Below are 72,089 nucleotides of genomic sequence, written 5' to 3' on the forward strand. Positions count from 1 at the left end.
GGTGAAAAAAGAGTTATGGGGAAACAGAGCCATAACTGTTGACTCCAAGTGGCTTGAGATATCCCACAACACAGAGTGTCGTGCTTACTTTGCAACACTGGGGGAAGCAGGAAAGGGAAGATATTCCGAATGAGGGCTTTGTCTTCCAAAAAAACTGTGTGATGAAGGCCTGTTTTCCTGGAGATGGCTGAATACCTGCTTTCCCATGGGAAGATGTCTTTGTTTTGTTTGTGTGCACAGCTTTTGCTTTATCTATTAAAATGTCTTTATCTCAACCCACCAGTTTTCTCATTTTTTACTCTTCCAATTCTCTTCCCGTCCTGTTAAGGGTGGAATGAGTGAGCAGTTACAAGGTGCCTATTTCTAGCTGAGATTAAATCGTAACAGTACCTAAATAAAAATCTAGGATTTGTTCTATTTTTTGCTTTGTATTACTGTTTTACCCTTTATGTATACTCCCTGCATAGATATCCTCTGAGAATGCATAAAGGCATGAACAACCACACAGTTACAGATGCCCTACGTATTAAATCACCACGGTCTAATCTCGCAAAATTACAAGCCAAAATAAGAAAACTTGAAAGCAGAATGAAGAACATTAAGTGGTACACATTTTTTTTTGTTAGTCCAAATTTGTATGTACAGTAACTCAAATCTTTATGGCCACACTGACAGTGAGATTCAATCCAATAATATACAGAGAAGTTAGAAGGCGAGCAGAGCTGAACATGACGGCGTCACCAGCACCTGACCATCCATATTTTGATTCTTGTTTGTTTTAATTGTTTCGTGAAATGTTACCTGGTTCCCCATAGCATTGGTCTCACTGATAAAGACATAACAAAAATAAGAGGAAAAAAACATAATCCCTGACTGAGGACACATTAATACAATACAGTTTTCCTAGGGCTGAAGTTTAATTAATTATATTCTGATATAATCCCAATCTTGCAATGAATCATTAAGCTGCAATATTATTGTAAAATCAAATTCTCTACAAGATCAAGGCCATTAATTTTGAAACCACCACTTAAATTTTGAAATACCCTTAAAATATAGGAAATCTGTTTTATTTTATTCTGTGTTTTGTACAATGAAGCAAAACTGTTTCCTAGAGAGAAAGAGATTGTTTTTAAGAGAGTATCATCAAATTGATAATTTGTTTTTTCATATAATCTCACCAACCTTGCCTTTCTGAATTATATTGGTAGACAATTTTTGCTGTGAACAGAATCACTTCACAAATATGAGTGGGGCAGCCCTGGATATATAGATGGACTGGGGAATGAGATGCTAGAAAGAAGTGTCACATAAAGGGACCAGGGGATACAGGCTGATGGCAAGTTAAACATGAGTCAGCAGTGCCCTGGCAGCCAGGAGGACCAACCCTGTCCTGGGGGACATCAAGCCCAGCAAGGCCAACTGGGCAAGGGAGGGGATTGTCCTGCTCTGCTCTGAGCTGGGGCAGCCTCACCTCCAGTGCTGGGGGCAGGTCTGAGTGCCAGAAAACCACACAGATTTTAAACCACTGAAGATCATCCAAACGAGAGCAACAAAGATGGTGAAGGGCCTTGAGGGGAAGCCATGTTGAGGTTGCTTGGTCTGTTCAGCCTGAAGAAGGAGGGAGAAAATTGCCATTACAACTTCCTTGTGAGGGAAAGGGAAAGGGAAAGGGAAAGGGAAAGGGAAAGGGAAAGGGAAAGGGAAAGGGAAAGGGAAAGGGAAAGGGAAAGGGAAAGGGAAAGGGAAAGGGAAAGGGAAAGGGAAAGGGAAAGGGAAAGGGAAAGGGAAAGGGAAAGGGAAAGGGAAAGGGAAAGGGAAAGGGAAAGGGAAAGGGAAAGGGAAAGGGAAAGGGAAAGGGGTAGACACTGATCTCTTCTCTCTGGTGACCAGTGACAGGACCTGAGGAAATGGCCTGACCTTGTCAGGGGTGGTTTAGGTTGGATATCAGGAAAAGGTTCTAGAGCTTGGTTGACACTGGAAGAGGCTCCCAGGGAAGTGGTCATAGCACCAATGTGACAGAATTCAAGAAGCACTTGGTGTGACTCTTTGGGGTAGACTTGTGCAGGGTAGGCAATTGGCCTTGATTATCCTTGTGAGTTCCAACTCAGAATATTCTGTGATATGCCATTTTAAAGACCAAAACAATTGCATATAGACTAACACAAACATTAGATAATGAGGATCAACAGGTTAAGCATTAATAAATTCACTGTTCATGGTAGGACACCTAATAAGTCTCTGTTGTTCATTCCCTCACCAAGAAGATGAATACGGGACGACTGCTGTTACTTAATAATGGTAATTTTCCTTTTACTTTGCCAAGTTGCTATTTTTCAATTCCCTGTTTTTTCACTAGGATTTTTTACCCTTTCACACGAGTGTTTTCCATCCTGAATCCTTGACCTACTAACTACCAAGTCTCAATTGTCTTCTCTGTGTCTGAAATTTTACCTTTCTTACCTTGAATGGCTTACAACTTTCTGATGGCTCCTTCCTACTGCTTAGCAGTTTTCTCAGAAATCTAAGCCAAGATAGCACAGCTGTTCTCTGTCAAAACCAGGCTTTGTATCACAGCCAAGTGAATCCCTGAGAGGAGGGTTATATACAGGGTACACCTATGCTGGTTTATTTGACTGGGTCAGGGACCATTACAAGGTACTGGAAGACAAAAAACTGTGTCAGTAAATTACTGTCAGATTTAGCAATTTGGTCAGGGACAACTAGTACTCCCCAGGTCGTGACTGGGCATGCTTTGAGAGATAGTATTGCACAGTAACTCTTACACCACATAGTTTTGACATGGCTTCCCAGTAGTGGAGTGTGAGAGAGCTTAATAATGCAAATTCCCACACCAAAAAGGAAATACAGGCATATATAATTTATTTGCGAGCAGTGTTCCCAGGTGGACAGGAGGGCCAATGGCATCCTGGGCTGTATCAGGAAAAATGTGGCCAGCAAGAAATAATTCTTCCCCTGTACTCAGCACTGGTGAAGCTGCACCTTGAGTGCTGTGTCCAGTTCTGGGCCCCTCAATTTAAGAAAGATTTGAGATTCTTGGACACATCCAGAAAAGGGCAATGAGGCTAATGAAGGGTCTAAAACACAAGACTTATGAAGCAGCTGATGGTGTTTGGCCTGGAGAAAAGGAGACTCAAGGGAAGCCTTATTCCTGTCTACAACTGCCTGAGAGGAGGCTGCAGCCAAGTGGGGATTGGTCTCTTCTCCCAGGCACCCAGGGGCAGGACAAGAGGACGCAGTCCTGAGCTGCACCAGGGGAAGTCTGGAAGGCCAGGCATTAGAAAAATAATTAATTACAGGAAGTGTGGTTGGGCACTGGAATGGGCTACCCAGGGAAATGGTGGAGTTACTGCCCCTGAAGGTGTTTAAAAACAGACTGGATGTGGCACTCAGTGGTTTAGTTGATAAGCTGGTGCTAGGTCACAGGTCGGACTCAATGATCTCCAAAGTCTTTTACAACCTATTTGATTCTGTGATTCTGTGATTAATGCAGACTTAGCCTATCATATCACCAATCTGACGTCAGCAATAATGTGAAAGAGGAAAGAGGCATAAAAACTAAAATGAGAATTAATATATTACCATGAAGTCAGCAATAGAGAATATATTTATATTATAATGAGACACCTTGAGGAGATTTGGGGAGTGAGAATACTTGATTGTCCAAAATAATCTCACTACAATTCAATAGCAAAGTCCAGAAAACTGAGAAAAAAAAATGTTTGCCAAATGAGGACAAATTTATTTTAGACCATATATGATTTTTTTTCCTGAACAATTATGCATGAACATGAATGCATGCACGCATGAAACAGAATATGTTTCAGTGAAGGTTGCTAATACATTCCTCCCAAAATAACTTCAAAGAATTAACATAATGAATGTGTAAATTGAAGCAGAAACATGTTACATTTTTACTGCCCTACAAGCTGAAAGCAGTTTGGCTGATTTGCTTTGAACTTTCAAAATATTCTTCTTTTGTAGTTTCAAACTAGGCAAAAGAATTTTCAGGACAGATAGTATAACTTTAAATAATAACAGAGGTACTGAAAAGTAGGCCAACCATTCTTTCAAGTTCTGCAGATTCATTCCATAGTCCGTGGAAACATACAAAATTCAAGTTTTTCTCTAGGTTTGCTTAGCATTGACACAAAGCAAAATTGAAACATTCTTTTTGATTTACAATGTATTTTACACAGCTCCTCTCCAGACACCAGAAATTCTGCGTTGTTACAGTTGAAAGACTTGAGGAAAAAGAAAAGGAAAAGAAAAGAAAAGAAAAGAAAAGAAAAGAAAAGAAAAGAAAAGAAAAGAAAAGAAAAGAAAAGAAAAGAAAAGAAAAGAAAAGAAAAGAAAAGAAAAGAAAAGAAAAGAAAAGAAAAGAAAAGAAAAGAAAAGAAAAGAAAAGAAAAGAAAAGAAAAGAAAAGAAAAGAAAAGAAGAAAAGAGAAAAATACTTGTTTTGTAACTATTCCATGATTTCTCAAAGGGAAACCAGTTAATGTATATCACAGTGCAGTTTACAGAAAAGGGAAAAGAAGTAAATTAAAGTCAAAGAGTAGAAACTCCATATGCCACAGACTGTTGAACACCTGTTTTTCCCTAACACCCTGGAATCTATTAGGAGGACAATGTTAGACCGGTGGAAGGGGATTGTGATGTTAAAACCATAAGCTATATTTCATAAAAATTTTGTTTGTGAGTCTAGAACTGGCACATTGTATTATGAGACAAAAGAGCAGAGAGGTTGAAGTTTCCCAGCTCTGTGATGCCTGTTTTCTTATTATTGTTGTTGATCTTATTGTTTTTATTGCGATTTTATGCATTTTCTTATTTTGCTTCCAGGCAGTTTTTCCACTGCTTGCTTTATTGTGCTTTTGTACATAGCAATCAATGATCTTGTTTCCTTATCTAGCCCTACAGGAGACCTATGTTCTCTCACTCCATCTGCCATCAGCCTCTCAGGTAATAAATGAGAGCGATGATAAGCACTCTGCTTGCCTCCCTCAGGTGCTCTGACTCACCCTCCTGGAAGTGGTTTTTTGCTTGAGGGATCCTGGCTGCTAGTACTTTCCTCCTTTTTTCTCTCTCCTGCACCAACGAATAGCCAAAAGCAGACCATGGCACCATAACTGCTAGCCATCTGTTTTCTCTGCAAACTAGAAAAAGCATCAAAAAATTTGAAATAGTTCACTCATTGTGAATTGATTTATTAAAAGTGCTATACTCCATGAACAATGAAAGAGAAGCAGGAGAGAATTAGGAACAAGAGATAGTTATTGTTTACCACTGAAGTTTTCCAGCCATAAAAGAATCAGAAAGCAGAAAGAAGAATGAAGTAATTCAAGTCAATTCTCTATGAGTTATGCATCACTGATATTTTAACATCATTTTACACACATATATGCATGCATCTTTTAAAAGGTACAAAAGACACATAGGAAAGGTACTAGCAGAGGATTTTTTTTTGTCATGGACACTTCACATTCAGAGAGTTTTACAATATCATGAACAATGCAACAACAATTAGAAGGTGAATATTTTGCTCACAAGATGTCAGTGAAATACACTGGTGACTAAACCTTCATGAGGGGCAATGCATGCTTTTTGTTTCATGCCTTAGCCTCACCTGAGCCACTCATTTGGATTCATTAGTAGATAAAAATGGCTGAAGAACCTTCTCTGCACTTAAAACCAATTTCAGAATATCTGTTTGAAAGAAAAGTTGAAAAAATGGACCAAACAGTATAATTTCTAGGCCAAATTTAAAACTGTTGTAGTATTCTGAATCAGATTTATTAATAGGGAATACAAATGGAAATTTCAAGCTTGTTTTCTATAAAGAAATGCAGTAGCTGTAGGTATGTTTTCTAACTTAAAAAATATTCTCAAAAACAAAAGCTAAACTAACATGTGGATGTGGCTGTTGAAACACAGAAGAACTATCAATATCATGCTATAGACACAGTCCTTTTATGCACAGAGAACAAAATCTAATTATTCAAGGAAGACTGGAGGAATTTTTGTTTTCAACTGAAATAATTTCCATTCCAACATTTAGGATGCTCCCACAAGTATATGTGAGCAGGTATTTACAATGGTTTAAATGATTTTTCAGTGTCTTGGTGTTATAAAAGACATCCAAAGAACAACCTTAGTCTGTCACCACCCCTTCCCCACATAGCTTACTACATGCTTGTCTGGAACTCAGAAAGCAGGTGGAAGCTGCAGTAGGAAAGAGTAGAAGGGGGTGAAACTTTTAAAATAGGAATTGTGGCTTTGGTGCTTGCCAGATGATGAAAAAAGTCTTTATTTCAAGAAAAAAAAAAAAAGTATAATTTAAAACACATTTCCTCTTTACAATATTTTAAAGGAAGATAATTCCTTGTATCATTTATTGCTAGCTCTACCTAGGGAAAAAATCTGCATTTTAATGCTTTAGTCTTTCAGTGACATTCTTCAAAGCAAATAAAGATGCAGAAATAAAATTCATAAACTGTTAGCAATGTCTGTTTGAGCTTGTTCCATTTATATAGTCAAAAGCTAATATTAGAAAATGATGGAGAATTTTGACAAATGTTATAAATAATTCAGAATATATATTTATTGAAGGGGATTAATAAAAAAGGTCTTTGAAGAATTTATAGAAACCTAGTCAACCAAATTATTTATCAATACAGCATTTCTAAATTCCTAATTTTCTTTACTTTTTTTCATACTGTTCCAAGAAAGAAAAGAGTTTGTTCTGTTGCTCATAGACTTTGAACCCTTTCAGTTAAGGTCTGCAACAGAAAAAAAAAAATTTAAAATTAGCTCTAATTAATAATATTATTTTTTGATCATGATCTTTCTTTTACAACATTACTTTCAAAACACAGAGATAGTGTTTAAAAAACTTGAAAAATATAGCTTGAAAAAAAATTAAGAACTAAAAGTTTCTCTATTATAGGGCAAGATTTCAAGTAAGAATTACGGAAAAAGCAAATTTAGTCAAAAATGTTAAAAAGGAAGAAATCTCACTCAATTAGATAATGAGATGCACTGTCTATCAGGTGATGGAAATTTTATCGGGGACATTATTGGGCTAAATGTCTTGGTCAAAATATTTTCAATGGAAAAATAAAGTTTCTGAGTAAAATTGATTAAATATGATGTCAAATTATTATGGTTATCATCAAGAAAACCAGTCACTTCATTATTTTTCTTCAGTTTTAGCTAAGGAAAACAAATATTTTTGTCAGCACTTCTCCTCCTCCAATCTTTTTGCCATGTTGAACAAATGGCGTGTTTGAGCTTAAAAGTTAATTTGGTGTTTGTTTCAATAAAGAATCCAGATTTTTTTTCCCCCCAACCTAAAATTGTTATTTGTATTAATATTGTTAATTTACTGCAAATAAATATTATTCCACTATCTACAGATGCTCACAGAGGAAAAACTGCTGCTCACATGGATAAAATCACACACAGGTGGCTGGAAAATTTTCAAAGATCCTTTGATGCTCAGCAAATCTCAAGCCAAAGAAAGCTCATAAGTATGATATAGTCGTGTCTTTCACAAAAATCTGCCCAAGTCTTTGAGAGGCAGGACTAAGAGAGCGTGACTAACAGTTACTTATTGAAGATTAGACCAGGCTATTATTGGGTGAGCATTAACCTCCAAAATTCTTCTTGTTATTTCATTAGGAAAAAAAGGTGCTGATTTGTACCTTTGGCTGCCAGAGGAACAACACCCTAGTAATTGCCTATTAGTCAGAGTGTGAGAACCTCTTTGAGGTAATTCTGATGACATGACGAAAAAGCTCCAGAATACCGTGTCTCTCATCAGCAGGAAAAAAGCTGAATTACCTTTTCAATTTCTGTTTTCATTGATTATGAAAGTGTGTTCAAAAATGCCTTATACTCTGGAAAAAAACAACTCTGGTTTTGTTCATGGGTCATCACGTGATTGTGTGATAATATTTGAAATAAGAAGGATTTTATCTCCCATTCTTTTGAAGAAATACTGAAATTTAAGATGTCTGATTTTGTTAAAAATGACAAGAGGGACATGTAAAACATACTACAGTGGAATGACCAGTTAAGCTGAACATGTTTGCTTGTTTTAATATAGTGGTCTGAAAATAAGCATTGCTGCTATGTAACTAAATCGATTTTGTAATATTACATGCTCCAAGAGTTTAATTTCTCTTTATTCTCTTCTGCATTTTCCAAATTGCAAGTAATGCTTTTGGGGCACTATAAATAGGTTCTCAAACATCTGAAGTTTATCAGCTTTGAATCATTTTTACTACCCAATGAATTTACCCCTGTGCACAGATGTACATACACACATACAACCCTCCACACACTTTTCAACTTAGTGTTCTAATAACAGAGGAGACAATAAAATGAAAAGAAAAAAAAAATGCACAATTAATGTAATGATATATATTGTTTGTGCAGCAACCAATATACTACATACTAAAGGCACAACCTTGAAAAAACTGCAGGTTTCAAAGAGTATATAAGTGTGTTGAAATGAGAGAGCAATTTATTTATTTATTTATTTATTTATTTATTACACTAATTTATGAAGTGTTAAATTTAGTCATAGATTGATAAAATAAAAAATCCTAAGGTCTAAAGCTTAAGAAATTATTATAACATCCAGTCTGACCAATATATTACAAGGAACTATATTTTCCTTCACTAATTTTATATCAAAACCAGCATATTTTTTGAAATTTGTCTTTTATGAGTCACTTTCTTGCATCTAATCAAGATATTTTAAATATCTTCCTATTTTCATAATTTTCATTTCTTTCATTTGTGAAATTTAAACCTTCAGCCATCTTGCTTCACTCATTCTAGTAGAACATTATCCTTTTATTCTTTACTGCTTTCTCTGCTTATGAAATATTACATCACAAGTCAGTGCCTGGATTAAAAATGTAGATTGATATGTGTAAAACAATATCAGAGCATTAATCTGACCACAAGTGTCTGGACAAACAGGTGTCTGGAAAATTTTCAAAGATCCTTTGATGCTCAGAAAATCTCAAGAAAATTTAACTTCCCCATTCTGTTGCTGTTAACATACTGTCTGGGAGGCCTTCAACTGAGCACAACCAATACTGTCTGATGCAATGCCTGAGGAGAGTCCAAGGATTTCAGGTATCAACAAGGGGATCAGTTCTAGTGCTCAGTCTGTATGGAGCTACCCATTTTCTAACGGGACGGCATGATTGTATGATCCATAACTTGCTGAGTGATATGGATTATCAATAACCTACTTGAAATGCACTTCTGTGGGTATGAAATCACTTTGTAAAAACGATGAGGAAATAGTATAATTGGATTTAAAACAGCTGGGAAAGTGAATTTGAAATGTTTTTATCAAACCTAAAGAATCACATTTTTTCACTTTAGTTGCACTTAGCGTATAATGAGATACTGTGTGGTTAATTTCTCCTCCATATGACATATGATTTACAAGGGTATGTGCAAACTATAACACTCAAGTCTCACTGATGGCCCAGTAGGACACCACTGTTTAGAAGCCAAGAAACAATGTGAATAGTAAAGGATTCAGGAGAGAGAGAATGCTTTTGAGTGAAGTCATGTTGGATGAGTATATGAAGAGAAGGGGCTCCAGATATAGCATGCAGAAGAATTATACTGAAATTCAAGGTAGCAAGTGTCAAAAACAAAACAAAACCAACAACAAATAAACAGGCATGACTACATGAAAATAATTTCTGGCAAAGAATGAAAGGGAGTATTTTAAGCCACATAAATGCTAGCTCCAACCACAGGGCTAAATCTAAAAAGATTCCTACATCCACTCAATCTTGCTTTAAGCATCAGGATTAACTGCAGAAAATGAAAAACTGTAGTAATAGAACTTAATGAAAATTCAGGAGTTCTCATCTCTCAGGGAGTCTTCCCTACTAGCTACACAGTGACGCTACACAAAAACACATGGGAAAACTGATGCAGTGAAAATGGACAAAAAATTAAATTTACGGAGTTCAAAAGACTGAAGGTTATGCCATAGCTCAGTGGGGTTTTTTCCTTTACGTGGTTCATAACAGAAGTCAGCTACATTCTGTTACAGCTACCTACTTTTTGTAAGCTGAAAGAAGTTCTTGAATTGTTTCCCCAAAAAAATTTCCATTGCAGAAGGAAAGTCCTCAATTTTTAAGTTATTAGATGTAAGTCTCTGACGGGGGATAGGAGAATGGAAAGACTGCTCTGTTGTCACAAAAAAATAAACAATCTCTCATTTATTTCTCAAACTGTGTAGGATATTGGGGATAAATAAGTATGTGAACACTGTAGAGAAAGTTCCCCACTCTCAGGGAATCTTCTCCAGTCACACAGTGATGTTACACAAAAACACATGGGAAAGCTGAGGCTGTGAAGACAGACATAAAATTCCCAAACTATGCAGGATATTTGGGATAAATATGTATGTGAGCACTGTAGGGAAAGCTATCAGTAACTGAATACTGTAAAACCAGCCACCTATGTGTGTGTTTTAATATAAACAATTTGCTAGAAAGAAGAAAGCTCATCAGAATCATAAAATCATAGAAAAGTATGAGTTGGAAGAGACCTTGAAGATAATCTAGTTTTAACCTCTGTCATGGGCAGGAATATCTGCCACTTAGATCACTCTGCTCCAAGTCCCATCCAACCTGACCTTGAACACTTCCAGGAATGGGGCATGCACAACTTCTCTTGGCAACGCTACAGGGTCTCACTAACCTCATGGTAAAAAATTTCTTCCTTACATCTAATCTAAACCTATTCTCTTTCTGTTTAAAACCATTGCTCCTTGTCCTATCACTGCAGGCTTTAGTTAAACCTCTACTTTTAGAGCCCCCTTTAAATACTGATACACCACAGTAAGGTCTTCAGAGAATGCTCCAAAAGTGGATTACACCCCTGAGCGCTTAACGTTAATTGCTACTATGCAAAGTAATTCTTTTCACCATCTTGATATGGCTTTTTATCTTGATAATGGTATTTATTTTTTTTGTTAAATCTTGAGTTCATGTTAAACAATTCTGTAAGTCAAAATTTCTCCAGCATGCTATTAAATGTGCTGTAAGCATAGCTACATAGTTTCAAAAAAAGGGTATTCACAAGCATGATTATCTCAAATTATCCAAGAAACATGTAAAGAATAAAATCAGGAAAAAATGTTGTCACTGAAGGAAAAAAGGTGTCTTTGGTATTGACTAGAATATTTTTACACACATCTTTACGTTTACAAAATATAAATTTAATGGAAAATTTCAGAGTTCATAAAAGAACAAACTTTTATGCTTTAATATCAAGTGAAATGTTTTGTAAAGTCTAATGAGAATTTCACCTCTTTAATGTCAAACCAGGAATAGATAGAGTAAATGTAAAGGGTAAGGGCTTGCTAGGGCTATATGACCATATGTTTTCCAAAGCTTTTAAATTTCCTTCTAAAATAGATTTTTTTTTTTATATAATTTCAGCAAAAACTACACTGGAAGATGTCCTAAAATTACAGCATAGGTGAAATTTCCCTGAGAACAGCTGGCAGGCTTGACAGCTAAACGACACATGATGTAATCAGAAAAAAAATATAGACCCCTTACTACAAAATATTATTTTTCTTCACTTTAAATCTGTGAGACCTTTAAGTGTCCAGCTGTAAATTTCCTCTTATTGAATATATTAACATGATTGACAGTAAAGAAAATATATGGGTGGAAACTTTGAAGTAAAAATAAAATAGAAAATACAATTTAATTCACTTCAAAAACATAAATATATGTGTGTAAAAACATATATGTATGTTTATATGTATGCATACATTTATATATGTGTAAAAGAAAATACCTTTCAGATATCTTTTTAATAATGTGCATCATCATTAGCTATTGGAATGTGGCAAATTTCCATTAAGATCTAAACATTTTTTGCCAATCTTTCACTAAATTCTAAAAATATGCTTGTTATCTATCCAGATTGTATGCTGCTAAATAATTTGAAATAAACATATTTATGTGTATATATAAATCTATATAAATAAAATCCAAACCAAAATGTAAAACCCTTCATAACTCTTTGATGTTAAGGCTTTTTTAAATGCATACATTTTTTTAAAAGATTGATCTACCTCGCATGCTGTTTTTTAATAAAGAAATTGCTAAAAAAAGTGACACATGCTGTTAACAACTTTATAGTCTCAGTTCTTTATAAATTGTTCTTATAAATGTTTAGGAAAAAAAAATCACAGATTGCTGCACAATTCTTACCATATTCTTTTCTTTTACAGATTTCTTTGGCTAAAAATTAGATCAATAGTCAATCTGTTAACAATTTTACGGAATGTTTTGAAATATTAAATATTCTTTGGACTAATTTTGTCTATTTTTCTTTAAAAATATTTGCAAAATGTTTTCTATTTTCCTTAAGAAAAACAGAATTCAGTCTTGAGGCTTGACAGGGTTAAGATACATAGAACCAATTTGACTTTGAACTTTATTACAGTGGTTGGGGAAGACGAGAATATGAACTATGACACTCAGCCTGAAGTTTCTATTTCCAGCCCTGTGAATTGCAATGATTTAAAAGTTATTATTGGTCATATTTTGGCCAAGCTCTTCCAAGACCATATTTTAAAGTATCTTCAAAAATGCATTAGATTATCGAGAGAAGCAGGAAATGGAATTTTTGATATTGTGAATAAAATAGGTGTAATACATAGAGTCTGACAACAATGTTACTTATCAAATTATATATCTGCACAATTTTTCTACATCCCTATAGCCATAAATAAACTCTCTGTAAAAGTAGAAACTTAGCTCAATTTGCAAATATAATAATTCATTTATTATCCTGTAATTTCTGACCAAACCCAGAGTCATTTATATAAAAGCATTGTTATTTTATTGCCCCCTGAAAAGATAAATGATTACTGTGCCTTATTTGATATTTTTATGAAAATTACATAATTTCTTCTTTGCAAAATCTGCCCTTCAAAAGAAAAACTTCATCCTAAAGAACTGTAAAAACTTCAGCTTCCTGGGTTTAATATATTAGCATTTTGTCCTCTGATTTGTATATTTTTTATAGTAACTAATAACAGGTGTATGTCTTCTAGAAACTAAAGTTTCAAAATGTATTATTCTATTACTTGTGGATAACAAACAAAAATGAAACATGGTCACATTCCAAAGCCTAGAGACAAATAAGCACATACTTGATTTTGTCTGAGAGAATGACCTCACTTAATGACCTCATTTATTCTCTTTCACAGATTGTTTTTTTCTTGTGTGAGATCATAGACACCATTTCATGTGCAGGAATATCACCATTATTCTTCCTTGTAGTCAATGCTTTTTCCTTTGCACACTTCTTTTATACTTTGTCTACTCACCAATCTCCTTTCTGCCTCTTCCCTGTGGGATCTCAGTTATAAAAAAATGTATAAGAAGGAATAGGCAATAAGAAAAGTTCAAAAGATTTTTTTGGCTATAAGTTCCAAATGGTCAGTAATGCCAGTCCTCAGAAAGTCAGTCTCCACCCTTTTCTACTGGAAGGACACGAGACCTGTGTTACAGGTAACTTGTCTGACTCTTGTCTGGATATGGCATGTAGCAGCAAACAGAAAACCAATGCTGGAAACAGGATGGAAGATATTTATATCATATATAATATTATAACTATTTAAAAGGCATATATATTCTCTTCCACATAGTTCTTTCCTACATCATTCATAAATGCATATCAGTGAGAATTGGTGTCCCTCAGGGATTTGTGTAATGATGGAACAACTGTTATTTAATATCTTCATTAATGACATATGTGAAGGGATCAAGTGTTCCTTCAGAAAATGTGAAATGACTCCAAGCTGAGAGGTGCATTTGGCACAACCAAAGGATGGGATGCCATCCAGAGGGACCTGAACAAGCTCCAGCAGTGGGCCCATGGCAATCTCATGAAGTTTAACACCACCAAGTGCAAGTTGCTGCACTTGGATCAGAGAAACGCTGGTATCAATGTAGGCTGGGGTATGAACAGATCCAGAGCAGCCCTGTCAAAAAGAACTTGCTGGTGCTGATGGATGAGAGGCTGGACAAGACCTGGCAACATATCCTTGCACCCCAGAAAGCAGGACTTATCCTGGACTGTATCCAAAGCAGCATGACCAGCAGGATGAGGGAGGGGATTCTGCCCTTGTGAGACCCCACCTTGAGATCTGCTTCCAGTTCTGAGGTCCCCAGCACCTAGACCTGTACTATCAAGTCCAGAGGAGGGCCAGCAAAATGGTTAAAGGGGTAGAGTTTATTACTTTTCTTATGAGAAAAGGCTGATAGAATTGTGCTCGTTCAGCTTGGAAAAGTGAAAACTTTGGGATGACTAAATTGCAGCCTTTCTGTACTGTAAGGAAATCTACAAAGAAAATGGAAAGGGACTTTTTACAAGACCATGTAGTGACAGGACAAGGGGTAATGGATTCAAACTGAAAGAGAATAGATTTAGATTAGATAATATATTCCTTTACTGTGAGGCTAGTGAGGTACTGGAAAAGGTTGCCTAGTAAAGTTGTGGATGTCCCATCCTTGGAAATGTTCAAGTCCAAGTTGGATGGAGCTCTGAGGAAGCTGATCTAGTGGGAGGTGTCCCTGCCCCTGATGGGAGTTGGATGATCTTTAAGGTCCCTTCCAGCCCAGGGAATTCTATGATTCAATGGTTCTTAGTTCCTATGGAGAATTTTTTAAAAGAAAAATCCTTCTTTCTAGTCAATATTACTCAAAATAAAGATGATATGTCACTTTCAGCATAATGAAGTGATCTTTTGGAGAATGCCAAGAGGTTTTTAATAATAACATTAATGGAAGAAGTTGATTCAATTTCTTTCTTATTAAATTAGACTACTAGTCTCAGACTGAAATCTTACAATCTTCTGAAGCTACATGAAATTGTCTGTATACAGTAGTAGAACTGCAAAATGGATGTATTTCTATTTATCTGTTTTTGCAACTAATCCATGCTGTCCCACTATCTCTTTCCAAAATATATATATATATATATATATATATATATATATATATATATACACATGAAGAACATCAGCTGTATGATGGTGAGGTTACAGAGAATTAAAGCGAGGCAAAGTGGAAGGACACAAAAAAAGCAGTAAGGAGAACCTTGGGTTTGACCCTGTTCTTTCACTGACAGGGAAAAATCCTGTAGGATTGCTCTGGGACACTGTAACAATCCAGAATGATTTCTCTCTTTATTCAGTCAGGTGTCTATGAGCAAAGTACTTACAATGCCTGGAAAACATATTTTAAATGGCCTGGAAATCAGTGTCTAGTCAAATTTTCCTATTGATAAATGCTCTTTTCTTTAAGGATATTTTTGGATTTTCTCCTTACGGAACTGAAATTAATTTCAGTGTTTCTTATGTATAAAAGAGAGAAAACTGAACTAAGGAACTGAAGTCAAAGAAGAAAGTACTCACTGGGTATAAAGAATTCTCATTTTTAAGAAAGTATTGGTAAGAGCATGTCTCTAAGACTAGACCAAAAACTGCATGTAAATTCTATCATGTTTACTAAAGTCTATAAACAATGATAGAGAATGTTTATGCAGGAGCTAGTGGAATATATATTATATTTAATAGACTGAAAATTTTCCACTTAAAAATTTCTGAATCTTTGGCATTAAGGAAAGCTTTGCAGCAAGTCATATATCTCAGTGTTTTATGGGGTTTTGTAAAGCTACTTCAGAATAAGTTGTAAGGACCCCTTTTATATAAGTCTAAACTCCTTAGAGGTAAAAAAAAAACCAACAACCATCATAAGATAGGAAGATTCCTTCAGTCCTTAATTCTGTCTATTCTTTTTGGAGTGATGTTAAGTATTGTTTTACTTTCTCCAAACATTCTGTTATGTTGTTGATTTATAATAGTTAAGAACTTATTTTTCAAGCCTGAGTGCAAAAAAAACATTTTAACAGTTTTCTTATTTTGTCAAAAGAAGGGTCAAAATGAATGGTGGACATTTGATTATGGAATAAAAATAATCACCTTAACATAGACTAAGTTAATTGAGGCTGTAAAGAATGATAAAAGATTTGCTAGTAATATGGGGATATGGATGTTTGAGAATGCACACAACATTGCAGTTTTGTTTTCATTTTTCTATTAGAACCAAAGACATTATGAAAGACACTGTGTGAATTGGAATTTATTGAGAAATTTAGTTGAGGTTTTTTACTATAATTTCCTTCATGCAAATTTATTCCTAGATTTTAATAAATAATTTACATATCAGGACTTGAATTTCACTGAAGCATAGCCAATGCCAAATTGCTTTTGGTGTTTTAATTTGTGATTCTTTTCTTCTCTCATTGAATGTTACCATGTTTATGGAATATTTGCCTCATATTCCTACATAGAGACATTCAGTTCCTGCAATTGTTTCTGGGGTTTACAACTTTATTTTCTTTATCTTAATATTTACTGTGGCAAATTGCATTGGGCTTTGTTGTTTGGGTGTTTTTTTTTCTCACTAGCTCTATCTTTCTAAATATTTTCATGAAGAATTGTTCAGCAATCTCAAATTATCAGTAGAAGAATTTGTGTGTGTGTGGATATTTTTTTGGGGGGCTATTTTTTCAAGCTTAACATTAAGGTAAGTTTTTATGCTAAAAAATGTTCTCTGTTAATTCTCATAATACAAGGTGATTTTTCCCCCCTGAGATTTAATTTTTCTTTTAAATTCTGTTGCTTTGTTGTTTTTTTTTCTCTAGTGGTCTTCCTTTTGTAGCCACTCAGTTGGACCTACTTTTAGCTGATTTGTACTGCAATATATCCTTGTATTACTAGACTCCAAGAATTTCTGTAATGAATCTTTCTCTAGTCCAATACCTAACATGTAAAATTGAAACATAATGACATAGGATGAAGGAAAGGCTGGAGTACTTATTGTCTTCTTTGCATGTCTTTAATAGTAAGAGCACCTGTTCTCCAGGTGTTGATCCCACTGAGTTAGAAGAGAGGGACAGGTGGCAGAATAAAACCCCCATAACTCAAGGGAAAATGGTCAGTGACAGGCATTTTGCTGAAGATACCAAGGAGGTGGGAGTGTTGATCTTCTGGAGGGCAGGAAGGCTCTGCAGAGGGATCTGGACAGGCTGGATTGATGAGCCAAGGCCAATAAAATGAGGTTCAACAAGGCCAAGTACCAGGTCCTAGCACTTGGTGACAGCAAGCACTGCAGCACTACAGGTTGGGAGAAGAGTGTCTAGAAGGTTGCCTGGTGGAAAAGGAGCTGGGGGTGCTGGTCAACAGCCTGCTGAACATGATCCAGGGTGTGCCCATGTAGCCAAGAAGGCCAATGGCATCCTGTCCTGTATCAGAAAGAGTGGGGCCAGCAGGACTGGGGAAGTTTTTGTTCCTCTGTACTTGGAACTGGTGAGGGCACACCTTAAATCCTGTGTTCAGTTCCTTCACTACCACAAGGACATTGAGGTTCTGGAGTGTGTTCAGAGAAAGGCAACAAAGCTGATGAAGGCTCTAGAGAGTATCCACTTCTATGAGGAGTGGCTGAGGTAGCTGGGTTTGTTTAGCCTGGAGAAGAGGCATCTCAGAGAAGACTTTTTCACTCTCTCCAGATAACCTGAAAGGAGGCTGTAGTGAGCTGGGTGCCAGTCTTGCCTCCCAGGTAATGAACAACAGGACAAGAGGTAATGGCTTCAAGTTGTACCAGGGCTTTGGATATTAGGAAAAATTTCTTCACTGAAAGGGTTGTCAAATATTGGGAAAGGCTTCCTAAGGAAGTGGTTGAGTCACTATGACTGAAGGTATTCAAAAAACATGTAGACATGGCCTTTAGAGGTGTGGTTTATTGGTGGACTCGATGGTGCTGGGTTAATGGTCGAACTTCATGATCTCGAAGGTCTTTCTTGACCTAAATGATTCTATGAGTCTGTAAGTTTGAATGTTTGTTAGTGTGACAGCCAAGAATATTATTAGCCTAGAGTAAGTAATGGGAAAATGGTAAAATCTTCTTCTAGCCTAATCTTATATGTTATAAAAAGTAACTAGAATAAACAGGACAAATATATTGACTTCTGTGTAAAGATTAAAAAAAGTAATTTTAAGAGATAGAAGATGACAAAGTAGGTCATGACATTCTAAAAATATTTGAAGGCTGTTATGATGTACAGGGACTGATTATTCAGTGGAATAGTGAAATAACTAATAAAAAATAAAAAAAACCCCAAACTTGTAGTTAACATCAGGGAACACTTGGCAGTAGGGAGATAGTGATATCATATGAAGACTTTTAAAGGTAGATTTTGCACAGGGTTAGAAAATATTCAGTAGATAAAAGTCCAAATGGCCAGTCTATAAATCTTTTCCGTATCTCTTTTGCAATCCCCTGCAATTTATATGTGATTAATAGGGTAAGATCTGAAATAACTTTCCAAAGTCAATAGCTGAGATCACTATATGCCAATACTTGAGAACACCTGGATAGATCTTAGAAAGTTCTGGTATTCTGTCTGATCCTAATGCATCTGTGTTGATTGAATCCTCATCATCCTTTCCTGCTTTTCTCTGTGTATCCCAAAAGAATTCTGTAAGCTGCCAGCCAGATATGTGTATTACTAGGGATTTGAAAGATAACCAAGAGCTGAAGCAGTACAAATTCCAAAGAAATACTCATTTGAATCAGCAATTGTTTAATTCTCCTCTGGGTACGAAAACAATGTATTTAGAAAGACCAACACATGTGACACAGACAAATCTGGGGTTTAGGCATATCTGGAGTGAAGAATACCACTAAATAATTGTCTGTGAAGTAGTAATCTCTTACTTATTTTATTCTGATTGTTTATTAACATATTTTTTCTCTCCTAGTTATGATGATGAAAGGTCCATTACAGAAGTAAGGAGAGCCTTATGGAGCTATCTTATGCAGCGAAAAAGTATTTTCTTAAATACAAACTGTGGCTCAGGGAAGAAATGGAAAATTGAAAGGGACTTAGTAGATCTTTTCCAATATCAGAAAACCATGATAAACAAGAACCAGAACTTTTGTCTTAACTGGAGAAAGCAGGTTTGTTTGTAGTAATTTCTAATACAGTTGTCAGCTTCCTCTATATAAAAAAATAATCTGCTAACCAGACCCTGAAGAATGCTAAAACAATATATTCGAACAAATGCTTTCTCTAATCTATGGCTTCTAAAACTCAGATTTCTTCTATTTAAATCTAGTCTATGCTATTTTATCAATTTTAATTTTTGTGTTCATCTGACATCTGTTTGTTTGGAGTTCTTGTTGTTGTTGTTTTGTGGTTTTTTGTTTGTTTGTTTTACTTTTGTTTTGTTTCTATTTTTGTTTTTGTTTGTTTGTTATTTTGCTTCTAAAAACCCATAATATTTTAAAATATATTTTATTTCTATTTCTCCATAAAATTGAGATTCATAGTTTATGTTCTGTTATTTTTCAGTCCTCCTAATGGTTTAGTTTGGCTGGTTTTTTGCACTATATTCTTTTACTGTGGGTTCACATAAAGAGCAGAGAATAAAATAGGTTTTCCATAAGATGCAGTTTCGAAAATTGTCCTTACCCTTCCTGAAGAAGCTCACTATATTTTTTGGCAACTTCCAAAATTTTTTCTTCTTTTGACCTATCTTAAACTCGTAAAGTTCCAATGCATTTAAATGATGGTGCTAAAGTCACCCAAGATTTTATGAAATCCTCAGATTTAGAAATTGTGAAAACTTGCCTGGTTAAGTGTCTGAGAAACTCAATGTATCATTGAAGTCAGCATTGAGCACAAAGTTGTACTAGGTGAACTTCAGAGATGCCATCCAATATTTCCAATATTATTAAGGTACAAATCTTTGTATTTTGTGAAAACAGCTGCCAGGAGGCTACAGACGGTTGTTCTCACATGAAAACTCAAGCATTTCACTGCCAAAGCTCAGAGACAAGGCCCGGGTGCTGGGTTCTGAAGGCAGAGAAGAACCAGACAGGTATGGTGTGTGTAGAAAGTGGTGGTTTATCAACCTGGGGAGTGTTACTCTGAGGTGTCTTTAAACAGTAGGTGATAAGCATCTGGGTCATTCCACATATACAGGGTTGAGGACTGCCCCTCCAACTTTCCCAGAGTAATAGAAAAGGTTAGTTATGATCCTTGTTGTGTGAGCTCAGCCAGAAGCTTCAGCACATATTGAAACTGTGGCCAGCTTTTATCAGCTCTGTATGCAAATTTAGACAGTTGTTAGAAAGCTGCATCCACTGTGGAAAGCCTGGGAAGATGAAGTTGGAAATGATTCATGTGCCATTTAGAAGGATTTTTGTGTGTAATTTCAATTCAAGAATACAACTGTTATCACAATTTTTTCAGTTTTTGGGTCAAATGTTTATGAGTATTCAAGTTTGTTTATTGTTCTTCTATGAGTTTAAAGCAAGCAGTTTTGTTTCATTTTGTCTTGTTTTGGTAATTTTTTTTATTTTTTTAAATTTTTTTCAGTTAAATATGCTAGAAGAATGAGAGTATTCTGCCTCTGAAATTTGAATTTATAGTGATTTCTTGATTGTTTTAAGAATTAAAAATAAGATCCAAACAAAAGGAGGCTATGGCACATCTCAATTTGACAGTTTGTTTTGTTACTAATGCATGTTGAAAATACTTCTATTAATAAACAAATCCAAGGCAAATTTTTCCTATCAAACGCAACAAAATCTCAAACTTCTCCGTCACACAATGAATGCAGAATCATGCAGAAAGACATTAGCACAAAAGCTCAGAATGGTTTAGGTTAGCTAGCCTTAGTCTTTAACTGTAGGCATGTATATTTAGCCATATCATATTAAACACAAAATCATATCCATTTAACTATGTTGTGTCTTGTTCTGTGTGAGTTCTGCTATATTTCATTTATATTCCCTGTGATCTGTAGCTATAGGAGTTAAGAACACTAAATACCCTGTTTTATAGGGTAACATACCTGCAATGTTGAATGTCTGACTGACATGTTATAGTGACTGAATGCTGTTTTACTACTTTAATCAATTACCAATGAAAGAATAAGCCTCTCACTGCTTCTGATCAGGAATTCACCCTGAACCTGACAAATATGCTAGCTAAAGGTCTTACAGAGTAGTTACTCCTCGACAAAGCATCTTCCCCTCACTTCAAACCCTCTACCTCCTTATTACAATAGAATTTTCTCAAGGAAAAAAGTCAACTGCTGTTAACATGTCATAGGAGTAGGAAGTAATTAGAAAGGTTCTGGGAAAAGCTCCTTGAAGATTGTTTCCTTGTGCATGTTTGATTTGAAGAATTAATTCCTTCATGTTGTTGAAGACTCTTTAGGAAACCATGTAAAAAGAATTTGGGGAAAAGAGCAGGACTGTAGTCATGAGAATATTTTCTTGCTGTCTTGCAAAAAGAAATACTGAACTATATAAAGATGAAGAACTTAGTAAACATTTCTCACTATTGATGTTTTTATTGCTCCTTTAAACTTGCTTACAAAATCCTATGAACTTTCCATTTGCTTTTTCTGTGTTCTCAATACCTATGTAAAGATTACAAATCTTTAAAATGCATGTAAATTTTATTAGCTATATTATGAAGAAAAAAGCATTGAATACTTTTGATGCAGCCTTTTGTGAGAACACAGAGTCATCCCTGGATGTTCCTTTCAAATGAAACAGAAAGTAAACAAAGTATTTTTGTACTCCAATTCTTCCTGTTTTTATGCCTTTCAAGAATTCACAAATCTATCTCATTAGTTTGTGCCTTGGTTTCTAACTATGATCCTAGTAGTTTCTAAATGAAGGTAAACTTTAGATTTAACAGTTTTGAAGTAACATATTGTCGTGGTTTTAAACCAGTAACTAAAAAAAGATTACTTATTTCTTGCTGTGAGATATGGATTAGAACAAGAGCAAAACAGGCACAAAACTTCAAAGGAATAAAGAAAGTTTATTAACAAACTAGAATAATAAGAACACCAGAATAAACGTCCAGAAAACCCCTTTTTATCCCCTACTACCCACCATTCCCTTGTTCTCATGACAACAGAGACAAAAACTTTGGAACTTTGATGGTTAAAACAGCCCCAATTCCTGCTACAGTCTTTTCACCACTCTTTGTAGAGAAACAGAAGTTTCTTCCTGTTAATTTATGGAGTTTCTCACAAGAAAACTATTTTTGTTATAGTTTTCCATTTCCCTGATGTCAGCTGCCCAGAGCTGCTGTTATCAGAGTTCACTCCTCCCATTTGACATCACTCTGAGTTGTGTATGGGCCATGAGTCTAGGGATGGCATTTTAAGGATGAGTTATTCAAAGGCAAAAAGTCTTCTTCATCTGTTTCTGTGAGCTTCACTAGAAAACAGTTTTCTCATTGCCCCCCCAAGGCTTCAAAATCTTCCAGCACTTCACTATATCACAATTACTCTACCTTTTACTCAAATTTACACTTTGAACACTCCATTCCTCCCTACATACTGTCATGAATTAAAGGAGTTCTTTTCAGGACTTCATTGTCCATCTCCATAGTTTTAACAGAAAGATATTTCAGCTTAATTAAAGCATCTCCTTATTCTGTACCTTTTCTGAAGCTTCTTTTCTTTCTTGTCACTGGTAGTTTATAAAGTCTCTTTTCATGTTGATCACTCTCTTTTTCTCTCTCTGGATAAAAAGATTAATCTGCAAGTCTCATCTGAGTAATGAAAGAGTTAAAATCTTGCCCAGGCTTTTGTAGCTGGTTCGGTGATCTCTGCCGAACAGGAGCTGGAGCTGTCTGTGATGGAAAGTCCTTCATAGCTGCTCTGGAGCGTGTAGTCGCTGTCTCTGTTTGCTGCAGGTTCAGAGCCCCTTTCTTCCTTTACTCAGCAGTTTCTGGTGAATTCCATCATGGCAAAAACTGCAGCGGAGCCAGGGACTGGCCTGGCCCGGCCAGAGCCTGGGGCAAGCCCTGCAGGCCCCATCTCCCGTCCGGGAGCCACTGGGCCCAGCCCAGCCCCCGCCCGGCCGCATGGCCTGGGCTGGGAACGGGAGGCCAGCCGGAGGTCTGCTACGTTTCAAAGCCAGGAAACAGAGGAACAAGAGAGCTCTGGTTTTACATCTTAAGGTAGGGTTCACAAGTTGATCCCACCTTTCAATGGCCTAAACTGCTGTCAATTCTCAGCAATGATCGATAATTGGTCAGGAGAAAAGACTCCAGTCAGTCCCCAGCAACTTCAACTTCCTTAAAGGTAAAGTAACCCCATGACACATATCTTGTGCAAACACAACTTATGTACAGTTTTTAGTAAAAATTCAGGGCTAAGTTGGAACTCCATTAAATTATGTGGGGATAATATCAGTGAAGTTAACAAGAATTAGATCGGGTGGTCTGCAACTCACTGCAGAAAACCCCCTGACAGTTTAGTAGAAGATATTTAATGAACTTCAAGACCTTGAGGTTCTAAGGATCATATTATCTTTCCCTTTTAGTTTCAATAATTTTTGTTCACCATATTTTTGTTCTAAGGATCATATTTCCCTTTTAGTTTCAATAATTTTTGTTCACCATATTTTTAGATCTAATACAAATAATGGATTCTAAATATTTGGAACTATTCAATCAGCTCTGATATATAACTGATGGAGCTTGTTTCTTGGTCTTAAGATCTACATTATTTTATTTTCATATAATTAATTCATTTCAGCTATGAATCCTTCTTGAGCTAAATTTCTCATATGCTGTTCTGAACACAGACTTCAGTGACCATTCTGTAACCTTTCTGATATTCAGTCCTATTAATTCATATCTTTAGCTTGTCTTGCTTAAGTCCTCTCCTTCATTGTATGATGAACTCATGTATAAACACAGAGACAAAGACAGTTTATTTGCTGAGGCTAGTGTTATTAAATATATTAACATATTTTATTCTGGGAAGCCATCAGCTCATACTTACAGAGGTCCAAGATGTCATATGAAGATATTTTGATGACAATTCCAAACAAGACCCTTCAAAAAAGTGTATGCTGACATTTGGCTTGTATCCCAGGAAACCAAAAGTCAGAGTACTGATATGGGAAATATAGAGCTGGTGTTCCCATTGTGAACCACTGTTTATTTTATTTAACACAAAGATAGTATTCATTGAAAGGGGATTGGTCATTTGCTTGTCAGCATGCCCTGAAACAGAAAATAATCTATTTTATTTTCTTAAGCAAAAGCTACTTAACAGTTATCATTGTCAAATTTAAAAATATGATAAATATAATGTACTCTAATTTTTAATTATTATTAATATTTGAGGAAAATAGAAACACTCAAATGCTTCAATAACAGTTTCTTGGCAGAGTTACCCATGAACTGCTGAAATGTCTAACTTAAATGGACTGTTTTGGGGCAAAAACTATGCCTTACAGCCTAACTTTGGAAGTTAAAATATTTTTCCACTTAGTCAATGTGATTTTGGTTGACAGATTTTCCCAGATAACCTTATCTGGGATTGGTTTTTCCTATTTTCTGGTGAAAATGAATTTTATGGTGACATTCTCTATTCTGAAATCAACTTCATTAAATGTATATATGTATATATATATATTTACATATTCACACACACGTACATGCTAGAGTAGAGTGATTTATTATGCACTGTTGTTTCTTGGGTTTGACATCAATTTTGCAAATAGAAAATATAATAAAAAAAGCACATTTCTTTTAGAGGCTGTGATAATCACATGGGAGGAGATTCTGCCACCAGATCTATTTCCAGATCTACCTAGATACTTTATAATACCTAGTCATGGGAGATGAATCAGAGAGCAGGACTGATTTAACCTTGTTTGCTGAATATTACAAATTTAGATGATTAAATTAAAAACTAAGTATTTTCTAGGGTTAGTGGAAAAAAGAACCTTCATTAAAATAATCCAAAGATAATTGTGTGTATATAATTTGTGTAGAAATGTTTTAGTAGCAGGGGTAAGCTTCTCACAAAGCCACTAGAATTATCCCCTACATGTGAAAGCGCCAATGCCAGCTGACTTCAGGACTGATTTGACACCGGTCAAGACTGAGTTCATCAGGGACGCTGGTGGTGCCTCTAGGACAAAACTGTTAGGAGGAGGGAGAAATCCCCAAAATAACTAAGCAACTGCAGTTGAAAAGAGGAGCACAAAATTCAATGGGTTAATAAATGTTCAGTTTCAGGTGACAATGAGCACATACTTCCCCTGAGGATAAGAGTTTTACAGTGTTACACAGCACTGTGGATCATGCACAATCCTTTGGTGGAAGGCTCCAGAAATTTGTCTTATTTTTGACACCTTCTAGGATATGACCACTGTCACAGCAGCCTAGTTGAACCAGTTATGGCCCATCAGAAAGGATGACCTTTTTCAGGCCATGTGAATGTCCTGATACTTTCCCTGGAGGAAAGGGGAGTCTTACACCTGAGCCAATTGTGTAAGGGAGAATATTGGCATAGTAAAAGTCATTTTCCCATCTCTGCAGGATCTGTTTCTTATCAGTCTTCTCATCACTCTGACTCAAAACTCAGCTTGCTGCTAAACAAAGCATTGTTTGTTGTCATCCTCAGGTGGTGGGTGTGCAGCTCTTCTGCACCAGGGCTGTTCTTATGAGGTAAGAGGTTTTGTCATCATACACCTAAGAACTCTCCTCCCCTCCTTTGGTTGGAGGGTTCAAACCTGACCTCAGCAAAGCACATGCTGCTTTTGCAATTGGCCAATTGTTTGAGACATTAATCTTTCATATTTCCACGTGGTGAAGCAGCTGTGTCCCTGCAGCTCATGGAGGTCCATGCTGGAGCAGAGATGCACCTGCAGCCCACAGATGACCGCACACCAGAGGAGATGGTTCCTGAAGGAGGCTGTGACTGTGGGAAGGCTGCACTTGAGCAGGCTCAAAGCAGAACCTGTGGACCCGTGGGGAGCAGAGTTCATGCTGAAGCAGGTTTACTGGAAGGACCTGCAACCCCACAGGGGACCCATGCTGGACCAATCTGTTCCTGAAGGACTGAACCCTGGGGAAAAGTCCCATGCTGGAGCAGTTTGTGAAGAACTGCAGCCCATGGAGAAGTGAATGGAGGATTATCTCCCATGAAAGAGACCCTACGGAGGAGCAGGTAAGAGTCTGAGGAGTCCTCCCTCTGAGGAGGGGCAGAAATAATACATGACAAACTGATGCCAACCACAATACCCCTGCATTGCTGGGTGGGTAGGAGGTAGAGAAAAATTGTGAGTGAATTTAAGGCCAAGAACTAGGCAGGAGTGGGGGAGAAGGTGTTTTGACACTGGCCAAATGCCAGGCAACCAAAAAAGCAAAACTGGTGATGATTGTGTGCACAAAGGCAGGCAACAAACTTTCCATGAGCCAGCAGTGTCCTTGTGGTCAAGAACACCAATGTTATCCTAGGGATGCTTTAAGAAGAGCATTTCCAGCAGGTGCAGGGATGTGATCCTGCCCCTCTACTCAGCCCTGGTGAGTGAGACATGGAGCTCCTGGAACAGATCCAGTGGAGAGCAACAAAGATAATTAAGGGGTTGGAGCATCTATCTTAAAATGACAGGCTGAGGGAGCTGGGCCTGTTCAGCCTTGAGAAGAGACAACTGAGAGGGAACCTCATCAAAGTGTGTGAGTATCTAATGGGAGAGTGTCAGAAGGATGGAGCCAAGCCCTTCTTGGTGGTGCCAAGCAATAGGACAATAGATAGTGGGTAGAAACTTGCACAGGAAGTTCCACCTGAACATGAGGAAGAACTTCTTAACTGTGTGGGCAACTGAGCACTAGAACAGATTTCCCCAGGGAGGTTGTGAAGTTTCCCTCACTGGACATACTCAAGAACCCTCTGGACACAGAGGTACCATGTGTTCTATGATGATTTTGCCTGAGAAGTAAGGTTGGACCAGATGACCCCCTGTGGTCCCTTCTAACTTTGCTCCTTTTGAAACTTGGACACCTAGTTTTACATCAAGCAATCAGAATAAATTTTTATTCCTTCAGACTGCCAGTGAATATACCTGTATTCACTCCTAGCTGCAAAGGTTTTCACGGCTCAGCAGGTTAGGCTTTGCTTTCTTTTTAGCTAGAAACACTGGGTACTGTCTTGATTTGATATAGGGCTATCCCTTAAACCAGAAATAAAGAGCCATGTGACTGAACTATAATAAATCCAGAATAAAAAAAAAAACCTGGAAATGTATGTTTCTTCTTGTTTTGCTACCAAACAGATAGGTTTAAGGCAAATCTCAGGGCTGTTAGTGAAGTGAATCAAATAGATTTAAAGAATTTGATTTTAAACAGCTTAACCAAATTCTATTTCTTTAGTATTTCCATATATTTCTTCTTTTCAAGATCTCCTACTATAAGGCAAGACAAACCTTAATATATATGCAAGGGTGTTTAAGTGTGTGTGGGTGTATGAATACGCACAATATCCGTTGATTTCGTAGTAAGAGCCAACTGCAAATGCCTTACGGCTTTTTGTACTAGATTTTGTCTTTCCATTTTTATTTAATTTTTTAGAAATATGGTTTCCTTCTCTTGCTTTTTTTCTCCAGGCTATTGTTTATCCCAATGGAAAAATTCCTTATAAGCAGGATTTGTATCTTAAACATAAATACTGACAACTTGCCTATAGCTATATTGCCTATAGAAGCAATTACAGAATGACTGGATTGCACATGAGCAGACCAGAATCAACTTTTTACTGCAAATGTCTTTTAAATAGAAATACATTACCATTAGAAAATGTTGGTTTTGGCTGCAAATTTAAAGGCAGAACATCAACAAATATAAAATGCTTTCATCCCTGAGGGAAGAAAATATTCCATTTCATGAAATAAGAGTGTGGAAGTATAAAAAAGCAGCTCATAAAAATCACTGACTAACCATGATTCTTTTTAACTGACTCTTTTCCCATATCTAGCAACATCCCCCACTTTCCCTTTCCCTCTGAACAGACACAATGTTTTCCATCTATTTTTTCTACTTTAAGCAATCATTTTATTAACCCATTTTATTCCTCTAAAAGTGTTTGGTCCTGTGCTAGTTCTCTTCAAAATTGTTTAGAACAAAATTTTTTTCTACTGTACATTTTCACACTCCCTTTATGCCTAAGATCTCCCTTATGCCTTTGTAAGATAAAAACCAATGACTTTAATCAAATTACGAGAATAGCAGTGATTAATATTATAGAGGAAATGCTTCAAAGGACAAGCCTTTTCTAGAAGATACTGCAAAGTTTGATTTTCTATCATTCCAAGAATTCCCACCCCCACCCCATTGACTTAGGAGGTGCTATTTAGGCTGGTTAAAAGTTATAACTAAAGAAACAAAATTTTAAAAATGATTAAATTTTATTACAAATGTATATCTAATTATATTTGTTTAAGATAGATAAATTGTCCTTCTATTTTTAGATTAATGTAATATTTTGAATCTCTATTTTATTTTAAATTAACTTTCTTATGACTGCCAAAATAGACAACTTTGCTTATACATAGCATGAATGATTTCAATTCACTGCTATGTAGAAATTGCTAATATATGCATAAAGTTGCAGAAGGAGGAGGACCTTTGGACTAGATTGAACTAGCAAACAGATGCTTTTTCTATTTAAGTAATTTCTACATTCTCTATTAAGTAGCTTGATTTCTCATGCAAACACCTGTATATATTGAAGTATGTGCATCTGATTCTGGTCAAATGAACAAGTAAGGAGCAAAAGAGAATTTATAAATTACTTTGGGGATAAAACTGTAACAGAAAACCATTAGATTCAGCCATCTGTTTGATCTATACCTGAGTGGCAAGGAAATTAATTTATTAATAATAAATCCAGTAAATGCTCAATAGTTGTGATTTTATTTTTTGACATTACTTTAGATAAATTCCCTAAATCAAGTAAATCAACTATAAAGCTATTATTAAAATATTTCTGAAAACAACAACCCAGGCTGATTAGATGAAGTCACATGCCTGCATTATAAAGAACCTTCCTGTGAGTCCAAGAATTCAGCATTCCAAAACAAAATGAGAAAGAGAATCCTTTTAAAGAAAGATGAAGTCTTAAAGGACTTCAATTATTTGTGACTTCTTAAACATTTATACCCTTCATTTCATATCTGTGTCTCTAATTTATAATTAATATGTACAACAGATCTAAAAAAAATGCCAAAATAAATAAAGCACCCTGAGCTTTTTTTATCTTTATTTCACTGGGTTTGTTTTCAATGAGAGACAAGTCAGGGTTTTAAAGTTTCCCTCTATTAATGCCTCTATTGACTCTATTTAAATGCTTAACATTTAAATGTAGAGAGTTTCATCTATGGTTAGTTTGGATACTATTCATGACTCCCTGAAAAGATGGTACATGATATTTGGAAAAAAAAAAAAAACTTTACATGATATTTTAAATCTTCATTATTTCCATTTAATTAAAAACTTGTTTTATTACAGAAAGTATAAAATTAAAATCACATTGTCACTTTAAACAGTCCTGGATTTGCCCAAGCTTGGTGATATCAACTAAAAGTTAAAGAAAAGTGAATTTCCCAGACTAACTAATAGGGACTTCGAACTTTAAAACAACAACATATGCAAGAATCTGGTCCTAGAGATAGAAATGAAAGTCCTATACTTTTCATAGTTAATTGACATTCTTATACAGCATTCAATGCAGGAGAATGCCATCTTTTAGCTGGCTTTTTTATATCCTTTCAAATAATAAAACTACAAGTTGTTGGTATCAATATTCTGAGCATCACAGCCTTTCAGCATTTGTCACCAGAGAAAAAAATATTTCCCCTTGTTAAATATATTATTAGTATAATACCTTCTAGAGTAGCCCTGTCTGGAAATGAGCATGAGATTTAAAGAAAAGTACCAGTGACATATCAAAACAAACTGTCCATTAATAAATATGACACTTGGAGGTGTGTTGTAATTAATTTTGGTTGACTAATTAGAATTAATTGTTTAAAGTAATTACCTAATTACATTCTACTCAGAAATTTTGAGAGGCTCAAAACACAGACCTGGTTCTCAGAATACATTTTACTGACACCCCAAAACACTGCTGTCTTAAAAATTTCATTTTCCCCTAACTGCAGCAGTTCTAACGACATGGAGTTTCTAGAAATTATGTTTAACTGCCGTCTACAGTGTGTTGGGAGGCAGGACACTGTCATGCTCAGATGATAGATAAGGACTTGGATCTCTTTGGACACTAGAGAAAATTAATCTTTGGTCTGAGCTATCTTCAATTTAGCTAAATTAATCTTTTCCTGACTTATTGAGATATTATTTAAAGGGGACATCATATCTACCTTGTGTTTGATGGGAAAGTTTGAATATCAAAAAGACCATGGGCTGTCTAATGTTGTAAAAATAGAAGTCTTTCAAGCATATCAGGATACAAAGTTTTGGAAAAAGAAAATGACATCTATTTATCTCAGGAGCTTTCAGGAATAGGTGGCAACTTAGCTATGACTGTGAAGAGCTACAGCTTGAATTTAGTTATCAACCTTGAGACATTCTTTTGTGGTTAAAGTTCTGGGTGCAGTGGTTCATTAACTGACCAATATTTAAATAAAATATCGGAAATATCACCTTTATAAGAACTACACTTATTTTAATATCTGAGTTGTAGTCTTTTATAGACCTGCTATCAAAAGTGAAGACCTCATGCAGCTTTCAACATTTTTAAAGTCCATCAAAACATGTAGTTGTGTCTAAATTGAGAAGTATTTCCTCATGTATTGTCTTCTAAAAAAAGATTATATCAAGTTTCCCACAGTAAAAAAAATGTCATCAATTTTCCAGAAAAACAGAAGGATATCTCAAGCCTAAGCTATTTTTTTTTAAGTTACAGTACTTTACAAATGACCATTCAGTTTTTCTTAAGTCACTACCAAAATGAATAAAATTATCACATCTTAGTTGCCATTGTACCATTGTGCCATTGAGGAAAGGCAGGATTTGATTTCAGATCTCAGAGATGACACTGAAAAAGAGAATACCAATAACCCATCCTGAGCCTTAAATGTTAATTTTGGGAGAATTCATTTCCACTCTCTCAATAATGAGTGGGTTTAGCCTAGAGGCACCTTAAACAAATCATAATTTAACATGAACTTTGGATTTTGCCACATTATCATCTATGATTTCTTTACTAAAATTTGCTGTGAGATAGAAAGGGAAAAGGAGAGGAGATTTAATGCTGTTGATTAAAAAACAAACTGCATTATTATTTGACGTTGTATTCCAAAGTCTTATTCAGTGTTCAGAATGTGAAACTTGCAACAGTGAGTTCCACAACTCTGATATAAACTAGTAGCATTCATAAATGTATATATGTTAGCTATGTATTAACAGATTTATGGTTTATCCAAAGTAGTACAAATATCAATTTTCAAAGAGACTTGGTGCATACATAAAATACTTTTTCTTTAGTGATAAACCAAATGAGCAAATTAAAAAAACCTTTGCATTTTCACTTTATTGTTACTTAATCATTTAAATATCTTTCTGTGTGACTACATTTTATTTCATTACATGTGACAGATAAATGTTGACTAAGTTTCTTTTAAATACAAAACTGTTGTGAACCTTGGATAATAGTAATAGTAATAATATGTTAAAAAGATTTTTAAACCACAGTTTTTTGATAACAACATTTAAGTAAATAAACATATATTTTGTAACAAAAAGAATCATTTTGAGGGGAGACTGTCACCCAGAGAACGCAATCAGCTAAATGATTTTTCATGTTTACAAACTGAAAGAAGAAATAGAATTTGCTATGGAATAATCTATCAGTACTTGTATCAAATTGCAAAATTCCTATTTCTGAAAATTATTGTAGATCTATTTTCTAGGGAAAAAAATAGAGGAAAATAAATTCTACTGAATAAAAATTAAAGGCCCAATTAATCCCTAGTTCAGGTTTATTGCCTGTGGAGGGAGTGTGCAGTGTTACTGACTTCATCAGAGCAACTTTTGTCTCAGTAATAAAATGGATTGCAAACCATTTCCATTTCAGTTTTAATGTAAATCATTGACCAATCTTGATTGTCTTGTTGCATAAAATGCTCATAAAAGAAAGATTTTTTTGCTTCTCATGTTGAATTTTGCTGATGCTGCTGAAATTTTTCTATACAAAAGGTGACCAAAATATTCTGACAGATCAGAAGCTTCTTATTCTCATCCTGAACAACAGGCAAACAGAAAGTAAGTTTAATTTTTGAAAGGGCTGCATGATTCTTGATCAATGTCCCAGTGATTTTCAATGAATTTGGCTCTGAAATTTTTAAAGGATGTGAACATTGTGCAGAGATATTAGCTTGCATTGACCTCAATCGAACCAGCTTTGGGACTGTAAGGAGTACAGCTCTGTTAAGCTTAGCCTAACTCATGAATGAAGCTGAGAAAAAGGTTTAATGTGAGTAAAGCATGATGACACCCTGTGGCAGACATGTCTGAGAGGGCAGAGTGAGTGCAGTTAGCATGGTTCCTGCAGCATTACTGGGTAAGTTTAGTTTACTTTGTGCAAGCTCCATAAACATTTTAGAGACAGCCAGTGAGAACTTGACAGCTTTGTGAATACTCAGATCCTATCCGTATGTGCTTGCATTAAATTCATAAGATGTACTTTAAAGAGACCTCAAAGGCCAAGGGAGAATGTTATCTATCAAGAAATCTACCTCCTGGATAAAGATTTTGGATAGACCATTAATTCAGGCCTTCAGATTTAGTAGGCAGTGTCAGGGTGAGCAGGTCCCTCGGTAAGGGGTAGCCTGTTTATTATTCATGTATTTCCCAGTTATCAATTATTTCACAGATCCTCACGTCAAATGTTCCTTTGGCACTGGCAAGTGTCTCCTCAGAACACTAAAAATGGCAACAGTGGCTCCCTTGTCGTCATGAGGATATATCAACTCTAGGGTAAGAAATTCACCTAGAAGAACTCTAACCTCATATATATTCCAAGTGCCCAACACATTGCTCATCAGATTATCAATATTTATGAATTTCCTGTGTTTTATTTTCTGAAAATATACTGACAAACTTGAATATATTTGAGTAAGACAGAGCAAAAATGGTTTAGTGTAGATTTACATGTGTGATATATGAGATCATACAGAATGTACAGCTTTAGTGAATATTTCTAAATATATATAATTCTGAGCAACATTTCTTTCTCCTCTTCATAACATTGTTGGATATTTTAGAAAGAAAATTTTAGAAAGAAAATATTTTAGAAAGAAAATTAAAGAAAATTTTTAATTTCAACAGTAGAATATAGAATTTTGAAAAAAACACTAAAAAACTTCCTTAATTAAATCTTCCTGTATTCTTAATTTACAATAAATTAAATTAATTTTCCATAAGTTAAGTCTGTTTTGTCCATGATGGTAGTCAGTAAGTCAAACTCAGGGGCCTGGTTGCTCCCTATGGGTCTGGAGCTGTTCTGTGGCTGATCACCATCTTCAGAGTATTCCATTGCCAAAAAACGCAACTGCAGTTTTTCTTTCCACACAATATTTAGGAGAAATTTTTTCACTCTAATGGTGTTCAAACTTTAGAAGAGACTACTCAGGGAAGTGGTTGAGTCATCCTGCCTGGATGTACAGGCAGCTAAAAGTTGTGCAGCCATGACATTCAATGGCATGGTTTATTGGCGGACTTGGCAGTGCAGGGTTAATGGTTGGACTCCATGACCTTATGAGGCTTTTTCTAACCTAAATGATTCTATGAATCCATGATTTAGGATTTTTAAAAAACTAATCCATCCTAAGTTCTAAAGCAAGACAAGGAAAGAGCATGTATATTTTTGTATTTTAGGTTTTTTAAAATAAAGAATTTAGTACATTTTTTTCTGAGACAAAACATATCAAATTGTAGATAAAAAAATAGCACCAAAATTAGTTCTGAAAGATAAACAAATTGATGACATTAAAAGACATTATAAACAGCAACCTAAACTTCAGAGCTATGGCTCTTTAATGTGCTACATACTATTTGAGAAAATATGCAATATTAATTTAATTAATTTGCTGTGTTGCTTGTAGAAAAAGCTGCCAGCTATTTTATAAAACTTGTAAGAGTATAGCTTACTCCTGTGATTTTTCTAATTGAATACCATCATACTACAATTGTACGCGAGTAATTATATGCATCACTAATTCCCATCTTGCTCTCAATAAGTCTGTTCAGATGAATAATGTTTACACATTTTGCTACTAAATAGGAAATCAGACAATAAAAAAGGCTGTGAAATAAAATTTTCATAATTAGAAAAACAAAATAAAAGACATTATAGAGAGCAGAAAACCTAAACCCAAAACCTTGCTCCAGGATTTGAGTTCGTATTTTTAAATATTGCTTTTCCATTCATTAATATTTTACCTTTCATCTTTCCTGCATGTATCAACTACCTTTTATGAAGCCTTGACCCTGAAAATGCTTTGAAATATGAATAGAGATTTTGAGAAATAGATTACCAACAAAAATAAAGCATGAATTTTTATATGGAGAGCTGGAAATGCTGCAGTTTGTGGTTTTATTTAGAGTAAAGTTTTTATGAAGACTTACTTGAAATAATTTTTAAAATTACCTGATAAAATAAATATTAATAAATTCTTTAAGAATAACTCTTATGATCTACTAACAAGCACTTTCTTTTCCCCCAAAATTATAATTTTTAAAAAATTAAAATAATGGGCATTTTTCTGTTCAGGATTTATATATTAGAGCTGTGTGACAGGTCGTGTCTCTGTTAAAAGATTTGGTAGCTTCATTTGATATAACACAGATTTTAAGATTTTCAGTCTCAAGGATAAATAAAGATATTGTTTTCCAATACTAAAATTGACAATAAAGGATTTCATGTTACGTAACTGAGGGCAGATTTGAAGGAAAGATAATCCCACTCTTCAAAAAAACCCAAAAACACCCCCCAACATAAACATCACAAATTACAAAAAGAAAACTAAAAAGGTGTTTTCTACCAACATCACCAAATTTGTATTTTTAGCAACAAAAAACCCTTGGAAAATTAATTCTTTATTTTGTTTGTTATTTTGTATTTTTTTTAAGATTATTACAAAGATTCACATTTTCACCTCAAGTATATTGTTAAAAAGAACATTCATATGTTATGCTGGTATCTTTTTATTAGCTTGTCCTTTGGTCAAAATCAGTTGATGCAATCAAACTGAAATTATAATCAGCTGATACTTGGTATTATATCTTTGTAATCCTTCACTATAACTGTATTATTTTGAACTGTAGTGAAGTGATTAAAATAAAGGTACAAAACAAAGACATTCATGCAATTATGCAACTATGTAATTTGACAAAATTTTGTCTTTCAGTAATGTACAAAAAATCATGTCCTTAAAGGCCTCTGAATTATCTCAAAATCTACTGGTGATTTTCAATGTTGACATAGACTTATTTAACACTAGGGGAAAGAACATAATTTTTCTTTTCCTAGTACCTTTCAGTCTTTCAGATTTCAGTTTCACAAAACCACTAAAATATTGTGGCCTTTCTACTGAGTGAAAGTAAATTATGTCAATTTTCTCAAAAGCTTCTAAGTGGTTTGACTTTTTCATATTATGTAGCCCAAAGCTATATCAAAATATGAAAAATATTTGTACAGATCAGTATTAATGTGTACACCAGAAACAGTTTTAGTTGACAAAACAAAACCACACTATTATGCCAATTTTCTTACATTCACTGTTGTCCTATCCATTTCATCTACTATGCAAGTTGCAGACCAAGTTAATAACAACAGTAGCTTCAGTTATTGTACTGGCAATAACTGAAGACATTTCTTTCCATCTTAAATGTTCTAACTGCTCAAACCATGCCCTCTCACATCCTTGCAGTAATTATTTACTGTTCTCTGTGTGTATAATTTTTATTTTTTTTTCTAGTAATTGTTCCCCTCAGAGATTTCAAGGAAGAATTTTGGGTTTTTTTGAGACAGTGGCAGTTCAGTGTTTGGCTTGCATTACAGGGTCTCACATATTTGGCAATGTAAGTTCTTGGTTCGTGCCAGATACGTTAATTAGTTGGACAAACCATAGGACTGTAAAATAGCACAGAATACACAATTCTTACCCATATTGATTAATGCCACATGCAGAATGCTTCACAGATATATGCAATATATTGCCTGAAGGACAAAATAAATTCTTTTTCTAGACTAAATGATATTTTGTGGAAAAACTTTTGAGACCAGAATTTTCCTCAGGTTTGAAAGAACTGTTTTCCTAAAAAAGCATGTATGCATCTCATTTGAAAATATTGATATTGATATCAATTTTATATATTATACTGATATCAATATTGATATCAGTAGGTATAAAATTCCCACTGAAACGATATCTCTAAACAACACTAAACTTTAAAATGTGGGAAAATTTCAGAATTAAATTAAATTTCATTCCAACTATGTCTTTTCTCATCTTTTGATAGCCATGTAGTGATTAAGAAACGGAGACAATAAAAAGTCCTTTGTGTTGCAAATGTATCATATTTAAAAGCAATGAATGCTAGTTATAACTACCCTTTTGAAACACGAGGAGCTTAGGCTTCAGTTGCTTTGTGTCTTCTTATATCCTTAATTTAAACTTGTTCCTTTTTTTAATTACCATATTCTTGAAAAATATTCCTGAGCAGTGAGGGGTGGATCTCAGACCAATTTTTGGGGATACAGAGAGCACTAAGCCACAGAAAGATCTGTAGGTTATAAAGCATCAGGTTAAATATTTATATTTCCATAAGAAATAAAAGTGAACTGCAATTTCAGTCAGTTTTGTTCTGTCACTTATGAAAGAGTAAATATCCTGTGCTGACTTGTACATGTTTAACTTGGCCAAAATCAGATTTACCGATTCATTTTTGACCTCTATTACTTTTAGCAGTTCCGTTTTCTTATTTTTCCTATCCTACAAGGCTATTAAGGCTGCTTTAGCCATCTCTTTTGCTTCCTTGCTTCAAAGGTCAGCAGAAAGATTAGTGAAAATGTAGGCAAGACAGCTCTGTTCTGGTACCAGTGCCAGGGAGAAAAAAGTTACTATTTAGATTACATGGCCCTTGACTGAGGTTTGCTTTCAAAAGACAAGAACTGTGAAATGTGTATTACCAAATCTTTAATCTTGTATCTAAATACTTTTTCAAAAGACTAAGGAAAGATAAATAGATTAACAACAACAACAAAAATATCATAGTTTAGCAGTTTCTCAGTAGGGAAATCTGATTTAGTGTGCATTTCATACTGTCAAATACTTTTACTATGACAAAGTTAGGAGTAAGGATAAGCATGTCTTTTCAATGGAATTTGTTAGGCTCAACGTGTGGTTTAAGCTTTGACTATTTAATAGACAGACAAAGCTGGGTTAAAAGTTTTGCTAGTGGGAAACGTGAATCTGTAGTCATGAACTTCAAAGAAAATTTCAGGAAACAGCTTATTCTATGTTTTATAATTAAAAAAAAACAAACAAAACAAAACAGTGAAACTGTTATATCTTTTGTTTAAGACCCCAGAGCTGGATGCAGCAGTCCGAGTGGTGTCCTACAAGATTGGGGTAGAGGGGCAAATCACCTCTCTCAGTGAGAACAGATTGAGACAATTACGATTGCTCAGCCTGGAAAAGAGGAAGTTTTGGGGTGACCTAATTGATGCCTTCCACCAACTGAAGGGAACTTATAGGAATGACGGGGTAACAGTATTTTGAAGAGCACGTAATAATAGGACAAGTACGTTTCCATTTTTTCTTTTATTTACACCTCTCATTCAGAGATATAAGCTGTCAGAAAGAGAAGCTGAAGTCCTTTGTTCAAATATGAGTATAAACTTTCACAGTTATTTAACACTCATGAGACTAATGTTCACCATTCAGAGACTACTGCAACTGAATAATGCAGTCACTAATATTTTTTGCCTTTCAGATGTACAAAATCTAAGAATGCTATCAAGGTGTGAAAATTTCTCAAATGAATTTTAAAAAATGATAGAAAAAACAAATGCCTACTGTTTTCTAATAGAAAAACCATGGGAAGGGCTTCTATGGCATTATTAGATTCTGCATGTGGCCCCTTAGTGTTAAAAGAAAGGTAATATCTTTAACTACCTGTCTCTTTGTCACTATTCATCAGTAAGGTAAGAGGGAATAAGTTTTTCTCTTATATCTTTATACAATTGCTAAAGTGAAAATACAAAAGCAAAATCATTTTGCCAAGGGACATACTATTTGCAAAAAGTGTAAAATGTATTCTGTGTATTCTGGAAGTGTTCAGTATTGAAACCAGCTGCATTCCATTAGTAACATCATTACTTTATATTTCCTAATATTCAGGTGAAATTTCCTGAGACTCTTATGCTAAGGATCTTGGAACTGCTTAGCTACTCCAACATCTTCCTTTGAAGCTGACTGCACAGGCTATTTACTCATTCTCTCCTTATCTTTCTTTTGCAGTCTAATTGAAAGAAATTGGATTCCTTGGATTCTTTGCAGAAGGTGGTTGCTCTGAGTACATGCTTCAAGACATTGACATTTTCCTGTATTATGTTCAGGATGGGAATCACTGCCTAAGTTGAAATACCTCACCGTAATTATGCTCTGAGGCAAAGTTTGTAGGAAGGGATAGCACCTGACAAGTTGGTAGAATTGAAAATAAGTTTTCAGAAACAACCTTTGTTTAGGTCTTGAACAGAAAAAACAATCTCAAAATCTAACATGTCAAGAACAGCTTTTCTGGGTTTAACTTGATTCTGCTCCTCAGTTAGACAGTTTGATCAGGGACCGTTTTAGAATGGGAAAAATGACAATGCTATTAGTTTCTGTATGATGAGATCATATGTCCCGAGGAAGAAATGAGAAATGTGGAAATTCCAAAATTATGAAACAAGCATTTCTAATTGCTTGATTTTTTTTTTTTTTCTCACTTAACATTCATCTGAGCTATGAATTTCAACTACCAGGACCTTAAGATGGCATTTCACTGAAATTCAGTCAAGATCAGTACTGAGAAGTCAAAGCATAGATTTTTAGTGAAAGGTCTTTTCCCACTGGTAACTAGGCATTGATACCCTTTATTACTTCTTTTTATCCCAGTTCATTTGGATACGTAATAGTTATATACTTCAACAAAATTATTCAACGTACTATATTCCTTTTTTTTTTCTTCATGTATATTGATTCTGAAAATTATTTTGGTAAGATCAGGGATTGTTTGAGTCTTAGGAGAAAGCCTTGTTCCAGGACAGATTCTCCTTTCATGAACACAATCTCTGATTTCATTGTGAGGAAATAAATTTCAACATGTAGCATACAACAACTTAGGTCTAGAAAAAACAGTTTTCTTTTGCACTTCTGTCTGTTCACAGGAGAAATATAATTTATTTTCAGATCTTACAATAAAGAGAGACCTCCTATGAACAAAACTACTTTTTAAACTTGTGAGAGAAAATGGAAAAAAAATTCTAATATATAGCTAGAGTCTTAGATACCATTCCATTTGACTTCCATTTGAGGATAATACCAAAGAAAATAGCACTTTTAAGCATGTTTTATTAGTAGATGAAACCAAGTTCCTATCCTTTATAGCAATTTGGTGACTTTGATACTCACAAACTGCATCCAACACCAACTTTACTTAACTAGATTAGTCCTTAAATTTTAAGTGTAATCATTATTGAATTTATTTAATGATTTAGAGAAGAGCATTTTCATTTAAATATAGTGACATTAGTAGGATTTTTTAAAATTAATTTTGCTTCTCCTGTCGACTGATTATATTTCGGCAAGATAAAATGAAGGCCTGTTCTCCTGAAAAGAGTAAATAAAGAACTTACACTGATGTTTTAGTTTAGATCAAGAATACAATTTTGAAGTCAGTCTCCTAATTATTCTCATACTTCACACACACACATTCATACCATAGAGTGGTTTCAGCATTTCAGCTGCTTCCATTCTGGATGAAAATGAAGCCAAACACATAAAAGAAACAGTTCTACCATTCTCTAACAGCTAAAATTACTTAAATCCAGGGCTCCAGTCCAGCACTAGTGAGAGCAAAACCTCATATGGTGTGGGCACTGCATCTTCAGTATTTATTGTTTGTGTCTGAAGGCCAGCATCCACTGAGATGCACGGGTTACTACACACTCTAAATACTTCAGATAGGCAGCTGTCAGGGAAAGAACAGAATGTTCACTCAAAGTGTTATTAGCTAAAAAGGAAGTAAATTTAAAATAATTAGTAAAATTAATAACTAAAAATAAATTAAAATCCTATTCAATTTCTATTAAGATTTCAATGCAAGCAAAATGAATGGAATTATATTGGGGGGCTTTTAAAAGGATGTGGGACTACTATATTCTGTCACCTTGAAAGAGTTTGGAATCATATTTTTCAAAGACAAGTTTGCTTATTCTGTCCTGTAGCAGAGGCAGGTTTTACTTTTAACCTGCCTTTTATTCAAGAAATTCAAGTTCCTGTGTCTCTTTCATGGTGGAATCATGTGGTTCAACAACACTGGAGAATTACTTACTATTTCTTAGGTCTTACTATTCTTTTTTTTTTCCTCTTCATACAGGCTACTAATATTTTAATACTCTTCATTGATTGTATTCTGTTTGAAATACAAAACAATAAACAGAATTCAAGATCAGTTTTAACTCTAAAAAACCCCAAGCAATATTCCCCAAAAGTACATTATGTAGGGAAAAGATAAGCAAAGAAAAACTGTATGTAATCTAGGCTTAAACTGTTCAAATTTTTGTAAGTTACAGACATCCTAGGTATTGATATTTCCCGAGGCAAAGAAAAGAGAAACAGATTATATTTCAGAAATATACTTTCTCTGTTTGTCTGCTTGAGATTCATATCCATCTCTTGTTATCAGCCTGAACAATATTTTTTCTTTCTGAAGTGGTTTTAGCATTACTCTCTTATGGGCTTGCTCAGAACTGGGACTTCAAAATAAAGAGGTTCTCTTCTTTTGTAAATGTCTTATCCTATAAGTATTATTATTGCTGTTTTCTCCTTGTTTGCCTTGTGTTTCATTTAGTTACACCTTTTGTTTATGTGTGTGCAGACAATCTGCATAATAATAATTATGTAACTTGCAGGAGATGTTTATTGAAACTGAATGCCTCCTCCCCTCTTTTTGGTGTAATGTCTTTGCTTGCACTGGGTCTGAATAGCAATTTCAATAATTGGAAAAGTGTTCTACTGTTATATAATATGAGTGACACATGAGAAAGTCCTTAAAGTGCTGCTGTGAAGGATATAAAGCACATTTAAATATTCTAACCTGCAGAAGAATACCAGAAATCAGCAGGTAAAGGATAGCCAGGGCACTATGTTGCAAACTAAGGGGTGATATACCCCCTTTTGTGGCCCTTGGGTACTGTTTTAGCAACAGTGTGGCAGTATAAGCACAACTAAGTATTTTCTCTCAATATTGTTCTCCATTTTCACCGTCTTCATGCACTCTTTTCCTTCCAGAGCAGCCTTACTTAGTGTTGTAGTTCAGTAAGGCAATTCAGCAATTGCCCACATATTTGAGTTACCCCTTGAAGACACCTTGCTGAAGAAATGTGCTGAATTAGGATTTGAGTGATTGAACATGCAAATTGTAATTGGTTTCAACAGCAATGATAAGAATCTCTCTAGGTACCCATCTTATTTGTCTGTGAATGAGATCTCCTTCTGATTATTACACACATTTTATAAATGCAGGCAAGGACATGATAACAAAATTTTAAGTAAGAAACACTAATTCCAAAATTCTTGTGTCCTAAATTCTTATTTTTAAAAATACATAAATCAGTACAACTCTTAATGCAATAATAAATTACAAACCCTGGGCTTCAACAAAATAAGTTATAGTATGTATCTAATGAAATATTATTGCCACAAAACAAAGGGTCTAAACTAAGAGCTTTTGAAGAGATTTCGAAGACTTTGTTGAATTAGAAAAGATTCATAGAGGAACACCTAAACTGGAAAACAAAATACTTGCAGTTGAGGAGTTTTAGAAGAAAGCACCTGAAAAACTCATCTCTGCTCCAATAAATTAGATATTTCATGCTGTTACCTTGCTGAGATGAGGAATGTCTGGATGGAACACTGAGGTAGGAGGTATGGAACAATTTACAAACACATGCTGCCTTCAAATTATAGTACTCTCCTTCTAAGTAATTGTTTGGTGTCTCTGTCAGTATTGATTACATTAAATACGTTATTAAAAGATGGTATTTTCTGTGAAGGAGAAGAACATGGCTTAGTGGATAGAAATTTCATCTCTAGAAACAGATATTAATTGAGTGAACATTTAAAAATTAATATTAATTTTTTTTGAGTCCAGTTATAACTTAACTATAGTGTAAAATCCCTACATGAATAAAATTATTGGCTAGCAGGTTTTTGCAATGACTATGAGGTTATGACTTAAGTAAGAAGTACAGAAATACATGGCACAGAGATTAACTATAAATTTCTGAGAGATTAAAAAACAGGAAGACAGTGTTTCACAAAACTAGTGACCTGTAAACTCCACTTTTAAGCATGCAGTTTATTTTCTGTGCAATTATTTGTCCCTAACTTAACACCTGACATGAATGCTCAGCTCTTTTCTCTATTAACACACTAAACTTATCCTAAGTTATTTTACTGAATTCAATAAAGTTAAAATTTGATCTCTAGGAAATTAGAAGTTATTTATTCAAGATGCCCATCAGGATAGTAGTAATTAGGTGTATTTTAGTTTTCAAAAAGAAGAATAAAATTCTCCAGTTGCCTTCATCTAACCACTGACCCTTGTTTTTGACATGAAACAAAGTAGTTTTTGAAGGCCATTATTTTGGTCATTGGGATCAAATAATCTACTGAGCTTGTAAAGCTCCTGAATGAATGAAAATTTGGGACTGCTCTTGTGCATTGCATATAGAAAGTACCTCACATTACATATAGTTAATACTCCACCAAAACAAAAAAATTATGAACACATTGTTTCCTATAAATAACATTCTTCCAATGTTGAGAAAAGTAAACCACATCCTTAGAAACCCACTATTTTTTTAAAAAAGACCATTGATGTGAACTCAGGCATCATTCATCTAAGTAAAGTGCTCATTTTTTATTAATTTTAGCGATACTAAGTAGTCACTAGTAGTGATACTACTAAGTAGGCACTTCTACTGTGTGGTGAATCTGGTTATCTGAATGCTAAGGATGTAGTTTGTCCCTGGGCATAATCCAAGTCTGTGCTGGCACCTGAATGGAACTCACCCACCTGTGTGCCTGTTGCCTCTAAAGAAGGTTCTCGATTATACCAGAAAAGTTTGATGGGTCACTTGACAGGTTCTAGGCTGGTAAGAAAATGTGCCTTACAATGTAGACATTGCCATAAAATTCGGAAATTCTTGAAATTCCTGTAAGTGCACTTTAACTCACGTGAAAGATGTATTTAATATTATGTGGGACGTGGTCTTTTGCCCTCGAAAATCTGCACTTTTAGGAGAGGCAGACATTATAAATGTGCTTCAACCAATGCTTCTTTTGGGCTTCCCACTCACTTAAATTACATTAGTTCGAAGTTATTTTTTTAACTTCTTTGGAGGAAATAATTCCTTGAAATTGTCCTGTAAGATTGAACAATTGCAGCTCAAGGATACCCTAGGAACAAAGTTGATTAGACAAACACCAATGAATGTCAGAAAAAGACAAATATTTGAAAGCGAAATCTTTGCAAGAAACAGACTGTTAGGTACTTCTAAAAACAAAATGCTGCATTGTGTGATAGAACTCATCTATTTGCTGATTTTAAAATGTATACTCATATATGAATTAGAAATTGAAGTCCAACTTATTTATTCAACTTCTTGGCAATTTATGATTTAAATCAGCAATTATTTTAAGCTACATTTTACATAGAATTTTCACATTTATTCTGTTCTTGTTCTGTGATGATTAAAGAAAAAAAAACCAGCTGCTGACCTGTTATTATAAATAAACATGAAGATGAAGACTAAAGGATGTATCATCCTTTTGGAAGATGGAAAAATTATATTTTTCTATGGTTGTCTCAATTCACATTATTTCTTGTTAACCCTCAGTAACACACAAGTATTGGCAAGTTAGAATTTAATGATAAATACATATTTACAGCTGAACACTGGTTAAATGAAGCACCATTTCTTAGTAATTCCTAAACAAACATTTAATATTTATTTTTAATCAATATTTGGTAAGTAATTAAATTTTCTTAATTAATATGACTCCTATTACACAAAAGGAGCCAACATGCATGTGATAGAATAAAATAAATATGTTTTAAAGTTGTTGCCTAACAGCAATTCACAAAAAATGTATTAAATTCCTCTTTCATATGTTTTCTTTTGATGAACAAAATGAATTGAACAGCTTGGGAAATTACCTGATTCTGAGCTGATTAACAATTTAATCGCATATGTATTGTCTGGTCTCATTTATAAGACAGGTAATAGTCAAAGTGACCTACCTCTAACCTTTATGTCTTCTTGATTATAAATACCAAGTCTCTCTCAACACTTGGGCATCTGACTGTGACAGAAACAAATACTGTAGGTGCATGTACTTGATCAAAACTGAAATCTCACCTAAAGAAATGTCAACCTCTTCTGAATTGATTAGAAGTGATATGTGGCACATCCTCAAGAGGTCTTTATGGTACCTTATTTTTCTTCACTAAAAACTGGAGAGTGAAACAAAAATTTTCAATTTAGTTGCCTGGTCATATCTATTCTTCCAGAATAAAATTTTGTACCATTTCCAAATGTTACCAAGATATAGTAAAATTTCCATTCTGCACACATAAAACCTGATCTTCCTAATATTTCTTTCTAAGAGCTTCAAGTTTTCATCAGTTTCTGTGAAGAGAGCACATTTTCTTCTATATTTTGATTACTAATATTAAGACACACTTATTTCTTTATTGCTATTGTCAGGATCTTCAAAAGTGTGTCTACCAATCAGCCTTAGCTGAAAAAATATACATTATTATTTTAAAGTCCCACTGACATGACTAACCTACCAACGTGACTTACCACCAGGAATGACTATCATGGTGTTCATCTCATAAAAACTAAGTGCTTGAGTGTCTCACTTTGATAAAATGTAGAGCTAATTCTGCCCACACTACATGAAATTCAAAATATCTTCGATAATTTGTGGCACAGATGATAAGAAGGCTAAAAAGCACTAAACCTACATTATTACATATTATTAATATGCATTAATATCTGTGTTAGTTGTATTTAGCTGTGATTGCTATTATGATAGAAGTCTAGAGACAAAATGTGATTAAAATATAAGATAAAAATGTCGTGCAGTATAAAAAGTCTGTTTACCTTGATATACCTGAATCTGATGGCAGCGAGTAACACTAAAAAGAGATTAGATGTACATCACAAATACCTAGTAGTGGGGTTTTTTTGGGATTTTTCTTATTTGCTCTTTCAGTTTGTAACAATTTGGGGTTTAGGGATTTTTTTTATTTTTTTTTATTTAAAAATTGCAATTTTAATGTTTAACACCTTTCAGCAAACTTGTATTTCCAAAAATTGTCTAGTAACTTTTTGAATTCAAGATTGCTCTGGCAACCATAAGGCTCTGGAACAATGTTTTATATGATTGAGTTACACACAGCATTCCATTTGAATTATATAATTTTGTTACCATTTTTTTAAGTAGTTCTCTCTTTTCATTTAAATTTGTTCAATTTTTTGCCTGTTCTTTTTATCACTGAATTAGTATTTTCAGTTACATCGCCTTAGAAATTCTAAGATTGCTTTTCTGGAGAAGTAATAGATAATTTAAAGGGTATAATTTTATACAGATTTTTGGGGCTGCTTGTTTATATATGAATCATTTTACAGCTATTCATACTGAATTTTATCCTCCAACTTACTGCCCATCATGAGACACTCCTGTACCTTTTCCCTTTTTTGTTTCACTATCCTGTAATACCTTGCATACATGTCAAAGTCTGTCACCTCATTAATTTTGCCTATTCCTATGCAACTAATGAATACGTTGAAAGTCAGTTCTGTTAGCAGATCCTACATTTTCATCAGTTCTTGAAATTTCTTATAATGCTCTTGCAGGCCTAATGGCAGGCAAGAATGATGTTTGTTAAACATTTCATTTGGAACATCAATTTATCTGCAGCAAGAACAAAACAAATAATTCCCCATTCCAGGAAATACATGTATCATGAGTTTAGTTAAAATGGTGGCAGTATGTACTTGCATACATAATCAAAGTGTAGTTCAGTGTCTAAATTATCTGTTTTGAAAGCTCAAAAAATAATCCTGTGAAAGTATCAAATAACTTACAAAATATTCTAAGGTATACATGTCTCAATAAATTACAAAAATGATTGTTTAATGTCAAACTTTAGAATGTTTTTATAGTCAGTGGAATACAATAAGTTGGGTTTGGGGTTTTTTTTGCCATTTATTCTCTCCTATTATCAATCTTAAAGTGAAACTCCTGCTTGATTGGCTAGTTCTCATTAGTTATACTGAGAATACATGTTCTTCAGATTGGAAAAGTATGTAGCTTGCAGATGGCTGAAGGCAGAATTCTGTCATTCTTATTTCAATTAAAATTAATGCTGAAGACTCGTTACTCAGTGAATTGCCTACAATTGTTACAAAGAACATATATCCACAAGTCAGAGAGTAAGAACTCTTTTGGTCTACAAGGAATAAAAGACTAAAAGGCTTAGGGACATGGTACAAGCAGAGCAAGGTTTTGTACAAACCCAGATGGATGAAACTAGTCTAGATGAAGACAATTGTGAAACTGGGAAAGAAAGATAACATATTTTTTTCTTTTTTTGTCTCCTTTTTTTTTTTTTATTTTATTTTTTATGTTTGTGTGTGTGTGTGTGTGATGTACAGCACACTGCACATAGATGGAGTGGAAGAAATCTCACAAATCTGTTTTAATATTGAACTGTACAAATTTCTCATGGTGACTGTATCATTAACTTCCACTAATAGGCAATTTAGAGAACCAGTTGTAACTCCCTTGTTTGTGAAACATAAGAGAAATACAGAAAAGGAAACCTACTTTCAAAATATGTAGTACAATGAAATATGAAATAGAAAAGTTAAATTTACTGTGGAAAAGGTGATTGTATTTAGACAATATTTGCACTGTCTTGGTTTCTCATGTCTGTAGAATAATGACATTATATTTGCATGGAATAGGAAATAAAAAACAAATTAATATTTACAAGTCCCTCTCGCTTTTCATATCTATGTTAATATCTGTGACAGATAAAGTCTTACCACTACAAACACTTCAACTCTGAGATTTGCTATTCATGTACAAAATCAAATCTTTGATATCCTGACCACATTTCTCTTTAACAGTCATGACTACAGATGGAATTTTTAAAATAAACCACACTGAAAATGTTTGGTGCTGTTAGCTATTAATTATTTAACTAATCCTGATTATGATCTGTGGATGTTGTGAAAAATTGTGGTGTCTTTTCTGCAAATAAGAAGAGTTAACATGCCTCCTTTTTTAGAAAGGATCCAGAATGGAATAATTAATTTAGCCATATAACCCCCTTGCCATATAACTTTGAGGAAAATTAGTGGAAATACTAATCTGAAGTGAATAACTTCTGGAGGTATATTTACTTCTGTTTGTCTTCTTTATGGAGATGAGGGTTATTTTTACTGTGTGTTTGTCCATACAATGAAAGGTTTCCCATAACTTTATTAAGTTAATAAAGACTTGTCTCCACACTCCCTATAAAGAACCCACTGGCAAACAGGAGCACCCTGATACCGCAGTTAGAAACACAAGTCCCCTCTCTGAACTGCCAGAGTTGTCCCAGGGGGCTCTCAGGCCCAGGGGCAGGGAAAAAACCCTGTGCCAGAAGTTAGTAAGGCATCTCAAAAAGCAAGGGGAGACACTGTCCCTTGCTCTGTAGCTTGGGAAGAGTGTTCTGGAAATGGAGATAGGAATGGATAGTATCTATTCAGCATACACATTTTTGTTGGGAGATCTAGAAACTAGACTGTTGCTTGGGACTATGGGGTACGGGGTCCCTTGTGTCTGGGTAAGAGCAGCTGGAGAGAAACTGGAATGCATACATCCTGTGTGGGGAGATGCCAGTGGGTATCAAGGTGGGCCATCTGGCAAGTAAAATAACAGTCCTGGGAGACAGATATCAGAGGCAACCAGAAATTCTTGGCTACTGGTAAGCCCAGACATATATGTATATTATACACATACGTACACATTTCCGTTGATGGACATTCATCCCAAAGAACCAAAAAAGTGAATAAGATCAGGCCATTACTGCTGTTTGCATTTGTCTTGATGCTGTGTGCTCCATCTGTGGTGATCTGTGTGGCCAGATGTGTACATGTATTTTGAGTACATGTACTAGGGCTGCATGCTCAGCTTCATTAGCTATTAATAGGAGCATCTGCAGGCTTTTGTTTATTGAGCTACTGCATTCTTCAACTCCTAGTAGTACACATGACAGAAAAAAAAAATGTTAAATTTGATTAACTATATGCACCATTTAAATGGTAAATAAAGGCATATAAAATAGTAATAGATTCTGACTACAGTTTCTGTTCCAATACTCTTCACAGTCTGTTGCTTTGGCTGTGCATCAGTGAGTGCTACATATTGTCCTTCCTCATATCTGGCTGTGGCCTTCTGCAGGGTAATTTGTGTTATTGCAGAAGTAAATTATGCAACTTGAAGCACACCATTAACACTGTACAAGGTTTTCCAGATGTCCAGATATCAAATGATTAGTATATAGTCTGTGGACATTACAAGCCAAATGTTATTAATTGGCTGTAAAGGAGACAGAGATGGAAAGACTGTGACTAGGTTCTCAGAAAATATTTGGCCTTCCTTGTGAGAATGTACGTCCATCCTGTCTATAACAGATGTAAATGCACTTAAAACTGACTGTATTTATAGTTTTCTCAAGCAAAGGTCTGATGAATTCACGTTTCTAACAGAGATGGAAGATGTACACTTATTAAATGGAACTGAAATGCTTGCCTGGTAACAGCAAGAGTCTGTATTTGGCATATAGCAATGTGGGGTTTTTTCTGTTTCAGTTACTTATATTCATATATTACAGAAGGTAAAAATAATGCTTGTGAGCATAAGATGAAGCAGGAACTTGCAGAGAACAAGAAGGAGAAACCAAATACCATTTTACCCCAAAGTGTAAAATGGAAAACATCATGCTAACAACAGAGAAACAGTAGGCAAAGAGCAGATATGTGAATAGGTGTGGTAACAAATGTCAGTAGGAGATGCCAGTTATGTTGTTGTTTCTCTTTTAGACCAGGTGTGGTTTTATTTCTCTTTATTTTCATAAAAACATGCAAATATTACCCAGATGTTATGATTAGGAATGATGAGAATGAAAAATCTTCATATTAAATGCTATCATTAGAACTAAAAAAGAGTGGGGTTTGACTTCCAATATAGTTATAGATAAAACACAGTGCTGTCTAACAAGGTGATTCAACCCACCTGAGATTTGAACCATTCTTCAGGGAAGTCAATCAATGTGCATTAACAATGCAAGAATTCTAACATGATAATGTTCTGACCCAGAAGCCTCATTTTGATGTCATATTTATATGAGATGCATCCTGAACTCTTCACTCAATTCTTCTCTAGAGGGAGCTGATGACAAAGCCCTTAATGTCTTTTCTGGTGACAGAGCTATTATTGTTTACATCCTAGGATCTTCAGATATATCCTACTCATTTTCTGCAGTCTGCACTTGTAGTGCTGTAATTAAGATGTCATCTTTGAAATATATGAAATCTCACCTATTCTGTGGAACGCAGCTTACATATTCTCTATTGTCCATTACTACTTCATGGGTTTTTTTTTTGAAAATGCTGAATGGAATAAGGTGTTTTGGATTATTTGGTTAATTTTCACATACTATTTGCAAAGAACACAGTAAGATTAAGTGATAGATAAAGCCCTCTCACTTTTGGTCAATAAATCAGTAAGCATGACATATCAAAATAAACTGGAATAAATCATGGTTTAAAAAAATGAAACCAATTAAAAGTAACTTATTTTTAAAATAAATCAGTGGGGAATAAAGAAAATACATTGTTACAATCTTTTACATATCATGTCCACTAAATATATTGCTCATATGAAATAGAACTATTTATGAATATTGCCTGGGAACAGATTTTCAAAGTGTCACATGCCAATTAACACAGTACATGTGAACAGAAGCATAATGAATTTGAGATGATAATATTCCCACATGCAGAAAATGTCAACAAGAACATAATTGGCAGCTACAGCATATGGTATATTGAGCTCAAAAACTTGTTTATACCATCTTGAATCTCCCACTAATAAGATCTGTCTTTATTAACAAAATATGAAGGACTATATCTGAAGTGCCATTCAGACATGTCACTTCGTTTTTGAGATTCAGGCCTGAAAATTGATTGATGTGCTTTCTAATGTCAGGCTTGATGTTATATAACCCAGTGGGGTTTGTACAGCACTAATATTATGGAGTTTAATACATATTCACCGAGGTTGCACAGAACTGCTTACTAGCTAGAAGCGATATTGACCAAGATATTTTTGTGTGTCTGTGCATGTGGGTGTATATTTCTGAACTTTTAGTATCTGGAATCACAACAGTCAATATTTTCAAGAACAAATATGCAGGTCTGATTTCTAAACTTTTGTGGAATCTTCTCTAGTCATAGTTTCTTCACACTAAATCCAATTGACCAATAGAAGATTTCTTCAGTGTTCTAGGCAGGATGTTTCAGCTACAAAATCAAACTTATTTTCTTCATTTACATCTGACTGTCTAGGCCATATAGATCTTTTGGAAATGAAGTATCAGTGTTATGGTGGATGATGTTTCTTTGGCTTTTGTGATGCTTTCTATATGTTCTGTGAAAGGAGAAGGTGAGCATACTAGGAGTGTCTTAAAACTCCCAAACATATGCACGAAGAAAATAAGTACAAATTAGATGGACATGAGATTGGAACTATAAATCAGACTGGTGATAATTTCTTCTGTATTTCTGACTCTTTCAAAAATTCTTATGATACAGGAGCTTAAATTCAAGTAGCTTCATAATTACAATAATTTTCAAATTTTACATAGCTGAAAAGAAATAAAAGCTTTTTTAACAAAATCCTGGTAGGCTTCCCTCAAAATTTCACATGAAGTTTCATCAATCCTTTCATTTCCCATTCTACCTCTTCCAATGTACCTATTAATAGTATTAGTGACATGTAATTATTGGTTATTATTAATACCATGAAAACATCATTGTAAATCATGCGGTTACTTTACCAAGTTTCCTCCTAGTACCATGCAATATTTATATTTTCATATAATCCAAGAATTACTTTCGACAAAAGTGAATCCCAGCTAGGTTCAGATGCCTCTTATAAGGATTTAAACACCACTGAAACACAAGTATCCTATCTCTTAAATTTGACATGAAGAGGCTGATGCAGCAAGAAGATAACATAGACATTTATCTACATCAAAAGCTTAATTATGGTGCTCTTTTCTGAGCTGGAAAGGAATGTTCAGAAAGCAATCAAATCTTAGAGGTTCATGAATTTTCTTGTAGAATTTTTTTTAATATTGATAAAAACAGTCATTTACCACTGATATTAAATACTGATTATATTTGGGAGGTCATTTTTTTTTTAACTTCTTAGCTACATGATTCTATATATTGGAGAAGCTTTTTTTTTATTATTATTAGCACAAAGGAAATAAAAATTTAAAATTTTCTTTTAGGTTTAAATCCAATATTAAATTTACAATAAACAAATATGATGGCAAACACAATGGTTTTTAAAGACGGCTATAAAGGAAATATCCAATATCCAGCTGAAATTGGAGGAAAGCTGTAGAAAATTTGAATTTGCCTTTTTAAATTCATGAGATTGACACTGAGGAAAAGTGTTAACCACTTTTTATTTAAACACCACAATGTTTACACCTACCAGTTTTACAGATCATCTGATATTTGTCATGACTTCCTAACCATGTTTCATTGGTTATTTAAGAGCTGTCTAAGAAAAATGTATAATTAATTACTGTCATTGTTCCCAACAGCTTTTCCCATTGTTTTTAGCAGCTTTGTGTCCATATAGTAGCTTCAACACAATTTCATTTATAGAGACTACCTAGAAAATATTTGTAAATATGCTAAACCTGCAATTACTGTTTTCAATACTGGCTTTAGCCTCACATGAGCCAAGTACTTTAGCAGCATTCCTCTGATGCTTAGCTCCACTAGGATGCAGAAATACCTACTTTTCTCTTTACATCCCTCACTAGAATGGGGACAACATAGCATATAAAGTTTTCATTGCACATCAGGTGTTCTTTAGGGAATGGAGGGACAAAAATATCCTTTGAACCAATAAATGGACATTGAAATAGTTCAAAGTTAACTGGGTCAGGAAGAAGATAAGACAAAGAGTGAAGCTCCACAAAGAATATGGCGGGCACTACTGTGGTATTTATTTGTTCCATCCTCTGTTTTCAATGGCATAGGACATAAAATCCCTATATCCCTGTCCTGGAGGGATGTCTCAGGTAAGTTTTTTTGTTTTCTTTCCTTCTATGGTCCAATATATCACAGCAGATCACCTTCATTCTTATCACACATGAAAAGAATAAAAAACTCACTGTGTAATTAAGCAATTATTGCTCAACGTTAAATGAATTGGTAGCAATAAAGTAACTCTAACTTTACACATAAACAAGGAGTTTTGTATGATAAAATTTTGTGATAAAACAAATTATTAACCTATGTTGGAGTTGCTCTCCAAGGGTTTTCAAATTTTCAGCTTCCTATTGTTCTTTCAAAGTGTTGTTGTTCTTTTTCTTAATTTTTTTTACCAAATAAATACTTTTTGAAGATTAAAAAACTAAAATTTTCCCTTAACTGTCTTCAGGGTTTTTTGTTTGTTTTTATTTTTGGTTTTTTGTTTCTTTTTTGTTGGTTTGGTTTGGTTTAGTTTCTGTTGGATTTTTTTTCCAAACTTTCAAGCATTGGCAAAATGATTTCTGTAGCAGTTCTGGAGATTTAACTAAAGACACTTTTTTACTCTTGGTTGATCTTACCATTTTCTTCCCCTTGAAGTGCTTATGTGACATTTGGGTCCAAGCCTTGGTTTGTATTTAGTGTCCTCCCTTAATAATAATTTGTAATGCATTTTGTGGGAACCAATCCTCCCAGAATTTCTGAGTGGAAATGTTCTGTTCTGGGGGCTTTAGCATTCCTCAGGAAGGTGAACTCTCACTGCTGTCCTTAGCAGTATGCAACAGATCAGATTATATCATAAACTGAGTCTTAATAAATGTTCTTACAGAGGCATAAATGATAAAACCTAAATACATCATATATACTGCTTGTACAGTCATATCGTTATGTAGTCATATGTCTACAAACAGGTAAGTGCTAACTTTTCCTAATAGGAAGAAGTTTTCATGTAAAATAATGAGAACTATCTGAAAATAAAGCCTCAGGCCAGACTGTCATTTAGGACACTGTCATGGGAGATACAGGTTTAAATCTCCCTAAAGAAATCTGGATGTGAGCCCAGAAATTTCATATCAGGTGAATTTTTTAAACAGTGACCAAATAGGACAGGTGTTTTGATAAAAAGTCTTGACCTTTTCTAAAAGATCTGCTGATCCAATTTTGCAATAAGTAAAAAAAAAATAAAAGACAATTATAATTCCATAAAAATTATGACATGATCCTTCCTTGAGTCCAAAGAGGAAAGCATTTTAGCCTTGGAAAATGGTAGGTATAAAAATATTCTGTGCCTCAGCATATGCAAAGGATTACCATGAACAGCTTTCTACCTACCCTGGTGAAGACTTCTGAAAGTCTTGATTGTCCCTAGGTTTCTAATTTAGGACTGATCTGATACAGTTTTACTTTAGCCCTACAAGTATATAATGACATACTAAAGCTATTTCTGACCGCTCAAATCATGAGAAGCAATACAGAACTACTCAACATATTCTAGTTTTTTTAAAGCTTATGGTTCTTGTTCATAATTGGCAAACATACCCTCAAAAGTACTTATTATAACTTTAAAAAAAAAAAAACTTACCCCATTTAATTCCCAGAAGATCTCAAGGACAGTTTAGTCTTGATTCTACTTTAAGATGTTACCTTTAAATGGATTAACACTCTATGCTTACTGTATGATTTTTTTATGCTGATTTTTCATGAAAAAGCTTCTCATATTCTAACTTATCATTTACTGTTTTACGGGATTTTTTTTTTCCCATGAAAAGGGATTTTTTCCATGAAGGATTTTTTCCTTCAGTTGCCTGTGAAGTCATTCCTCTTAGGGAGGTAGTTTTCTTACATAAATGCCATGTAATTCTCTAGAGAATTCTACAGGTTGGCAAGACAGTTGTTTGCACTGTAAATATTTTGCTTCTGGGTAAATTATTGCTTCATTTTGTTTGTAAAATTTAGCAAAACACAAAAGCAAAATATATTATGTCAAAATTAACACAAAGGAAAAAGATATTTTTGGGGGATGTTAATAGATTTTGTTCTCTCTTAAATGTGTTTCAGAATACAATTGAGCTTCATATTAAAATAAAAAAAATAAAATACCACCTAGCTCTCTAGTTAACAGAGTAACTCTCATGGCTGACATTTTTTGTCTTGGTCTCATCAGGTTACCCTGGCAAGATCCAGTCCCCATTGCTCTAGGGGCTCAAGCCTTGCCTTTACTGGAGACTGAAAGCATTTATACCAAGCCCCAAAGTTTGAAACAGATTTTGTTTATCTCTCTGAGCTTCCATGATGTGGTAGAATTGGAGAACACCTATTAACTTAGTATCTGTTCTTGATAAGTCCAACATTTAATATACTTGAGTACTACACTTTATACTTGTATTCCTGTTTAGATCTGATCTAGAAGAAAGAATGAGAATGAATTACGCAACAAAAACCTCTGCTTCAGAAACGTGTCATTTGTAGATTAAAAAAAAAAAGAAGAAAAAAGTGACATTATTATTTTTAAGTCTAATTATATGAACATATTATAATGAAATGGTCAATGAATTTCAAATTTAAATCATTTTGACTAGATGGCCTTTCACTTTTGAGAATTGAAAGTAATTTCAAAGCATTTTCATCAATATGCTCTGAACATAGTTTTATTGGTAAAAAAGTACCTGATCAGCAGCAGTAGATATCTGAATGCTTTTAGTGACTGTTTGAACACGTGCCCCTTTTTTGTCAGTAAATTTCCTTCTTACTGAAGGGTTAAAGAAGTAAAATCACCCTCTTTTAAATTACATTTGCTGATGTCCCTTTTTAGTATAGTGACCAGTAATACTCAACTATTTTTTTTTTATCCATTGTTCTCTTTTTTTCTTGTGCTTAGATGTTTAACAAATACATGAAGTGACATCTCTGGGTCCATTAAAGATAATTGAAACTTCTCATTTTGCAAGATGCTTTACAGCTCATTATTAAGAAAGTAGAGTAAAAACTGCAGCACAGATCCATTACACTATCACAGCAATTACTTTCTGCCGTTACAGATGATATCTGGACCAGTGTACAAGAAGAGGGAAAACAATGTAATTAATGTATGTTGCAAAGGACATCACTTGTTGGGCGTAGTCATGATGATATAGAAGGTGCAATTTCACTGGTATCAATGCAGAAATTCTTTATATCCCCTAAGGAATAATCATTGTACATATCCCTTTCAATTATTTATGTCTTCCTGTTGTTCATTTCTCTGAGGAATAATTAATTTGGCCTAGCCAAGAAAAGTATTGTTGTCTGCAATCTCTTGAAGAAAAATAATCTTGACAGTAGGCAAATATATGAAGCTAGTTTAAATCTGAGAAATACCACAAAAAAACCCCTGTCAAAAAATATTTTTGTTTAGTGTGGGCTAGATAAATTTATCATTTGGAGTATAAATAAGGTCAAAGATGATCCTATTTTAATACCAGGCCAAGATTTTGAATAACTTCTTTTTCTCAAGAGAAAAACCCAAACAAAAATCAAAGAACAGTTGTTTTTTGTTGATATACCTTATGTAGAATCTAAGTCAATGTAGTGACAGTTTAAAGGGCATTTGTTCTGATAGCAATTGGTTTAAACGAATATTACCTGGCTACAGAATTTGGAAACATACAAATAATGGGAAATGGGCACAGTATTTGAAAAAAAATTTCTATCAGTAACATTGAAACTCACAAGAAAACTACATTAGGGTAAAGAAAACCAGGTTGCAATTTCTGGGCAATAAGTAGATTAATATCATTCTTGTCACAGTGCTATTGTTTTAGAAGAGACTTAGGAAGAACAAAGTCTAAAACTATCCAAAGTGGAAATAGGAACCCCAGGCATGGTAAGATCACAAGAAAAGTCAAAAGACTTAGCAAGTGCATATACAATGGGCCAACCCCCATTCCCAAAGTAGTTATTGATGAAGACTTTTCTAACTGATGAAAAGAGTAGCCCACTGTGAATAACTTCCGTGCCAGTACTTAATAATCATACAGCCAGAATCTTCACACAATCTGCATAAGGCATGGTTACTTCAAAAACTAGTGGGAAATAAGAGTTGTGAGATGTTAGTAGATAAAATGGGGTTCAGGGGGAAAAGTAAGACCAAGAAAATAATTCCCATCATTGCACTGAGACCAGTACAATTAATACATCTTCCCAAAGGTCAGAGGTAGTGAGTTTAAAGTAAAGTAGAGAATTATACAGACTTTGATATGTCTCCATGACTCAAAAAAATGTTAGCTTTATAAAATGAAGTCCAAAGATCTTTCTAATATAGGTGGTGCCAGGAACATGCTCTTTTTAAAGTCAGAACTATGGAGATTAGTCACATATGACTGGTCACCCAGACACAGTTTTTGTTTTCATGTTTTTCTTTGCACTTTCAAAAACTGCTTTTTTATGCATTAATAGAAATGATTTTTTTTTTAAAAAAAAACATGTATATATTCAAATTTGGTTTTCTATACTTCTATCAAATGAAACTAAGACAAATATGTATTCTTGATAAATAAGCACATGTAGACATGTTAAAGAAATATTAACTATGTAATGTTCTTTGGCATACTTACAGAACAAAAATAATGTCTTCTTTCATCACTTTATTCACTTAGTATGAGTTAAAAGATATACTACTGTGCAATATTTTCATCTAAAAACATCTTTACCAGCTGAATAAAAATAAATAAAACTGTTAAATAGGTATAAACATAAGTATAAATATGCTAAAAATTAAGATACAGACTAATATTTGTAATAACCTGTCAGCATCAAATAAAAAAGTGTATATCATAATAGAGTTGCAGAAAAAAAGTATAATGTCATTTTCTAAAGCATTCAATAACATGGAGTGGGGTCATTTACAAAATTTGTAATTAACTGCACTGAAAAATTCTGAGAACTGTAGTAATAAAGACAGTTTTGATGACAACCTGAATGAGAAATCATTCCATACAAAAAAATCCTATTGATTAACATACACCATTTGAATTTCACCAAGTCAAATGATATTTTAAGTCTTTTACCTTTTCTTGCTATTTTCAAACACTTGCTCTGATGTTAAATTTTAAACAGTTGCCACCAGTATTGTAAAAGATTAACATGGCTGGAATGTTTGACATATAAAAGTGTCAATGTTTATTAGTGATAAACACCATCTTTTCTCCTCTCCTGATGGATTATATATTCTTTCATTAAATGGAAAGAAAGGATAACAAGGATAAGCAATATTCTGGTGTTTTCTGTTAAAATGTTGCTGGCATTTGAGGCAACTTTTTTATACTTTTCTAAAAGAAAAGGTGTCATTGGTAATTGATTCTGTTGGGAAACTTATGATAAAAATCACATATACTCCCACATCTTAGGGGACTGTCAAATTTTAACTCCATCAGTTTTCTTCTAGACATGCCAGACAGAAGTGTTAACAAGAAAATGTTAAATAACTTAAAACTTTTAAACTGATATTTAGGGAAAGGAAGATTTTAAATGCAAGCACTGAGTATACCAATAAGCCTGAAATGGCCATTTTGTATTTTCAAGATTTTAAGACCTCACAACAAATAAGGAACTTAATATTATCATGAACCTAAAGTGGATTTACAACTGTATTAACTGAACCAGTTATATTTATGACTATATAAAACTTGCAGCCTTATTGTTATCTTATTTCTTACTCTTTCTGTCCCATGTTTTCCTTGTTTGTCCTGGGAAGAAGTACAATTTAGGTGAAAGAGACCTGGCTTAACTATATTCCTTTCTAGATGAAGAATCTCAGCCAACTTCATTAAGTTAAAGCTTGCACAATCTGAATTGCAAAATTGAGCATAACTAAAATATCTAATTCTTTCTGCAGTTTTGGCAGCTATTCCATACTCTGATACAAAGTAGGTCATCCACAATTTTTTTAGTGCAATGGATATTCTGCTGTACAATAGCATCATTTACCTCTCCATTTACTCTAATTGAGGGCAGTTTAATTTGAATTAAATTTAGTTTTATGGCTGAAGTGCCACGATAACAGAAAAGTCAAGGTGAACGTGGTCTGCTTTTTTGTTTACTTGATTAAAGTGCATTCCTATGCACTTCCTACTAGAGTAAAACACTACTACACAGAGCACCTACCAAAGGCAATATTAATAAAGTAGAAGCTAAAGTAGAAGCCATTGGAATGAATTCCCATGGAAAAACAGACCTAAAGGAATATTTTATCAAAACGAGATATTTCTCTGACAGAATGTCACTGCCACCCAAATAGTTAAAGGAGACGATTATAAAGAATAAATAATAACCACGGGTGCATATGTTAGCAGATAGAAATAAAATATGGAGACTGTTCCTTATGCAAATCAATCTGCACTAAGCATACCATCAATACCCATATCATTAAATGCCTGTATTAATCACAAAAAAGTTATTCTGACTGAGAATTTTCTGCATCTATGTCGACTTCTTTCTGTTTCCTCTCCCTTGTTGCTATAAGACCATATGTACATTTTTTAGCCTTGTTCCTTTTAAGAAAAACTAAGACTAAATTGGCCAATGCAAATACGCTATGAGGACACTTCAATTTCAATTCAATATGAGGAGAGGACTGATGCATCAGATTACCAAGCTGAGGTCTGGAAGCAAGGCTTTGTGACTATGCCGTGGACAGCACTAGTACGGCTGAAAATTCCATCTGTTTTTAAAGGTCTTGACTTGTTCAAAAAGTCCCTTCTGGCTGATTTATCTTGTTTTAAAGTTGTCCCTCTCTAAGTTTCTCCAGATCTTGATTTTCCAGTATCATTTTATCTATATGCTTTGCAGTTCTGTCTTTTTTGTCCTCATTTTCAAGACTTCTTTTTCTCAGCATTTATTGGTGCTTGATCCTTCACAGATGTTGCAACAAGCTCTGTTTTTTGCTTGCACCATATTTCTAGTCACATTTTTTCTGTGATATCATATTTCACTACTTTTTCTATTGTTTTCACGTTGTTTAATCTCTCTTCTTACACAAACTGCCATTAGATCAGGTACCATGGAGCAGTTACCTTGAGTATTTCCAATGCAATCTAGTGACAACTAAACACTATGTGTAGTGAGCATTTGTTCAGCCTTTTGTTGTTTTTTTTCTGTTATTATCAGCATAGTTTGGAATGCTTTTTTTTTTCTTTTTCTACATTTAAAATAAAGTTTGGAAGACCTAGCTTTTAAAACTTACTTTCCAAAAGTGTCTTCACTGGGAGGAAGTCCCCTAGCATCTTGAAGAAGTGATTTTCCTATACCCTTTAGCAAAATGATTTTATTGCTGATATATGCTTACAGGAGGTCTCCTCATGGTACAGTGGAGGGACTGATGAGCTGTGAGATCCTCAATACAAGAGACCATAGCTGAAGGTCACACTGTCAAGAGAAGTACTGCTTGCGTAAGGAAACTGAAATATTTTGTGAACTAAAGATCTTGTTCACAAGAGATTTCTTTTTTTCTCATTCACTTTATAGGTGCATTTATCTCACTAATCCACAGAATAGAGGGATAAATTTTGATAAACACAGCAATAAAGTTGTACATGGAAACCAAACCAGTTCATGTTTTACCTTTGGCTTTCGGGGGATTTAATGCAATGCTCATGACAGATTGATGTGAAGATAAAGTTTCTAAGACAAGATAACTTGTTGCCTGTAACATGACATGGAGTACAAAGTGCAATAAATTATGTTAATTAGGAAGAAAAAAGTCTTAAACTTTAGTTTCTCTTAGCCATGCCTGGCTTCAGCCCTCTATGTTCTCTTCTGAACATACTGAAAAATCTGCTGTGTTGAAACATCAAAAGTTATAAGCACAAGAACTATTTGTCTATGTTCCTTCTCTTGCCTATAACATCGAGAATTGTGACAAATAAGCACTTCTTTGGCAGATCACTGTAGGCTGACAATAATACGTACAATATTTAAATTACTTATTTTTATTGTGTTGATTTTTTTTTTATGACTGCATGCATGGGGATTCTCTGATAAGTGGTCATGGTCAGCATAATACAAAAACCAGTTTCAGCAAGGCCTATTCTGAATTTTATGATAGAGCTTTTAAATCTAAGAGAATTAGGTAGGGATACTTCTTCTATTTAATTGAAAGCAGCAGTTTTCAGGTGCTCAGCAGTAGGCATTGTCAGCCTAGGAATGCCAGAGCTAAAAAGTTTTTCATTGTTGAAAATATTTCCACAATAAAGGAAGAAGATGGAGAAGCATACCTACTCATTCTCAGAAAGGTCTATGCAAATTACCTCTTTCAGAACTATTTTAGCATCCATTCTTTGGTGTGATACTCCAGGATGCCAACAAATCTTCAGTTTACTCCTTAAAATTACTTAATCAGGATAGATACTACTACTACCAGAAACCTGGATGGTTTGGGGTTTGTTTTAAAGTAAAAACCAGTAAAGTAAAATCTAGTAAGCAGTATTTTAAACTAAAATATAAAAAGAAAAAATAAAAAAAGAAACACACAAAAAATTCTCATAAAACTGTCCTATCTTATTTGTGTTCATTAAAGCATGCTCCATCATAATATGTGCCTCTATCTCTACTGGGACACAGGTTATAGACCAGAGAGCTAATGAGATCATTTATACTGAGACAATAACATTGCAGCATAAGGAAAGTACAGATCTAACACAAGGATTGTTATAACTTGGAAATCATAGTAACTGTACAGAGACCTTCAGATTTCTATTGTAAAGAGATGCTAAATAGGCTAAATACTACTGTTACCTTAAAACATATATTTTTGAATTTTTGTAAAATTGTCTATTTTAATATTAACCCTTATATGCATTCTAAGATTTTATTTGTCTTCTCACCATTTTATTCTTCTCTGCTTGTCAGCCTCTACTGTTATTTCCCCTCTCTCTGTTATTCTTCTAGCCTCTTTTTGTCTTCTTTTTTCCCTTGGCTTTATTTTTCACTCCCTGGAGAGACTCTCAGATCACATTAGAAATGTAGGTTAGAGTTCTGATATCATTCTTAGAGAAAGAAAAAGAAATGACAGTGTTCAAGACTATATAGGAAATCCTCTTACATGTCTCTGTAGCAATGCTATTTCACAATCCTGAGATGCTCAAATGTGTATTTGTGGATAGGAAAAAAATTAAAACTTAGGAAGGTATAACTTTAGAGTGTCTGAAAACTTAGGCAGAGTTACTTGTCTCACTGTAGAGTTGGTGCTGTGCTAGCCATCCAGTGAGAAAAAAAACCAGAAATGTCACTTTAAAATTAATGAATGCACTGAGTTTGGGATTTGAGATGCATTTATTTCATCAGCTCTTCCTTGTTTAGAGAATGCTGTGTGCTATGAATCCCACAACAAGATGCTTCAATCCCTGCATTTACTATAGGGAACATAGGTTCCTGACTCATAGATTCTACTGCACAGCCTGAAGCAATGAAATTTAGAGCAGTCAGGTTCCTTGTCTATTAGACATCTTTCTGAAAAGAAAGAGTTATTCTTGAGCATCTGAGTTGTATAGGTTGTTTTGTCAGGTCAGGATCAAATCTTGGTGTCAAATGATACAATATCTTTTTTATTACAGTATTTCTGTGACATATGTTCCATACATAGCAACAGCAGTCCCATATATGTTAACACAATTCTTTCTGAAACCAAAGATCTCAGATATAGGCTGTTATTCTTTTCTAATGGTCAAAATTATGTGTCATTCATACAGTTGTTGCATGGTTTTAAAGTTTCAAAGCCTGTTGAAAATCATCCTCTATACTATACACAATGCAAAACGGTTTTTTCCAATTCCCTTTTTTTAATTAACAAACTACATTTGTATTAGGACAGGATCTTTGTTTGTTACCATTGACCTGGTAGGGGACACTATTTTGTTGTAGAAAGTAATCAGGTCAGTCTGGCATGATTTGTCTTTGGTAAATTCATCTTGGTTTTTGTCAAGCACCTTCTACATTTTACTTGTGAGGTGCCTCAAGATTTTAGAATAGGAAAGCTTTGCATCTCAGACATGCATGTGACTAGGAAGAGATTTTTTAATGTTGTTTGATTTAAACTCTTATAATTTTGGCTAAAATTTATCATATTCACATCCATGCTATTTCAAATTGTGTCCTTTTGTATCTAATCCTCTTTTCTTTTGTGTTCAGTCAGGTCTAGGCAGTGGGGTAATCAAGTACTTTGTAATCAAGTACTGCCCATGGAAATCTATAAGCTGCATTTCCCATTTACCCCTCAGTAGTGACTTTTGATGCACAGGCACATCTGTAGTTTGTTCCAGTTCACTGTCAGCTCTGCCTGCACTGAGGAATCAAGCTGCAGAACTTTCCACCCACATCTATCCACCTCAGTAATATGTACCACAAAACACATATAGCAATGACAAAGTCAACAGGCTTTTATAAGAACCTGTTCCTAATTACCATAGGTGTTTTTATTATTTATTTCTTCCATTGGAGATCCTTGTAATTTGAAGTGTTTGTGCAAAATACCATGTGATAGACAATGCTTCTTTAAATTTTTTTTTTAAGTGATACAGCTGGGTACGGTTACACAAAAATCCTCTGGATGAGCTATGAAGGTGTCCTTTTCTCTGGATGCCTCCACAGGAGTCACTTTTAAATCATTCCTTAGCAAGCTAAACTAAAATAAAAATAGAGAGTAATACATGAGAATCTGCTTTGTTTGTTTTTTTTTATCCTGCTGAATTTTTTATAATAAATAATATTGTTTCCTTACGTGAATACTATAGAAAGTTACACACAATGAACTGTAAAATGCTCTGTAGTAGACAATATTTTTATGTAATTAAACAGGATAAAATTATTTAACTGTCTGGGATAGTAAAGAGACAAAATGTCATTAATCTTCTGTCAGTGATGCTTTTATGTAATACAAATAATGATGTTTGTAGGGCAAGAGCTTGCTTCATCCTAATTTAAGCAAATTACTACTAGACTGGCACATTGATTGATAAATTGGTCACCAAGTCTCACTTATTTCCTTGTTCAGTTCTGGTATTAGGGAAAATATTCCGAATGCCAATCAAAAATTTCTCTTAAATACATGAAAAGATGTAGGTAGTTATTAGAAACAAGATTTTTATATGAAGCATTAGAGAATTCCTCATTGTATTCACAAACTGATGAAATGTATTGAGATACTTGGACTAAGAAACTGTAGGTTCATTTCTGGTGCCTTGATGTCTTTCATTACATTTCTTTCATAGGAAAGAAAGCTTTTATCAAAGCAGCAGGAAACAGCATTAGTATTGCATGGGTACTGTTTCATGCACTTATGTAAGCTTCCAAGAGAAAGATGAGCAGAAAATGAACCATGGATGTACATGAAGTATCTGGACTTCTTCAGCTTTCTTGATTTACAGTTTAAATAGTATAGGTGGGGGAAATTTGAGGTAGCAAATCTGAAAAATTACCTGGAGCAGGGAGGAAAAATTAAATATATTTCTTGTTATATATAAGGAAATTAGAGACATTTTAATGTTTTCCCTTAATGTAAATTTAAAACAAGCTCTATGTAAGTGGGGAACTGGAAACAGAGAACAGGAAAGAAAGAGGTGGGCTTATTGAAAGCGAATACAAACAAGTTTGAAAACCAGTGCACTAAAAATTATTCTATTTTTCCATTGGAAAGAAAAGAATATCTATCTACATTTAGATGGGCAAATAAGCTTTAACATGTTGGCTTGTCCAATTTGTCAATCAATTTTAAAATTCATGTTTTAACACTAACAAGCTGAACAGTTGTTTTAGGATATCAGAAGCCATTTTAATAAAATAATCAAATAAACTCTTTTTTTTCTTTTTAAATTGCAAAACTATTTTCAGGAAAGGGACATTCAAAGCTTGACTTTGTTTTCCCTGATAGTACTGTGGTTGAAGAACCAACTTCCACTGGACCAATCAATGTAGGATGAAAAACTGAGGAAACTTTCACTGATTTTGTGGATTCTGGGTTCTGTACACTTCTCTAGTTACATATAATTCCATATAATACCTTGATTCAAACTCAGATTCTCAAACTCAAAAGATTTAAGATTTTTATAGAGGAGGGAAGTGATTCATGAACATTTAAAATCAGTCTTTCACATGAATGTTGTTGAAAGTTGTTGAAAGACTTCAAAAGTTGGGTAAACTTTCACAATTCTTTGGATACCGTATTATTATAAAGACGAACAGCCAAACACATTTGTATTCAAGGTTCCATATTTTAAAAAAAACCCCAAGCAATTCAGCTGAAGTTAGTTTTTTGTTGAGGCAGAGAAAGAGAATTTTTTTTTTTAAGAGATGGCTACACATTTTAGAAACCTACATTAGCACTTAACCTTTAGTGGCAAATTGATCACTAATTACCATATAGGCTTCAATGAGGTTTAATGAGACTATGCTCCTTTCTACTACCTTTCTTATCTGCATGCATAAATTAAAAAATTTTCTTAAATAATTTATTCTAAGGAAATAAGTTTTACAGGTTTTCTAAAAAATAAAATACTGGTTTTTTTCTTCCCGATTTGAAGTATTTTGAAATGCCTGTATATCATATTCCTGTAATTAAGCAATCAGAATTAGGCTACTCCAGTTACATTTCTTGTGCAAAGCCAATGGGAGTAATTTTTTTTTTTTCCATTGAGATGAAATGTTTCTTAAACTAACAAACATCTTCAAATGTCTCTTTCCTGAAGAAGCCTTGACTTGCTTTCACAAAAGATTTGTTAGGTATTTTGGATTTTTACTTGACTGTCAATCCCAACAATGTTGACAAATACAAGACATTACCTGCTGTCCAATTCTTATGATGGAAAAAAAATAGGTGTTAGTGTTTCCATAATGCAATTACTTTACAGCAGTTTCATCTTTAGGGTAGGCAATCAATGCAACTTAAAGGAATTTCACTGATAACACAGTTATAAACCAGTCAAAAAAGTGTTATAAAACACAGTGAAAAACTGTCTTAATTCAAAGCTTCAAGTTGTGACTTTAGAGGGCCTGTGAGACCAACTGTTCCTGGTGGCCACCTGGCTGGAAAATCCCATTTTATATATGGATTGTTTTGACAGCAGCCAACCATGAAGATGAAAAAGTAGCAGCTGCTGATTTAGTTTCCCTTGGCATCTTCCAGGAGAGGCTCTAAGGCTCCCTGAGCATGTACAGTAAGTTATGACACCTTAATAACTATAAGTTGTGAAGTCCAGAAGGAAGTTATTATCAAACTACAAGGCTTATTATTTTAATGACTCTAATAAAATGTTTTAGAGGAACATGTAAATTCCAGCCAGCTTTATAGTAAGAGACCAGCCTGTGCTGCACTTGAACTCAAGAGGAGAAAGGGATTTAGTTCAATTTAGTTTGTTGAAATTCGATGTATAATACTACAGAGTAGCAAGTGAAAAATACAGTGATTTCTTTCCAAGTATGGAAACCTTTGGGTGATTTGCAAATGTCGTACTCTGCTTTCAGTGACTCACTCTAAAGTTCTTGGAGTGAAAGTGTGAAGCAATGTTTCAATGGAGAATAAAAATAATAATTTTGAGTTATTGTATAGAACACAGGGCTGAATATTGTAAAGGAGACCAGCTCTGCTTATTCTTCTTCCAGGGGTTTCTATTCCGTCTGCTGAATTTTATCAGCATATCTTTTTGATAAAGTGCTATAAAATGATGATATAGAACTTTTATTATTCATTGTTTTATTTTATTATGATACACATTATATGAAAGTTATGAATTTATAATATTTTAACATGTTCAGTTTCTAAACACTTAAAACTTTCAAAACGCTCTCCTCTTGGCACAGTCTGTAAAAGTGGGTAACAGCAAGGTATGGGGTTAAGCTCACACTGGAAATGTCATTCAGCTAAGAAAGCAAAATGGGCTAGGAACACTTGAAAAAACCTCTTCACTTTGTCAGCAATTTTATGTTGTGGCAATCTATCTGGTGCAGGTGTCCAAGTGTACAAATTCATCCAGACCAAGTCATCTATGCTAAGAAATATAATTTTTTTTGTCAAATGTCAAATTTTTATATGGATATCTGTTGTAATTCTGTCATACCACCTACTTACTGAACATGTTTCCAATAATATTATAAATATCATTAAATATATAAGTTAATTATTTTATTATGCATATGATGATTATTGAAAACAGTTACCCTTGGTTAATAGAAAAAAATGCATAAAAATAATAACCTCTGTATAGTGGTATGGCTTTCAGAATGCTCTCCCACCAAAACTAAAAAAAAACAGAATTGGTTTTGCAGATAAAAGTAACTAAATTCTATATCTCTATGATGAAATTGTCACTGGAACAGTACCACATCTGCACTTTCTAGACAAACCAGCAGTACACTGATCTTAAAGTTCAAATAGAAATTCCAATGTGCTTCTTAAAAGAAAATATTTGTAGCATCTTCCTTGTAGTGGTCCATTGCAATGTTCCTTCAGTTCTGCGTCATATAGATACAAATCCAAAACCTAGGTGTGCTCTAACTTGTTTCCAAAGATTTGATGCTGAAAGTAGAGCAGATTTCTTTTTTTCAGAACATGATGTTTTACTTAAAATGAAAGTTCCTGTTTCTGCTATCTGTGGAATTGCCTACTGTGTAGTCTGTGTTACCTGGATAGCATGTGTAAAAAAAGATATTGAAAATGAAATTGAAAACATACTAGAAACTAAAGGATTTTCCACAAGAAATAGAGCTGTGGTTCTAAGGCATAAGCAAAAGAAAAATCTAGCATATTAAAAAAAAGCATATAGAAGTAAACCAATGTTGCAGTTCAATTGGGGACCAGCAGGCTTTATTAAGGAGAGGAATGGTGGATGAAATTCAGATGACACATAACTAGATTGTGCTCTGACCTGGAATATACAGTGCTTGAAATTTCATGGCTCTGACCCAGACTATTAGTAATGGCAGCTTGTATGCAGCAAACTCAGCATGTATCAAATGATAGATAAGCCAAAATCTGGGCACCTGTCCATAACTGAATTGTAAATACAATTCTCTTTCTGCCTTTGGGAAAGTAGTGGCTGTCATACACTTTTTAACATACAATTAAGAGATTACTTTTAATTAATATTTCCTATATTCTGCTGCATGTCATCTTTTTGTTGGTAAATTGGTAATAAAATTTCAAAATTCATACTATTCTAGATATTTAATATGTTTTCTCTAAATATATTTTATTTCAAAATGTTTGAAAATGCCTGCTACAACTCACACTGATTTTAAAATTATGCTCTTTAACTTCAGAATATGTTGTGAAGTTTTACTTTAATGAGAAAAATAGAAATGCTTGTCTTTAATTTTCATGTAAATTTTTTTCTCACTGTATCAAATTTGACTTTTATATTCTTTTTTCATCTTTGGCTTTCTCTGTTGATTGCATAATGTTAACATTATAGGCATGAGGAAAAAATAGGTATAATTAGATATAGCTGAGATTAAAATTTTTCTTTCATGCTTGGAACATACTCAAGTTATGTAGAATTCAACCAATTTTACATTTACATTATACCTTTTGCCAATTTCACAATATTGTGCAAAAGACTAAGGTAGCACTCACATTTCCGTCATTGGTTAGAATTTGTCATTATCATAATTTTCGTCTGTACATTATATGCCAACAATCAGATAGCCTTTAAATTCAGATATTTGCAGAGTCTAAATTTAATTATGTTACAGTAAAGCTAAAACATCCTCTTCCTTTCCTGAAAAAAATGCAGCTTAAGATCAAATTCAGACAAGATTTACCAAATCTGTACTTCGAGTGGACTTTTTTGTTGCAGTAACTGTTGTACAAAATTAATTCCAGTGTAATAAAGATTTTCAACAACAACCCTTGCTGAATGTAAAATCACCTTCTTCAATTCTAATTAAATTCTGCAGTATTTTGTTCTGATGATAAGTGTAACATTTAAATAAAATATGTACAAGTGATGTTAAAAGTGCAAATATCATAATGTAACTCTTGAGAATAAAGAAGGAATTACAGGGATCAGTAGCAACAGTGCTAAACTAGAGCTTATACTCTTGACAATCCCAGCTGAAATCATTCTATGAATATTCCAGGTTAAAGTTCCAACTCATATGCAGTTAGAATGTATTAATTTTTAAGATCTCTGGAATACCATTGACAGGCAAAAAAATCCCTTTTATTTAGCAAGGTGAGAAATCTTGATGAGTTCCTGCAGAGCTGTGGAAAAACCGAGGACCAAAAAATCATCAGCCAAGAAGTCTTTTTCAGCTAGAAAGAACTCCATTTCAAAGCAATGAAGATGAGAAAAGTTCCATGTGCTGAAGAAAAGGAACTAATTATTCTACTTGACTGCAAAAGAAATTGCACATTAAAGACAAAGCTGCAGTACATAGTCTTGGTATAACAGCAAAGCAGATAAATACATTGGGCTCATGCAGAGGAATAAAAATGGTTGAAGAGAATAGCATAGGGTCTCAGTAATTGCTGTAGGTACAAGAAAAGAAACCTAACTTAGAGAAGATAATACAGTTGTAAACGGGAGTGATTTAGACGTACTCCTTTTCAAGGTGTTTAACAAGCTCAGATAGTGAACTCTGAATATTTAATTTTTATAGGATGAATTTTATGGGAAAAGCCTTTGCATTTATCTTAAAGCAGACAGGACCATTACTGTGATTGTCAGCAACCTGCTTCTGAGGTAGTACATAATTTCAGGGAAGAGTTAAACAAAATATTGACTGATCAGACAAAGAGCAAGAATTCTGAAGAAAAAGACAGTATTAGCAGCCCAAGTGAGCATTGCAAGAAAAATAAAATGGCTGATCGTTGTCCAGAATTATCCAATATCTGTTTTCTTCATGTTCATCAGAGAAAACAGTTCTTCAGACCTTTATGTGAAATATTGTGTTCAAATCTATGTAAAACTATCCTGTGTTTAACAGAATGTCAGATGTGATGATTGAAACAGTTCTTTTGACATTATTATTAATGGAAATACATTGAAGGGAGTTTTGGATGCTAAACAATTTTTGCAATAATGACTGAATATTTATCCACTGAGAAAAAGAAGCCAAGCAGAAAACCAAATATGCATTTAATCTAAAATAAAGCTAATACAAAATCCTCTTATGTCCAACTAATACAGGTGTATGGATAGCTATCACTGAACCATCTTTGTCCTTGGAGTGATAAAGATCTCTTCCCATTAATTCCTTAATGACCTTATCCTGTTCACTACTATGCACTGATATACATAATGTATTTTAATGCATTATCATTAATAAAATCCTAATACGGTAATCAATAATACAGTAATAAAACACAAGATTATCCAGACTCTGCAATACATAGTAAATAGAAAAAAAAAGGCTTTAAGGAAAATTTTTTAAGAGTAAGAAGATTAATTAAAAAATTTCCTGAGAGTAAATTGAATGGGAAATTCCTTATAGCCAGCATATTACATATCCAAAGTGCCTGCTTGCTTTTGTCAGGGAGTTCCTAAGAGGGAGCCAAGTGGCCTAGCCCAGGAGCAGGACCACTCTCACATCTGATCAGAGCAGACACACAGCTCCAGTGGACAGGAGCAATCCAGAGCCTGGCAATACTTTACTGGCTAGTACAGAGATAGCCTGAACACCCTGCTCTAGTGTGGTTCTCCTTGAAACATCAACATTATGATAAGTGATGCTACTCTTGTTGAGGATCCAATGATCACAGTGTCATTTTCTTTAGTTAAAGACAACCTGTACTTTAATTGCATCAAATAAAGGATTTCTGATGCTATAAATTATTTCCATACTTTAATTATTATTTTGATTTTATGTTTAACCAGAGTTTTTTTTAAGGATAATAAAATTTATTAATGATTTAAATTCAAACCAAATAAACACTGTCCAATGATTGTACATGAAATACATAAATCTTCTTCCATGTTCAAGAAAGATTGATTTAAAAATCAAGTGAGGCATGAGTTTGTATTTTAACTCTTTCAAGGTCTTCAAAATAGACAAGAAAAAAGATAAGAGATACTATATATTTTTTCTCAGGTCCTATATGTTAAAAAGAAAGTATCTTTCTTCAAAGGACCATTGGTTTCCACTGATCCCTCACAAATGATCCTTTTCATTAGAAAATGGAACAGATCAGAATGATTTGTTAATGACGACAGTATATTCTTTTCCATATATTTTCCTCAGCAATTGTAATCTTACCCTCTTTTAAAATTACTTTTTTGATGAGGCTATATCAGTGTTAAACTCTTAATTGCTTTGTCCTGAATTTCACGTTTGGCCCTAGATACGGCAATCACAGTTCACATCAAACCCAGTTCCAAAAGACCTCTCCTATTATACTGATATATACAGTGTTCAGATCAACCCTTCTATCCACTATGCTTTTTCAATACACAGCTTTATTGTGGTTAAACCATTGCTGGAAAAAATACATTCTTCTTGTATCTTAATCCTCTTCTTATAACATGAGTCTTTTGGAATCAAATTCAGATAACATATATTTTACTCCCACTCCCTCCCTCCCTCGATCATAAATGTAAGAATTAAAACAAAAAAATATTAATTTTAGTTTTTGCAAATGCATACTAAGAATATAAGCCCATTCTCTGTATAGCAGCTCTGTAGAATAGTTTTCCTAGAATGAAGATCCACCAATTCTCCACACAGAAGAAACTACCTTTTGTTTTCCAGAAAGCAAGCAATTAATAATCTTAGTCTTGTCTATCTTCCTTTCTTCAGTGTGATAACTCCTCTCCAAAGCCAATTTTAGTCCTTCTATAGCATTTCACACTGTTGTTTATCTTTATTGTAGATGGGAGGAGTTTTTTCTCACATCACTTTGAAAAAAATCTCATTTTCTCTTTTGTTTTTGCCACAAAACCAGAATACTTTTGGCATCAAAAATTTACACAATTCTGAGTGCCATTTATATAATCCAAAAGGTAGGGCTTTTTGTAATGATCCTGTGGGCAGGCATATTTCTAAAAATGTCTTCCCTTGAATTTGTATATAACTGAACGTCTCAATATTTCCTTCTTTAAATGAAGATTCTCTTCCTCTTCTGTGCTACCTACAGTAGGAAACAGATTTCATCCAATATTTAATGTTTGTCTAAAGGTAGAAGAAATTTAATAAATGTAAAAGAATGAGGTGGTTGTTTCCTTTCAGCCTTACAACTGTGCTGAAATATCTTCCTCATTCTGCCAGATCCCTTGATTCTCTAAACCAATTTTTCTTAGTGAAGGATTTACATACCCATTAATTCATATGGTTTTGTAGTGAAACCTTTATCTTCCCTGTGTCCCATTAATTGCTAATATTGTTCTGGTACCATTTTTTCTAACATCACATTAATTTATGCATCTGTGCCCATACAAATACCACAT

The 72,089-nt window shown here is 34.2% G+C and overlaps 1 protein-coding gene across 3 annotated transcripts; it reads left to right on the forward strand.

Moving 5' to 3' along the window:
* The first annotated feature begins 22,414 nt into the window (after positions 1-22,414).
* Positions 22,415-41,209, forward strand: LOC111926084 (uncharacterized). 3 transcript variants are annotated; one of them, XR_002862664.2, is made up of 6 exons: positions 23,210-23,280; positions 25,621-25,664; positions 25,815-26,166; positions 32,884-32,987; positions 37,598-37,780; positions 38,537-41,209. XR_002862664.2 is itself a non-coding variant. In XM_086876195.1 (3 exons), the coding sequence occupies exons 1-3, from the start codon at positions 23,061-23,063 to the stop codon at positions 26,121-26,123; spliced, it is 435 nt and encodes a 144-aa protein (XP_086732321.1). In that variant the 5' UTR covers positions 23,048-23,060; the 3' UTR covers positions 26,124-26,189. The 3 variants fall into 3 exon arrangements, 1 of the variants encoding a protein (XP_086732321.1); XR_015282904.1 differs by lacking the exons at positions 23,210-23,280; positions 32,884-32,987; positions 37,598-37,780; positions 38,537-41,209 and adding an exon at positions 22,415-23,156 and having other exon boundaries at positions 25,536-25,664; XM_086876195.1 differs by lacking the exons at positions 23,210-23,280; positions 32,884-32,987; positions 37,598-37,780; positions 38,537-41,209 and adding an exon at positions 23,048-23,156 and having other exon boundaries at positions 25,829-26,189.
* The last annotated feature ends 30,880 nt before the right edge of the window (positions 41,210-72,089 follow it).

The sequence above is a fragment of the Cyanistes caeruleus genome, chromosome 2 (assembly GCF_971803275.1).
Source record: "Cyanistes caeruleus chromosome 2, bCyaCae1.hap1.1, whole genome shotgun sequence".
Taxonomy (NCBI): Eukaryota; Metazoa; Chordata; class Aves; order Passeriformes; family Paridae; genus Cyanistes; species Cyanistes caeruleus.

Bases quoted from the DNA above. Each gene is read 5' to 3' on its own strand.
- LOC111926084 (XM_086876195.1), top strand. From the start codon at position 23,061: ATGGCCTGGGCTGGGAACGGGAGGCCAGCCGGAGGTCTGCTACGTTTC. The intron at 23,157-25,620 runs GTAGGGTTCACA...TGTCATCCTCAG, and splicing joins CTCTGGTTTTACATCTTAAG to GTGGTGGGTGTGCAGCTCTT. The intron at 25,665-25,828 runs GTAAGAGGTTTT...GTGTCCCTGCAG, and splicing joins ACCAGGGCTGTTCTTATGAG to CTCATGGAGGTCCATGCTGG.